We start from the raw sequence: 72,089 nt of genomic DNA, 5'->3' as shown, positions 1-72,089 counted from the left end.
TCTGCCATGGACAATACTTTGGTTTACAGAGTATGTAAGTAGATGTGGATCGGCAGTTGACACTTAATCAAATATAATGTATTTGCATTAATAGACGGAAAGGTCAGTTATTGTTTGATTACACAATCTGAATAATCATTGGAAAGAATGGTTCAGATGGCTCTGAGCACTATGGGACTTAATATCTGAGGTCATCAGTCCCCTGGAACTTACAACTAATTAAACCTAACTAACCTATGGACATCACACACATCCATGCCCGAGGCAGGATTCGAACCTGCGACCGTAGCGGTCGCGCGGTTCCGGACTGAAGCGCCTAGAACCGCTCGGCCACTCCGGCCGGTTCATTGGAAAGAGTCTCATTCAGTAAATATTTGGGAATATGCGTCAGAAATGATACAAAGTGGAGCAACTGCGTAGTCTAAGCCTAGTTGTAGGAACGGCAGGTGCCACACTGAGATTTATTGGAAGAATCCTAAGGAGATAGAGTCTACCCACAAAAGAGGTATTTTACATGCCTCGTCCAACCGATACTAGAGTGTTGCTCCTACTCAGGGCTTTTTCCAGGTTGGACTGGTAGAGGAAACAGAAACGATCTGAAAAAAAAAAAAAACGCAGCGCGTTTCATTGTGGGTTCACTTAATAAGAGCGAAAGCATCACGTGAGTGGCTCATCTAACTGCACTGACAGGCGCTACAAGAGAGACATTGTACATCATGCTGTAGTTTACCGCTAAAAGTCCGAAAGCGTACGTTCGTAGTAGAGACAATCAAAGACCATAAAGATAAAATCAGAGAGATTCGAGCTGACACACAGGCTTAACAACAGTCGATCTCTGCGCGCACCAGTCTTGAGTGGATCAGGGACGGGAAGATCTGACAGGGATAAATACAGATAGTACCCTCTGCTACGCACCACAGAGTGGCTTATGCGCATAGATGTACAAAGAGCACTGTCGTTGGAACTTAATGCACAGTGGACGAGCCTTCAGACAAGAAGATCACAACGCAAGAGGATATGTATATTACAAATTCTGGGAGATCTCCGCAAACTAACAAGGGCACCACACAGCAGTCGGATTTTTGTGCTTTTTTATATTTATGTTACATGAAGGTGAGAACTCAAGTATTAAACCGGCAAAACAGGCCGATGTAACTCTCAAAAATTCTCGGAAAATCGAGTTCGAAGTTGGCCGTTTTTAATATGCTAAAATGTGTTCGATTTTTCTCGATAGGCTGTGTAATACAATATTCGCTTGCCATATAGGATTTTTAGGTTCGATTCCTGGCTGATGCAAGTTTTTAAACAGGGATCCCCGCCCTACTAGCGATTCCGCGAAGTTTAAAATACATAAAGATGAAAAAAATCATTAGCGGTCGAGACTGGTTAGAGTCTCGCTTCTCTCATTATTTTTTTTCATTTTTTCCCTTTCAGTTCGACTACCTACGTCATTTAACTACAAATTTCATCAAATATGTACTAAAAAAACAGCCCTCTAACTGCTATGTTTATGAAAAATGCACGCTTTCTTATTTCAAATTACATATCACACACTAAAATCTAGTTTACATTGCAAATATACGAAAATGTTTTGTCAGATGATTGCGTTCCTTTTAAAATTTATTTAATTATCTATTTTACGTGTCAGGACATGAATACGGCAGGGCATTTATAACATATATACAGAGCTTTATTAATACAAAGAATCAGTTACAAAGAAAATCCAATGAAATGCAGGCGAAGAGTGATAACAATAAAAATACACGGATTAATATGCAAAACAAGAATTTATAAAATACAGACTGGAAGATAAAAACAAATAAACAGCAAGATAATTCTCTACGATTTATTGTGGCACTGACCGCTGTTTTGTTGGGTGCAGCTAGATCACTGGTAGTACATGTGTCTGGAAACTTCTCGCAGGCTAGCAAATGTTGTTGGTCCTACAGGACATCACACCGGCAAATTTCATCAGCACTGCTGAAATTCCATTTCCTGAAGTTGACGTTGCTTCGTGACACCGCAGTTCTCAGTTTGCTCAGCCTCCTCCCTGTATAGTGAGGGAGGTGCAAACCCGTGGCAGGTTCCAGTTTGGCATCCGTTCGCCGTTCTGCAAGCAAACACTCTCACCAAAGTTCTACTCGGCGAGTTCCGGGGTATGAAAGGATTTCTGTAGTTGTCTACATGAAGCTCTTTCTTGATCTGAGTTTTGGTCGTTGAGGCTCGTGTCCAAACGAGGTGCGGCTGGGATCTGTTACCTGTTTCTTCTTCTCCACTTCTAAAGCTGCTTTCCTGCGAATACCTTGTGGTAATGTATCCACAGTCACATACAGTTTACTGATATGAGTTCGACGTAGGCAGCCTGTCTGAGTACGTCAGCTACACCAACCGGTTTGGCATGTACAGAATTTCGCCAAGCTGATGCTGCCGAGAAACGTAGAGCCAGGGCATTGAAAAAGAGGACGATGTGCAAAAGCAACAAAAGTTGCTGACAAATACTTCGATTGGTGATATGAGGAGCCTGTACCAGCCAGCCAAGTGCAAGGACACTTGCAGAATGAATTTTGTAGAACACTAGGGCAGAGTAGCGACTTCGTTATGCTCCTATTGTGGAACACTTTGCTGCTTCAGCTGATGTCGAGGCACTGTGGCTATTGCCGAGAGTGCGCTCAGAACTTTTGTCCTGAGTTTAAGCGACAATGATCAGCTGGAGGGACTGCTGGTAAACTCAGAGCCCACTCCTCCTGCTGTCTTCAACAAGCCATGCCTGCCACAGGGAAACGCTGTTGTTTCACAAGTTACTCGAAGACAGCACACTACGTACCATCTTGTAACGAAATGCACAAACGAATCAGAGTAAAAGTCCGGCTGACAATTAATAACTAACACTGGGGAGAGGTCCAGAATCCACAGGTGTCAGAGCGCGTCCGCTCTTTCCGTAGAATTTCGCGCGAGGAGAAACGCAAGCCATATAATCATTATAAGAACATGAAACTTCCAGGCCGATTAAAACTGCGTGCCAGATCTGGACTCGAACCTGGAGCGTTTGCCTTTCGTGTGCAAAGGCTCCACCGACCCTTGTTTTTTTCTTCAAGATAATGAATTATTTTCTTATTCGTTGTCAGGTAGAAAAACAGCTATAAGCATAAATACACTGGTGCGCAAAACTTAAGAAAGTGATGTCTCGCTGTCAAGTAACATAGCCCGATCAGACTTGGACCACACATAGAAAGAATTACTGCAGTATAGTGCAGAAGAAAGAAATGCGCAGTGAGATGAACAGAAATGACACTTTTATACAAAGACCACTGAAGTCATCGTGATTTATGATTGTCTCTTCGACATTACATATGCCTGGACACGGTTATTAACACGGTGTGGAACCACTAGGGATGGCAATACATCTTCTGCAGCGTCCTTCTATGATAGCCACAAGGAGTTCTTATGGTAGGGGGATCAATTCCTTCAACAGTGTGGTTGCCAACTGCTGTGCGGACGTACTGCATTACGACTCCACAACACATCCAACACGTGTTTGATAGGATCTAAGCCGGGGGAACTGGCAAGACAGACCGTCCGCCGAATATCCGCTCCTTCAGAGATCTTCTCCACTTGCGCTGTTTGAAGCGGCCGCGCATTGTCACCCCTAAAAATTAAGTCAGACCCGAATGTACCCTGAAAATACGTACTGGGGAGGAATATAGTGTCACAATATCGCTGGCCAGTGAGTGAACCGCGAACAAAGATTTGGAGGACAGTACGCCCGTGCAACATACAGCCTCCCCACGCTATGATACCTCGACCATCAAAACGATCATTTTCGACAATCTTCCTGGGTGCATTAATGTTCTCATCTCTCGCTATATGAAGGAACGCACAGGTTTGTCGAACATGACCGTTATGGTGGTCCAAGTGTCATGGTGTGGGCAGGTACAATGTTGCAAGGGCGTACTGCCCTCCAAATCTTTGAACACGGTACACGCACTGTTCAGTGTTGTTGTGTGACTGTAACCATGTATGTGTCAACAACCGTCCAGTAGTTGTCAACCCGCTGGTGGAAGAATGGAACGCACTACTACAAGAACTCCTAAACAACTTTATGACCAGCGACCAGCTTAGGAGCACGCTGCAGACCATAATTTGCCGGCCGGTGTGAGAAAAAAATAATGATAATAATTTTAAAAAATGCGTAACGTTGCAAAATGATATGAAATGGAACGACCATGTAAGAACTGTACTGAGGAAGGCGAATTGTCCACTTCGGTTTATTGGGAAGTTTTAGGAAGTGTGGGTTATATGTAAAGGAGACTGCATATAGAACACAAGTTCGACCCAGTCTTGAGTACTGCTCGAGTTTTCGGGATCCCCACGAGGTCGGATTAAAGAAAGACGTCAAAACAATTCAGAGGCGGGCTGTTAGATTTGTTATCAGTAGGTTAGATCAGCACGCAGGTATTATTGAGATGTTTCGTGAACTCAAATCTGAACCCCTGGGGGGTAAGGCGACATTCTTTTCGAGGAACGCTGTTAAGGAAATTTAGAGACGCGGCATTTGAAGCTGACTGCAGAATGATCTTACTGGCACCAATGTACATTTCGTATAAGAGCCATAAGATAAGAGAAATTAGGTCTCGTAGGGAGGTATGTAGATAGTCATTTTTCCTTCGCTGTATTTGTGAGAGTAACAGCAAGGGAAATGACTAGTAGTGGTACAACGTACCCTGCGCCACGCACCGAATGGTGGCTTGAGGAATATGTATGTGCATGCAAACATAGAAAATTCAGTTAATGTTATAAACAAAAAGTATATAAATAAATTGCTAGTCCTTTTGAAGCTCTTAAATTACGCTGTTGAATTGATGTGTATTATAGTGAGGTGTCACGTCCTAACAACGTGTCGGACATCCGTAGAACAGCAATTCGACGTGGCACGGACTCAACAAGTCGTTGTAAGTCCCCTGCAGAAATACTGGGCCATACTGCCTCTGTAGCCGTCCATAACTGTGAAAGTGTTGCCGGTGCTGGATGTTATGCACGAACTGACCTATCAAAAATGTTTCAAATGGCTCTGAGCACTATGAGACTTAACATCTGAGGTCATTACTCCCCTAGAACTTAGAACTACTTAAACCTAACTAACCTAGGTACATCACACACATCCATGCCCGAGGCAGGATTCTGACCTGCGACCGTAGCGGTCGCGCGGTTCCAGACTGAAGTGCCTAGAACCACTCCGTCACACCGGCCGGCAAACTGACCTATCGACTGTGTTCCGTAAACGTTCGTGGGAATGATGTCGGGCGATCCGAGTGGCCAAATCATTCGCTCGAATTGTCGAGAATGTTGTTCAAACCAATCTCGAACAATTGTGGCCTGCTGACATGACATCGTTCTTTGGGAACATGAAGTCCATGAGTGGCTGCAAATGGTCTCCAAGTAGCCGAACATGATCATTTCCAGTCAACGATCGGTTCAATTCGACCAGAGGATCCAGTACACGCCATGTAAACATAGCTCACACCATTATGGAGCCACCATCAGCTTGCACAGTGCCTAGCTGACATCTTTGGTCCGTGGCTTCTTCGGGTCTGCGCCACACTCTAACCCTGTCAAGAGCTCTTACCAACCGAAATCGGAACTCATCCGACCAGGCCACGGTTTTCCAGTCGACTAGGGTCCAACCGACATGGTCAGGAGCCTGCCGCAGGCGTTGTCGTGACGTTAGCAAAGACCCTCGCATCGGTCGTATGCGCCCATAGCCCATTAACGCCAAATTTAGCCGCACTGTCCTAACGGATTCGTTACTGTAATTATTTTAAACAGTGTTGCTTGTCTGTTAGCACTAATAACTCTACGCAGACGCCGCTGCTTTCGGCCGTTACGTATAGGCCGTCGGCAACTGCGTTGTCAGTGGTGAGAGGTTATGCCTGAAATTTGGTGTTCGCGACACACTCTTGACACTCGATCTCGGAATACTGAATTCCCTAACGACATCCGAAGTGGACTGTCCCATGCGTTTAGCTCCAACTACAATTCCGCGTTCAAAGCCTGTTAACTCCCGTCGTGCGGTCATAATCACCTGAATCACCTGAGTACAAATGACAGCTTTCCTAATGCACTGCCCATTTATACCTTGTGTACACGCGAGTACCGCCATCTGTGTATGTGCATATCGCCATCCCATGATTTTTGTCACCTCAGTGTAAACAAGCGTCAAATCACCTGCATAAAGTAGTTTGAGTAGAACTGGAAGTAAATGTGAAATAAGGAGCGCATATAGTACATGGATTTTGGTAACGTTCTTTACATACATGACATACACCGAAGCAGTTAGTACTTAGTGTTCATCTTTCTCCTACACTTTTAGTAGTAGAATTTAAGTCAAGCTTCAGTTTCATTTCAGTACTCATTTATTGTTCACAGATGAAATATTGTTTTTAACCTACTGCCAAAATGTGTCTGACGCTCTTCATAGAAGTAAACTCCAGTATAATATACTACTGGCCATTAAAATTGCTACACCACGAGGATGACATGCTACAGACGCGAAATTTAACCGACAGGAAGAAGATGCTGTGATATGCAAATGATTAGCTTTTCAGAGCATTCACACAAGGTTGGCGCCGGTGGCGACAACTACAATGTGCTGACATGAGGAAAGTTTCCAACCGATTTCTCATACACAAACAGCAGTTGACCGGCGTTGCCTGGTGAAACGTTGTTGTGATGCCTCGTGTAAGGAGGAGAAATGCGTACCATCACGTTTCCGACTTTGATAAAGGTCGGATTGTACCCTATTGCGATTGCGTTTTATGGTATCGCGACATTGCTGCTCGCGTTGGTCGAGATCCAATGACTGTTAGCAGAATATGGAACTGGTGGGTACAGGAGGGTAATACGGAACGCCGTCCTGGATCCCAACGGCCTCGTATCACTAGCAGTCGAGGTGACAGGCATGGCTGTAAGGGATCGTGCATCCACGTCTCGATCCCTGAGTCAACAGATGGGGACGTTTGCAAGACAACAACCATCTGCACGAACAGTTCGACGACGTTTGCAGCAGCATGGACTATCAGCTCGGAGACCATGCCTGCGATTACCCTTGACGCTTCATCACAGACGGCAGCGCCTGCGATGGTGTACTCAACGACGAACCTGGGTGCACGAATGGCAAAACGTCATTTTTTCGGATGATCCAGGTTCTGTTTACACCGTCATGATGGTCACATCCGTGTTTGGCGACATCGCGGTGAACGCACATTGGAAGCGTGTATTCGTCTTCGCCATACTGGCGTAACATCCGGCGTGATGGTATGGGGTGCCGTTGGTTACACGTCTCGGTCACCTCTTGTTCGCATTGACGGCACTTTGAACAGTGGACGTTACATTTCAGATGTGCTACGACCCGTGGCTCTACCCTCCATTTGATCCCTGCGTAACCCTACATTTCAGCAGGATAATGCACGACCGCATGTTGCAGGTCCTGTACGGGCCTTTCTGGATACAGAAAATGTTCGACTGCTCCCTGGCCAGCACATTCTCCAGATCTCTCAGCATTTGAAGAAAGTCTGGTCAATGGTGGTCGAGCAACTGGCTCGTCACAATACGTCAGTCACTACTCTTGATGAACTGTGGCATCGTGTTGAAGCTGCATGGGCAGCTGTACCTGTACACGCCATCCAAGCTCTGTTTGACTCAATGCCCAGGCGTATCAAGGCCGTTATTACGGTCAGAGGTGGTTGTTCTGGGTACTGATTTCTCAGGATCTATCCACCCAAATTGCGTGAAAATGTAATCACATGTGAGTTCTAGTATAATATATTTGTCCAATGAATACCCGTTTATCATCTGCATTTCTTCTTGGTGTAGCAATTTTAATGGCCAGTAGTGTATTTGTATTCCTCAATTGAGTCTGATCCTATATTATTGATTACGTATTTGACAAAGTTACCGACAACAATATTTAAAATTTTACTAAAGCTTTGTATCTAAAGAACTGGGATCATTTACTTCTGTAGCACAGCAACACCACTGATTTCTATTGTTTAGCGCAGTGTCTTAGAATTGATTCCATGAAGGCTGTCGTCGTCATTTCTACTATCTTTCAACATTTGAAGTTATCAGTTGGTTGTCCATGCCAGATTGTCCTCGTCACCTTCTATTTCAGTCTCCCGATCCGGTGTACCTAACATCTTCATTCTTTCTTCAGATTTTCTTCTTCTCGGAGTGAGATCGTTGGTTGCTGGGCCTTCTGCGACGTTTGTTCTTTTTATTGGGCTGACAGAGTGGTTGCTTCCGTTGTCTTTCTTGCTCTGACTGGTGTTGGAAGAATCGGCGATGTCTTTTTTCCCTTCTGATATGACGTGAGTTTGTTCTTTGTCCTTTAACTTGACGTGAACTGTCTCTAGTTTCGGGGACCTAAGGTTCAGCTGCTGGACGAGCCATCTTACGAGTCGTTGCAACATGATATTCAGATGCATTGCTCCCCATGTACAAGTCATTTACCTCATCTGGTACGGATTTCGGCAGGAGAACTGCACAGTTTTCGGTGTTCTCTGGAGATCGCATTTTCCGTTGACTATAGTCGGTATATCCTAACTCAGCGCCCGTTTCTAAGGTTCCAGTCTGTGAGACATTCTCGATATTTTTTTTATTTGTTGGCTTTCAGGACGTGCCCTTACAGCCATCCAACTATTGTAATGTCAGTTACAACGATACGAACGTAAGGACAACACAACACCCAGTCGCCTAGCGGAAAAAATCTCCGACCCAGTTGCGAATGGAACTCGGGCCTCTTTGGGTAGCAATTCGCCGCGCTAACCGTGCAGCTCAATCTCGATTTTCGTTTCCGAGATATTGTTTGTCGTCACAGGCGAGGGTTGCGTTGCCATGGCGACCGCGCCCACTTGCGTCAGCGGCATGCGCCGGCCGTGCGCTCGACCGCTTCCTTGTGCTGCAGCTGAGCCACGCGCCGCCGCGAGCACTCGGCACCCGTAAGCTCAATGGAGCCGTACACTGCACACGTGCTAGGCTGTCTGTCGTAGATAACTAATGCGCTGTAGCTGGGAACATCTGTAAATGACGGAACGTGTTTCAATAAATCAGTCGCAGTTTGCCTAGCTCTATTGAGAACAGGCAAGCTAAATCCCGTTACTACCTCATCACCCTTCCTACACAGAAATTACTTGTCCAAAGCAGCTTAAAAATTAACTTATGTGATCACATGGGGTTTCAAAGGAGGGGCCTCACTTATACTTCCGCCAGCGTGTGTAAATTTCACAGTGCCTACTGTTTCTCCAATTACACGACTGCAGATTTGCAAATTTTTAAGCTTCGCATGAGCGACAGTAGCAAACTGCGAAAGGTGTACACCAGTATCTTCTAAAGAAATTCTAACCTTCTCAACTGCGGAACTATGAAACTTACACGCACTAAGCTTCACCCAACTATGATCAGTAGTAAACTGAATTATATCTGTTCTTGAATTCAACGGCGTCTTCAACAATTAACAAAAACAAATGCGTATTAGTCAAATACCCAACGATCAATGCAGCAAACCTCTCTGGATGGTAGGAGAGGAGGTAATGTCTCGTAAGACATGAAATCTCCGACATCGCTGCGGCCGGAAAAAGATTTTGCAAGAACGGGACCAACGACGACTGAAGAGAATCGTTCAACGTGACAGAAGTGCAACCCTTCCGCAAATTGCTGCATATTTCAATGCTGGGCCATCAACAAGTGTCAGAGTGCGAAGCATTCAACGAAACATCATCGGTATTTGCTTTCGTAGCCAAAGGCCCACTCGTATACCCTTGATGACTGCACAACACAAAGCTTTATGCCTCACCTGAACTGTTGCCTGGTCGAGCGAGTGTCGTTTCAAGCTATATGGAGCGGATGGAGGTAAACGGCGTGGAGATAACCTCATGAATCCATGGATCCTGCAAGTCGGCAGGGGCTGTTCAAGCTGGTGGAGGCTCTGTGGGGCGTGTGCAGTTGGAGTGATATGGGACCCCTGATACGTCTAGATACGACTCTGACAGATGACATGTACGTAAGCATCCTGTCTGATCAGCTGCATCCATTCATGTCCATTGTGCTTTCCGACGGACTTGAGCAATTTCAGCAGGACAATGCGACACCCCACACGTCCAGAATTTCTGCAGAGTGGCTGCAGGAGCATTCTTCTGAGTTTAAACATTTCCGCTGGCCACCAAACTCCCCAGACACGAACATTATTAAACAAATGTGGGATGCCTGCAACGTGCTGTTCAGAAGAGATCTCGACCCTCTCGTACTCTTACGGATTTATGGACAGCCCTGCAGGATTCAAGGTGTCAGTTCCCTGCAGCACTACTTCAGACATTAGTCGAGTCCATGTCACGTCGTGTTGCGGCACTTCTGCGTGCTTGGTGTACCAGTTTCTTTGGCTCTTCAATGTAGTTTAACCGATTACTTACTGTTAAAAGCACAAGAAAGTTGTAGATGACCATTCATTATGGTTACATACCTTTTTCTATTACCAGAGGAGGTGGCGCAGTCCTTAAGGTTCTGTGCTCGCAATCTAGAGGAGCAGGCTTCAAATCCCCGTCGGACCCTCATGATTCACGCTTTCGTGTGGTTTCCCTATATGTATTCGGGGGAATGCCAGGATGGTTCACACGAAAAAGTCACAGCTGATTTCTGGCCCGGCCTTGCCCAGTTCCAGGCAGCCCTCAGCTCGTACTGAACACTACTTCAACGAGACGCTAAACTCTAATGTTTCGTTCCGTTTACTGGCTGTTTTATAAATAAATTTGTCCCCGGTATCGTATTACAAACATTGGCAGCCTTGTTGAACCAATTTGGTACTTAAGCCTTCGCAATATATGTTGAAGATGGAGAAAAACAATCGTTCACGAGGTTTGTTTGAACTTTAAAGTGCTGCAATAAGCATGGTCGTGTTGTAGATTGTACGTCATTGTCTTTGCAGACTCACGAACGAGCCCTCCCGTTCACTGTGGGCGGTACTCTATATCTGCATCCACGTCTGTACTCCGCAAGTCACGTTGCGGTGTGTGACGGCGGGTACTTTGTGTACGAGTGGCACTTCCCCCGTCTCCTGTTCCAGTCGCGAAACGTTCGCGGGAAGAACGATTGCCACTAGGCTTCCGTGTTATCGCGAATATCTCTGATGTTGTCTTCAGCGCCTTTTCTCGAAATCTGGGCAGGAAGAAGAAATATTTGTTGGCTCTTCTAGGAACGTTCGCTCTCAGAACTTTAAGAGTAAATCACACCGTCGTGCAGAGCGGCTCTCTTGCAGCTCCTGGCGTAGGAGTTAATGAGCATCATCGTGACGCTTTCACGCTTACTAAATGAAGCTTATTGAAATGCGCTTCTCTTCTTTGGATCTTCTCTATTAGGCCGACCTGGTTCAAATGGCTCTGAGCACTATGGGACTTAACATCTGAGGTCATCAGTCCCCTAGAACTTAGAACTACTTAAACCTAACTAACCTAAGGACAGCACACCCATCCATGCCCGAGGCAGGATTCGAATCTGCGACCGTAGCAGTCGTGCGGTTCCGGACTGAAGCGCCTAGAACCGCTCGGCCACCGCAGCCGACAGTTCGAACTGGTACGGATCCCATAATGACGAGCAATATTCATGTTTCGTGAATTTGTTCCCATGGCCATCTTCCGCAGCAAGTATCTTCCGCAGGAAGCACAGAAATATTTGTTTTGTAAATAAAGAACGCCATCTTTTACTGCACTGTATTTTATTTCTCCCAGGCACGTTTCGCCTTTCTTCACTTTATGGCATCATCAGCGGGATCTAGAATGACACACTTTTGCGTGTTCATATACGTGTTATTGTAGATTAAAAAACAGTTCGCGTCTCTTTTTTATATAAATAAGTGCTGACTTACAGTTCTTCGCGTTTTTAGTTGGCATCTGCGTTTCCTCTGATCTGGTCACAAGCTTCAGGTCGCATTACAGCTCTGTTTACGAAACATAAGCATGTTTTTCTGTTCCGACTCACAACTAAAAACACGAAGAACTGTAGGTAATTATTTATTTTTATAAGAAACGAGACGTGAACTGTTCCATAATCTACAAGTAACACATGTCAAAACAGAACAGTATCATTCTAGATCCCGCTGATGATGCCCTAAAGTGAAAAAAGGTGCAACGCGTCTGGGAGAAATTGTTCCGGTGTAAAACCAAGCACCGGTACGACGGTCAGGAACGGTAGGCGGAGAGGGCTGTGAAGGAGACGTCAGCCAACCGTACTCTGAGCGACCCATCCCTAGGACGACACCGAGACAGCAGCGGCCTCTAGGCGAACTGAACACAAGCGCCACCCCGCCTGGCCGCGGCCCAGTTGAACACTAGCCGTTCTACGACCTCTATAACAGCGACTTAGGAACTGTATCGTTTCGCTTGTATTAGGACTTGTGGATACTGGAGAGTTTTTCTTATTCTTCCTGTCGCCCATTGCTTGAGACACCCCATTGTAAATTCTCAAAGTTAAGTATTGTCATTTATCTTACCGTAATGAAACTTCATTAATACGATTTGCTTGAATTGTTGGCTAGCTATCAGAGAAAGCAGGTCTCCTAGGCACCCTATATTCGACGGGTAGGCAGGACACAACAGAAATAAAATACAGTGCAGCAAGACAGGGAATTTTTTATTTACTAAACAAATATTCATGTTTTGGTCGAAGGAGTGTTTTGCAAGTTACGTCCTTTGCTGATGGACTGCATTCAGTCTGGCATCTGACTTACCCACAATTAAGTGTACGTTCTACTTTCAGATTAACTGGCAATTCAACACGAAAATTTCACTCTGGGTTGAGTTGAAAATGAGTCCGAAACACGATCGGTATTCACATTTACACGAAGTCTTGTCAACATTGAAAGTCGTGTTAAATGACGAAAAAATAGCTAAGTGCCAATAAGAGGAAGGAAAATTAGGATATAACGTCCCATCGAAAACGAGATCATTAGAGACGGAGCACAAGCTCGTATTATTTCGCGAAGGATGGGGAAGGAAACCAGCCGTGCCATTTCCATGGAACCTTCCCGCCATTTGCCTGGCGCGATCTAGATAAATCATGGAAAACCTGCATCTGGATAACCGAAGGTAGTTTTGAACCATCGTACCCCACGAATATGAATCCAGTGTGCTAGCCACTGCGTCATCTCGCTTGGTAGCAGCGACGAATATCGGATGCAAACGTATGTCTTCGGACTAGCGATCTAACAAACTGAAGGGCCAGACCTAACTTTTGGGCAAAGAATTGTATTTATCATTGAATGAAGATCGAAAAACGTTAAACTCTAATGACGATGATAAAAAAAATCGTCTGTATCTACCTACTTTGGTTTGCTTTTATTTTCACAGGGTGCGTTTCGCCTCTTTGCATTAAAGAAGTGTCACTGGTCCAGTTAGATCCTTTTTTTTTTTTTAAAAAAAAAAGGATCATTTCTACATATGTGCGTCACTAGAATGAAAGTAGTTCTGGAACATGTACATCGTTATTTTTATGTTTATGCACGGGATTCACGTTTTGGTAGACGTCCTTATACACTTCACTTCCGTGCCGCTCCCTGTCCTCGCTTAGGCAGTGACGGGCCCGTAGTTGGACTTCTTCTTATCCGCATTCCTGTGGGGTACGCTTCTTATCCGCATTCCTGTTGGGTATGACGTTTATATAACTAATCTATACCTGTACACTCGGTTGGCACACCACCTAATCACCACTCACGACCCATCGGTCATCTTTGGTTTTTGACGAATTCTTGTTTGTGTTCAGTGTGCTTGTACGGATCGTTTGTTGTATCGTTTCCGCTGGCGCGGAAGGATGGTCACGTGCTGTGTATTCGTTGAAATTTTATGTAGCCTATTCTGTCGGTGTGCTGATCTACGATTGTTTTAGTCGCATTAAAGAGATAAATGTCTGATATGTAGATTATACAATATCGCTCGATTAAACTGAAGGAGATTCGATACCCGTTAAGGAAGCTACAGTTTCCTTTGCCAAAGTTTAAAGGTGCAATGCACTGTTACAATCTAGTTCTTGCTGATCACACTGTACAAGAGAGTCTCAAGTGAAATTATAAATCTTTCCTTGCTATCTCGTGGAGCAAGACCTTCCCTTGAGTGTGGGATTAAATTCATTGGCACATTAGTCACCTCAGGAAGTGGTGTTCGATGTGCCTTTAAAATGCTTCTTTGTTCCTATTACATTCATTTCCGTCCTTTCCCACAGCAATAAAATCACTACATTTGGACGGTGATGACCGGTCAGTCGAACACCACAAATTCAAGCAACGAAAACATGAATTGCTGTAACGTACAAGGGCGCCCATACCCGGGGGCAACGGGACCCCCCCCCCCCCCCCAGCTCTCAAGAAATGGAAAAAATGTAGTGTAGTCAGGTGTTTTTCTTTTGATAAAATAGTGTAAAAGTCGATATGTCGCGGTTTTGTAACAGGGTTGATATTAGAAATCTTTTATGTCTAATTGCATGTGGCCATTCGTCTTCCAGAATATTAAAAATACCCCATATGCTAAGGTCTAGGCCTCCTTCCCCTACAAACTGTCGTATGTGCGCCCTTGGTAACGTAAGCCATTTGATGTTCTGTCGTGACTAAGTGGTTTTACAAGATACACACGTTGAGTCAACTCATTAGATTCTTAGTCGATTCAAGAGGGTTGTAATGATACAATGTGTCGTAGAGCAGAATAGCTAGTAGAATATGATGAACAGCGAGAACAACCGAGCATATGTATGAAACAAAATGGGCGTAAATCGCTAGCGATGGTTGGTTGAAATACGTTACAGTAACACTAAATGCTGTAATATCAGTGTCGTAACAGATTCCAAGCGCACTGTTACAATTTGTTAAACGTCTAATATCAAAGACAGACCTGAGGAACTGCATACCGCCCGCATCTCGTGGTCGTGCGGTAGCGTTCTCGCTTCCCACGCCCGGGTTCCCGGGTTCGATTCCCGGCGGGGTCAGGGATTTTCTCTGCCTCGTGATGGCTGGGTGTTGTGTGATGTCCTTAGGTTAGTTAGGTTTAAGTAGTTCTAAGTTCTAGGGGACTGATGACCATAGATGTTAAGTCCCATAGTGCTCAGAGCCATTTGAACCGGCCAACTGCATACCAATTTCTATAGAACATTGTCCAGAACGACAATTAAGAATATCCACCTTTTGAAACTCTAGTTTAACATTTTATTTCAGGTATAAATGGCGAGAGATATTAGAATTTTAGACATTCATAAATTGAAATCGAATAATATTTTTATTATTTTTAACCGATTTAATCACATTGTGCTTCCACCTTCGCCAGATCTATTACCAATAACGGCACCAACGACTTTTTTACCGGGGAACGTAAATATTTTACCTGGCGAGATTCCATCCCTTGTTGCAAGTTGAGCAGTAAAAATTGTCGCAGTCTTTAGAAATAGATGGCAGAACATGAGGTGCATAGCCGCTTGCTGTAGCTTATCGCAGCTTTAAGTAACTGACATTCGGAGCAACTTTTAGTTCTGACTGTCCACTTATCACACGAAAAAGGTTGTGTGAAATTTGTTATGGTTCAGACTGCAATTTCATGGTATGAAATTTAGCCTTGTACATGGTGGGGCAAATAAAAGTGACCCGGCGAATAGAGTTCCAGAGTACAAAGAAACACAGGAAAGGAAAGGAAATACAGTACTAACATGACTATGGCAGATGTAGAAAGTGACCACCAGTCATGTCTTGGCACTTTTGGGTCCTGGTCAGCAAGCTACTGAAGGGATATCGAAGCTGGACCGCTGGAACCGCTGCAGTCTTATCCGCAATGTTCTGCTGCAGTTCTTGAAGACAGTGGGGGTTGTTGCGGTATGCCTTACACTTGAGAGCTCCCCACACAAAGTAACTGCACACTGGCAGATCAGAAGACCTGGGTGGCCAGCTGGGTCAGCGACCAGACTGATCTCTGCTAACAACTCTGTCAGGCGTGAAGATTGTGTAAATGTGCTCCAAGGTTCGGATGGCTGTATGGGCAGTTGCTCCATCCTGTTGGAAGTAACTGTACGTCTTTTCCTCCTCCGTTAATGCTACCACAAATGGTTTGACAATGTACCTACTCGTCCTGGCCACTTTTATTTTCCCCACCCTGTATTAGTTTCTAAGAATGAATTGCGGCCAGCCGGCCGCTGTGGCCGAGCGGTTCTAGGCGCTTCAGTCCGGAACCGCGCTGCTGCTACGGTCGCATGTTGGAATCCTTCCTCGGGCATGGAAGTGTGTGATGTCCTTAGGTTTGAGTAGTTCTAAGTTCCAGGGGACTGATGACCTCAGATGTTAAGTCCCATAGTGCTTAGAACCATTTGGACCAATTGCGGCCAAAGATTATGTGAACATTGACCACGTGTAGATTATGATTCACAAAATGATCTTGCCCATAATGAGCCAAAATACTAGCGATATGCGCATTTGTGTAAATCTGTAGTGTGAATACCATTCATTGCCAGTTACAACTGGAGGTGGCAGTGACAGTTAAAACAGCAAGGATGGTGCTCCAGTTCGTGCTGTTATCTATGTTAAGAAGAATTTCAGAACGTCTTGTGGCCCACCCCAATCAACCAACCTAAACATTATACAGTATCTGTTACCATCAGCCAGATAGATTCCTCCTCCAATACTCGTTGAACAAAGTGAGGACCGCTCTGAAAACGCTCCTTGGTTGGCTGCATCCTTTCTGCGACAAATCAGCATATCCGTTCTTGAATTTTGCATTATTGCTAACTATTTCTTTGTGAGGCAGTACTATTCCAAGATAAAACATTTCTGTATTGATGTGTTATAAAAAAATTGCATCTACTTTTGTCCAATCCCATGAAATCTGTTCAATGGAATTGTTCGTTTTGTAACGTGAACGGAAACAAGAAGTGGAATGTTTGTATGGCAACAAAATGAATGAGGTGAAAGTAAACACAACATCGTTCTGCTTAGTGAGTTTACCTCAGCGTTGACAGCCATAGCAACTGGTCATCAGGAATGAGTGAGCACGATCAACTGGTCTGGTGATGTCGGACTCTTGGTCGGGACTTTTCATGGACCGATCAAAGAGAAAGGTGTTCATCTCCACTTCCTGGTTGATTCTGTCAGGTATACAAAGAAGCGGGAGGAGAGGGGGGTGGCACTGCTATACAAAAAGAAACAAAAGAAAAAGTGGATAGGGGAGACTATGTAGCGGTTCTAAGATGGACAAGCCAAGGCTCAATTACGCCACGGCAGAAGTAGTAGTGCAATGAAAGATGGCACTGAGAAGACTAAGGCAAGAATATAGATGAGTAAGAGAGCTACCACAATCGCATTCCGGTGTTTTTAGCCAAAACAGTGAAAACAGTTGAGTTACCGAGAAATTTTCATTGTGATTTCAGCAGTCGAACTCTCGTAGCCTTCACGGAACTTACCGCTATACTGCGACATTAAGTGACATTAAAAGACACTTTTAATCAACCAGCGGCTTCTGAATCCTGAATCCCATCTCTTTCCGTGCCCGTACCGTGGTGTCCTGCACGCATTTCTCCTCATCTGCAGCTCGTGCGAACACGAGACAGCAGAAGATAGTAAACCTTCATGCTGACGATGCAAGACGATCCACGCATGCGCACACACACACACACACACACACACACACACAAAGAAAGAGAGAGTGGGGAGAGAGCGAGAGGGAGAGGGGGGAGTAAGCAAAAACAACTACGAGATAGCGAAGACATGCAATTCAGAAAAAAAAAGAAAAAAAGAGCATGTGGCTGGTAGATTTCTGGACTAAAATAAGTGAGACAATCATTCTGCTAAACATTGAAACGTCCAACATAAATGTTAAATCCACACAACCCACAATATTATATCGAGTTCCACACGCGTCTCATTATCAGCTAAGCAGACAGCCTGCCAGTTTAAATCCACATTTGCACTCTTGTCAGAATGCGACAATTGTATCGGTTAGTTACAGCTATAGTTTTTAGAGTGAAGTATTTATAATCCAGAACGTACCGTATGTTGTGCAACTGATGATGATGAAGTCCCATACTCAGTGACAGAGCGTAGGGGACGATGCGGGAGACCGGCACCACTGTGCTAGGAAAGGTCCTGGTGAAGGTGGTTTGCCATTGCCTTCCTCCGACCGTAATGGGGATGAATGATGATGATGAAGACGACACAACAACATCCAGTCATCACGAGGCAGGGAAAATCCCTGACCCCGCCGGGAATCGAACCCGGGACCCCGTGTGCTGGAAGCGAGAACGCTACCGCAAGACCACGAGCTGCGGACGTAGTGCAATTAAAACATTTATTTTATCATGTTAACAGAATCTTCCGTCGGTTCTTGGTAGAACAACATTGTAATAAATGAAAAGCACCAGTTTGATGGTGCTTTTCATTTATCATTATGTTATTTCTATTATTTCTATTTTATTTCTATTATTTCTATTGTGAAAATGCTTTGTAAATGTATGTCCAGCACCCTAACGTATAAATTAGGAGTGGCGTACAGTCAACGTTGCTAGGTGCGGATGTGAAGGATAGAGTACTAGAACAGCCATTTTAGCAAATGGCGAGTATTCAACATTTGCCTATTACTGATTCAACTCACTGTTAAGGTAGACGAGAGAGGACGGTTTTAATTGTTCCATATCTTGATGCTGATTCTGATTTTATTTACAGATGGCTTGCGGAGCTAATGGGTACATATTTGAATTGTGGGAGCAGTAATTTGTCTGGTACTGTCTTCACCAGCCCTACAGTACCTCACATAGTAAGGCGCAACGTAGTCTTACCTAATCGGTAACTGAGTTAGACACACATAGCAAATAAAGCGTAACACTCCATTCCGCCACAATGGGACATTCTGATGCACCCCCCCACCACCACCACCACCACCACCGCCCCCACCCCCTCACCCCCCATCGCCAGCTTCAGCCCATTACTCACGGAGAATGATAGGAACTGTGTCGAGCGCGCACATCTCACTCGATGGCGTCTCAGAAATGCTCAGTAAAAGTAAGGTGAAGTAGAGGGAGAGGATGGGCGCGGGGCGGTGGCGTCTAAACACGCGGAACGTCCGTGGGGCGTTCCTCAACCATTTCGACACAATTCAGGAGTGATGAGATGGTACATCGTCTTGGTGAAAGTGCTTGTCTCGAGAGAGCTGTTGTACGCAAGAAGATGGAAGGAAAGAAGGAAGTAGGAAGATTAGGGTTTAACGCCCAGTCGACGACGAGGTCATTAGTGACGGAGCACAATCTTGGAATACATCAAGGATGGGGAAAGACCTCGGTCATACCGTTTGACAGGAGCCATCTTGGTAATTACTTCAAGCGATTTTAGGAAAGCAGAGAAACTGTGTCTAGATGGTGGGACAGTGATTTGAGAAGTTCTCGCTTGGCACCAACAAACGGATGCACATGTTTAGACAGTAGTTTGCTGTATTTTTCGCTGGAGAGAGACGATGGTAGACCGTCAGAGGCCTTCCATGTAAATATACCCAGCATGAAAACAACTCCACCATATGCTTTCTTGCCAAAAGTTTTGCATCATCTCACGTCGTTAATGACGTTCTCGTACCGTCACCAGCGTGTGCCAACGTGTACTACGAGTCATCAGTCCAGCTGGCCTTTTCCACTATTGTGACATGACAGTGTTTCCGCGCACATGCTAATCTCTTTGACGTGCAGATTGTATAGGAACACTTGTTGGGCGCGCCGGCCGAAGTGGCCGTGCGGTTAAAGGCGCTGCAGTCTGGAACTGCAAGACCGCTACGGTCGCAGGTTCGAATCCTGCCTCGGGCATGGATGTTTGTGATGTCCTTAGGTTAGTTAGGTTTAACTAGTTCTAAGTTCTAGGGGACTAATGACCTCAGCAGTTGAGTCCCATAGTGCTCAGAGCCATTTGAACCACTTGTTGGGCGGTGTCTTCAGTGGGTCGAATGTGGAGGCCAGGGAAGACGTATCAATTCACTCTCATTTTCTTCAAATAATTTTTGGAAATTTTCAACTCTCTCTCTCTCTCTCTCTCTCTCTCTCTCTCTCTCTCACTCCCTCTCCGCTTCCCCCTGTGTATGTGTGTGTGTGTTTGTGTGTGTGTGTGTGTGTGTGTGTGTGTGTGTTGTGATGGATCTCATTTTGGTTTACCCATTAAGCGAATGTGGCCGAGCGGTTCTAGGCGCTACAGTGTGAAAGCGCGCGACCGCTACGGTCGCAGGTTCGAATCCTGCCTCGGGTATGCATGTGTGTCATGTCCTTAGGTTAGTTAGGTTTAAGTAGTTCTAAGTTCTAGGGGACTGATGACGTCCGATGTTAAGTAACATAGTGCTCAGAGCCATTTGAACTATTAAGCGAATCTCATTTAGTAAGTACTGGAACACTGTGCGGGGCAGAGATGCAGTATAAACATGCCCGCGCCAGAAAGAGATATGTACGAAATTAAAAATGAAGATTTACCTATCTTCTAATGTTTCTTTAGCCGATATCAATTTTTTGACTCTTCAACTATCTGTCTTTTCCTATCCGTGATTCTGGACGGACGTGTGGCGTGAGTGACCTATATGTATTTGTGTAAAAGCGTTTTACAATATATCTTTCGGAAAGGGAAAAAGTTTTCTTTCATTTCTAAATTATTCCTACTAGAAACTATACCTACACCTGGAAGCACGAGAACCTGCGGTTTTCTAGAACAACGGCGACCTCACTTGTGATTGCATTTACTGCGTACTTTATCATGGCGGTGGAAGACGTTCCCTTTTCTTCAAGAAAGAAAATATAAATATCATTCGTTTAAAACGAGAATTAATATAATAGTCATTGTACTGATTCGGTGGTAATCGTAGCGAGAGACTGTGAAGGTACGAACTTCGACGCGCGAATTTTTCCTGGTGAAAGCATCCGCCAGCCATATACCTCGAAACAATACCGATTATTCACACCTCCCTTACGTCGCCAATCTCACAGTAACTGCTGTAGTATGTGTGTGTGTGTGTGTGTGTGTGTGTGTGTGTGTGTGTGCGTGCGTGCGTGTGTGTGTTTGCGTGTGTGTGTAAACGGTGGGGAAGGGGTATTAGCATCTTCAAGAATGTACACCCCTCCTGGGAGCAATGTCTGCGTGAGCGAATGAACGGGAGCACCGAAAATGGTTTCATAGATTACACCAGTCACCTATCCTTTTTTTATGACCGTAGGGATAATTGAAAGCTGCTGTATGACCAACCCAGACAATTACAGGATTTTGTCTTTCGAAATCAGGGGAAAACAGTTTGGATTGCACACCTACCCAGTGGTCACCACAAGTAAACTCGTCCTGTGGCAGGGATCATTCTTAAGGTTGACACGCTGCACCACTCTACCTACCTCCCTTGGTCTAGCTTTTGTGCTCCTTGCAACGCTGAAGCCTATTCTCCACATTCACCTCGCTGGCGACAGATTTGGCATCAGCAGTTATTACGAGGTGCATTCAAGTTCTAAGGCCTCCGATTTTTTTTCTAATTAACTACTCACCCGAAATCGATGAAACTGGCGTTACTTCTCGACGTAATCGCCCTGCAGACGTACACATTCTTCACAACGCTGACGCCATGATTCCATGGCAGCGACGAAGGCTTCCTTAGGAGTCTGTTTTGACCACTGGAAAATCGCTGAGGCAATAGCAGCACGGCTGGTGAATGTGCGGCCACGGAGAGTGTATTTCATTGTCGGAAAAAGCCAAAAGTCACTAGGCGCCAGGTCAGGTGAGTAGGGAGCATGAGGAATCACTTCAAAGTTGTTATCACGAAGAAACTGTTAGCTCGAAGTGCGGGTGCGTTGTCTTGGTGAAACAGCACATGCGCAGCCCTTCCCGGACGTTTTTGTTGCAGTGCAGGAAGGAATTTGTTCTTCAAAACATTTTCGTAGGATGCACCTGTTACCGTAGTGTCCTTTGGAACGCAATGGGTAAGGATTACGCCCTCGCTGTCCCAGAACATGGACACCATAATTTTTTCAGCACTGGCGGTTACCCGAAATTTTTTTTGTGGCGGTGAATCTGTGTGCTTCCATTAAGCTGACTGGCGCTTTGATTCTGGATTGAAAAATGGCATCCACGTCACATCCATTGTCACAACCGACGAAAAGAAAGTCCCTTTCATGCTGTCGTTGTGCGTCAACATTGCTTGGCAACATGCCACACGGGCAGCCATGTGGTCGTCCGTCAGCATTCGTGGAACCCACCTGGATGACACTTTTCGCATTTTCAGGTCGTCATGCAGGATTGTGTGCACAGAACCCACAGAAATGCCAACTCTGGAGGCGATCTGTTCAACAGTCATTCGGTGATCCCCCAAAACAATTCTCTCCACTTTCTCGATCATGTCGTCAGACCGGCTTGTGCGACCCTGAGGTTGTTTCGGTTTGTTGTCACACGATGTTCTGCCTTCATTAAACTGTTGCACCCACGAACGCACTTTCGACACATCCATAACTCCATCACCACACGTCTCTTTCAACTGTCGATGAATTTCAATTGGTTTCACACCACGCAAATTCAGAAAACGAATGATTGCACGCTGTTCAAGTAAGGAAAACGTCGCCATTTTAAGTATTTAAAACAGTTCTCATTCTCGCCGTTGGCGGTAAAATTCCATCTGCCGTACGGTGCTGCCATCTCTGGGATGTATTGACAATGAACGCGGCCTCATTTTAAAACAATGCGCATGTTTCTATCTCTTTCCAGTCCGGAGAAAAAAAATCGGAGGCCTTAGAACTTGAATGCACCTCGTATCACGTGAATGTCGTACTTCTGCTCTTTCTCTCTTGTTTTCTATAACCTATTTTGACGCATGTTAAGCTCAGCAGCGACTTTCGTAGCAGTGGTCTTGTTTTTAAATGTTTCAAAAATGGTTCAAATGGCTCTGAGCACTATGGGACTCAACTGCTGAGGTCATTAGTCCCCTAGAACGTAGAACTAGTTAAACCTAACTAACCTAAGCACATCACAAACATCCATGCCCGAGGCAGGATTCGAACCTGCGACCGTAGCGGTCTTGCGGTTCCAGACTGCAGCGCCTTTAACCGCACGGCCACTTTGGCCGGCTTAAATGTTTCATTCCTCATTAATGACGTCCAGTAAGTACAAGTAATTTTCAGTTTTGCTTTCTGTGCTTTGTTCAGAAGACGAAAATTTTCACACGAACTCCCGAGTGGTATCATGAGATTTCCGTAGATTTAGTTGTTCTATCAGTCTGATAAAATGTCATTTGGGACCAAGTGACTGATATCAGAATGTAATCGTATATCAAACGTAAGTCATACCGCACTGTGTTTTTATTAACAGGTACCGGTTTCAGTGCATTCACCATCACCAGACCTTTTCTTAAAAATTATTCACCACAGCACAGTCACTGAGCGTGATATTAATGTGTTATAGGTACATGTGATATAATTGTGTGTTGCAAGTAAATAAAGAAGAAGTAATACTTGGAAATTTATTTTATTTGCTCGTCGTATGAACGTCAAAATGACCGTGAGATAGACAGGCAACTGAAATCGTTCAACAGAGGAAAAGGCCACTGGATCTGATTGGAAACCAATGCGATTCTACATAGAGTATCAAAATGCTGGACATACCATCATATGGCAGGAGGTGGGAACATGTATGCACCCAGGAACATCGCTGAACATAATCGTCTTGGTGAACGAGGTGCTACGGTGTGGGGAGGCAAAACGTTGCATCGTTGTAGTGACCACCAAATCTGTGAACACGGTACAGCCTCAGGTCGACGTTATTGTGCGTTCTTTTAGGGTTGCATTCGGCTCTGACTTCATTTTTACGGATGACGACACTCGACCTAGGAGCTCTTGGAATGTGAGGATATTTGGCGAATGGACTGGCCTGTCGGTTACCTCGACTTAAATGCCATCGAGCATGTGTGTGATAAGTTAAGGAGGCGTACTGGAGCACGTCCTCATGCACTAACGACCATCCATCAGTTGTCAACGACACTGATGGAGGAATGGAACGCCCTACCACAAGCACTCCTGAGCAACATGGTGGCCACCATGGTAGATCGTTGCAGAGCATGCACTGCCGTTCGTGGTAATCACACACCCTGGTAAGAGCCATGTTCCGCCTTTTGTAATGTCCAGGGGACCATCATAAACCGCGGTGACTTTAGCGTCATCATTGTCTTTGAATAAAAGTGTCATTTCTCTTCGTCTCATTGCCTATTTCTCTCAGTTACCTTCTGAACTGTACTGGAGCAGTTCTTTCTATGTATGATCCATGCGAAAGTTAGTTTCTTCCTTAAGTTTCTCACTCCAGCGTATATAAATGAGCGAGTGGATAAAGTCAGAGGTTCCATGAGACATTTCGCGGATTGATGCCTTTGCATACAGGGAAGCCGCAACCCTAGTAAATTTTACCGAAATACAGGGAGATGCGATCTGAGGCACCCTGTCACGATTCGCGCGGCTTCACCTGTCGGAGGATCGAGTCCTCCCTCGGGCATTGGTGTGTGTTGTCCGTAGAGTAAGTTAGTTTAAGTTAGATTAAGTAGTGTTTACGCCTAGGGACGGATGACCTCAGCAGTTTGGTGCCATAGAATTTTACCACAATCTTTTTACAGATCTCCAGAGGATTGAAATTTTGTGCAGGGAGTGGCAGTTGCGACTTAACATAAGCAAACAAACAGGCAAAGAGGCCCATTATTGTATGATTACACGATTGTAGAAAATCACTGGAAGCAGTCATATCCACAAAATATTTCAGAGTATGCGTACTGAGCGAATTAAAGTGAAGCGACCACAGAAAATCACTCGCAGTTAAGGAAGATGCCAGAGTGAGTTTCATTGAAGGAATTTTCGGAAAATGTAGTCCACTGACAAAAGATTTGGCTGACAAAAACCTCGGTTCGATCAATACTTGAATATTGCTCCTCGGTCTGGGATCTCTACAATATAAAAACTGATTGAGGAAATAGAGAAGATTCGAAGAAGAGCAGGACATTTGGTCACAGATTCATTCAGTAAATGTGAAAGCGCGACGGTGATGCTCAACCAACTCCCGTGGCAGACGATGTAGGAGAGATGTTAAGGTTCCGAGGGCGTACTTTCCTGGAAGTGTCAACCAATATTGTTTACACCTACGTTAACTTCGTGAAAAGGCGATGAAGGTAAAATCAGAGAGATTCGAGCTTACACGGTGGCTTACCAGCAGTCCTTCTTACTGCGAACCATTCACGACTGGAACAGGAAAACGGCAGAGTAACAGTGGTACACAAAGAAACCTCCGATACACACTTTAACGTGACTTGCTGCGTATAGATGTAGATGCAGATGTTCCTAGTCAGCACAAACCTACAGCTGTTGATGACGCACGAGCTGACTGGGTGTCGACATTGTAGCATACCATTTTGTAGTCGTGCTTGTGAGTTCGTGTTATGGTTATTGTGTACGCCAGAGCTGGTTTCCGGTATCTGGCGTTAGGAAGCTTTGGACCTGAGTGAAGAGAAATCCGTCTAAAAGGGTTGTGGCCTGGGCCGACCCTGCTGACTTCCCCAGTATGGTGGGTATTCTACAGCACCTGTTGGAAATAAACAATGAGAAGCTCGTGGTCTAGTGGCTAGCGTAGCTGCCTCTGGATCATGGGGTCCCGGGTTCGATTCCCGGACGGGTTAGGGAGTTTCCCTGCCTTGGAACTGGGTGTTTGTGTTGACCTCATCATTCCATCATCATCATCATTCTTGACAATGGCTCAATTAGATTGTGTGAAAATTGGACTTCGTAAAAATTGGGACTTTGTACTGGCGCAGATGACCGCGCTATTGAGCGCATCATCATCCAACGAAAATGAATACATTTTCCCCGCTAGTCTGATTGGCCATAAGACCTGAATGTTAACACAGTTTCGTGCAGTACTTTCAGAGCTTGCAATATCGGCAGGTCGGCCGCCCAGTGTGTGGCTACGAACTTTTCTAGATGTTTTGTAGCCACGTTTTTGGAAATAAATCATTTAGTTGATTGAAGGCAAACTCTCGTACCGATTTTGAATATAAATGAACGACCTTCATTAGCAGAGGATCTGTTAGTTTTTTATCCGGAAAAATCATCCAGAACTTAAAAGTTTAATTATTTTGTAAGAGGATTTATTAAGGAGCAAGTCTTGTTTCGTGTGGTCTATTATTTGTATACCCTCGTGGGTTCCGTGCCGTCCCAAGTGCGTTAAAGCTGTACGCGGCGTCATGACGTGCATAGTAATCGGATGTGGCAAAGAATTCTCTGTGTGAACCATGGTGCAAGGAATACCAACAACCAGAAGATTATAGCAATGATGTAATTACTGATTGATTTATACTCTTATATTTTTTGGGAAGTTTTTTTTTTTTTCAAAACGAGTCGCAAATAGGTGATTAACTACCGATCACAGTGAAAGCGTTCCTGTAATTCAGTATTGATGTGTCCTGGCTTTGGCAGAAGTGGAGCTCTTCTACAGACATAAGAAGAGTTATCAACGAGTCGGGGGTTTGTAGGTTTGTAGACTTCTCGGAGCTGGAGACCAGTAACGAAGTAATTTATAAATTAACTGAAATTCTGCAGGAAGCGGGTTGTGTGTCCGATGAGGCGTAGATGCTGTTTTAAAAGTGTTACGTGAATAAAAAGTCGGGAGTGAGTCATCCTCATGGAACAATAAAGTTAGGCTGCTGGTGCGGAAGCCCACGGGAATTTTACAGTGCGTTCCCATGAGCAGGGGTGGAGTCCAGCTTTGTCATTTCTCGGTTTTCTGGGCGATTAACTGAGGGAGCAAGTGCTCCGTGGAGAGAGGTCTCGTATCTGATCGCAGAGCCAGCAGCTAGCTGGATTTATTATTGCTACAGCAGTAGTGAGGATTTTAGCCTTGTCTCCCGGAACAAGGATAGTCTGGCGGCCCTAATTTAGAATGATTTAATAGTGTAGCGGTACGGAGGATTAATCCAGCTCCGCCAGTAAACGTGTCCGCGTAAATCTGTGGAGCAGTACGTCACGTGGTATGTCCCGCGCGCCACACGCGGCAAAGACTGCGTGGATTGTACGTAGCTGACGCCGCGAGTAGTGCCTCTTTTGCAGTTGCGCTGAAATTCAACGAGCTGGAACATGGTACAAATGTTGGTACGCTGCCCAGTCACGTTAATGTGATTATCTGTCGAAAGCCCGAATAACCACCTTTCGCAGCGCGGATCGCTGCGAGGTGTGCAGGGAGAGTGTCAAGTTCCACACATTCTCCACTGAGTTTAAATCCGGGAAGTTTGTTGGCCAGGGGAATACGGTAAACTAATCCTGGTGCTCTTCGATCCACGCAAGTGCACTGCGAGCTGTGTGGCACGTTACTTGGTCCTTTTCGTAGATGCGATCGTGCCAAGGAAAAACAAACTGCACGGAGGGGTAGACAAGGTCCCCGAGAACAAATGCATACTTGTGTTGGTGCATTGTACCTTACAGATGACAAGCTCAATCGGGGAATGACGCGAAAATATTCCCCAGAGTATAAAGCTCCCACCTTCGGCCTGGATCCTTCTAATGATCGTTGCAGAGTGCTTTCAAACGTTTCATGCCGTACACGTCAACGAGCATTTGCGTGACGGAGCATAAAATTAACGTGATTCATCTGAAAAGGCCACCTGTCGCCATTCAGTCGACGTCCAGTTGCAGTAGAGACGTGCAGAATTTCAGCCTTCGTCGCCGACGAACAGCAGTAAGTACAGGTCCAAGAAGAGGCCCCTGCTGCGGAGACCCAAACGCAGCAACTTTCGCTGAACGGTCGTTGCGGAGCCACAGTGGTAGCTCCTTGGATCATATGGGTGGTCAGTTGGTCAACAGTTGTCCGTCTATTACCCCTTACACATCTCCGCTGCCGTCGTTCAGCCCTGTCATCTATGGTCGGAGTTGCAACAAAGTTGCAAATGTTCAAATGTGTGTGAAATCTTATGGGACTTAACTGCTAAGGTCATCAGTCCCTAAGCTTACACACTACTTAACCTAAATTATCCTAAGGACAAACACACACACCCATGCCCGAGGGAGGACTCGAACCTCCGCCGGGACCAGCCGCACAGTCCCCTCGGCGCCGTTTTGGATAGCGCCGTTTAGCCATGCACGATATACTTTACCATGGCGGCACGCGAACGGTTTGCAGACTTCGCCATTTCGTAAATGCCTCCACTCTCGGCCCGAAAGTCAATGATCAAGCCCTTTTGGACGTCGGATAAACCGCTCCGTTTCCGCATTACAATAACGGCTGCACTGTGTTCCGAGTCCCTACGACACGCTTTATATAACTTGCTCTGCTAGTGTTGCCACCTGCCGTCTGCGAGTGATTATTGCGCGTTGACGCTGAACATCGGCGGTGGTCACATTAATTTGACTGGACCGTGTTTAACTGATATCAATACATACTTCAAATGATTTAGCTCAAGCAAAGAATAGAAGAAGTGACATCAGTCTAGTTCATTTTGTATCCACAAGAACGTACACTGCGTGAGAAAACAGTGAAGCAATGAGGAGACATGGTCGGAAGTCAATGTAACTTGCTACACGTACGTGCCATCGATGATATTTAAATGATTAAGATTTGCAGTTCTCTGCGACAGGTAGAATGGCCACCGGAGTGCATCAGTGTTGTTTATGTTGTCACCAGGCCTGGGAGGGTGTACTGGCAACGCAAACAGTTTCCGATGTTGAGTGAACATTGTGAAGACACACAGATGCCGCGTACTCGTGTGAGACAGCGCTGTCAGCAGCGCCTGGCCAGTTGAAAGTGACCTCACTGGCAATCCACCTGGCGTGCTGGTCGAGTCGTACAATATCCAGATTTGTGGGACAGTCAGACGTGGAAGTGCCACGATGTTGGATTGCATGGAAACGTGAGCGCAAGCATACCGTAACCGTCGTCAGCGTTCCGCTCGACCACGTCTGACCCCCACAAGAGAGAATGTGCAACCAGCACATCGTAACCTATTAATATCTGGACCTGCCATCCGAGAACAAGAAATGGACACCAACACCATTCTATGTCATCCCACACTACTCGTTGGAGAGTAACAGCAGCCGGACTAGGGAATTAGCATACCAGCGTAGGCTGCCGTTAAGACCGTAACACAAACCGCTGCATTTGGAGTAGTGTAGTGACAGTGGACTGCCAATGAATGACTTCGCAATGTATTCAGCGTTGAATCACAGCTCTACACTAACCTGGATGACTAACGTCGTCTGTCTGCGTGATGTTGAGATACTCCCGTGGCCAACAAGATCCCCAGATACGTGTGCGATAAAACATGCTTGGCACCAGCCCGGACGTCGAGTCCGTCCCAGTGCAAGTATCCAAGATATTAAGGACCTGTTACAAGAGTTATGAGCCAGCTTGCTTCAGGAGAGAATACATCGGCTTTATGACACACTTGCAAGCCGAATCAGTCCTTGAATTCAGACCAAGGAGACACACCTCACACTGATAAGTGGGCCCATACTGCAAAGCTCTTTGTAAAAAATTCAAATGGCTTAACATCTGAGGTCATCAGTTCTCTAGACTTAGAACTAATTAAACCTAACTAACCTAAGTACATCACACTCATCCATGCCCGAGGCAGGATTTGACCTGCGACCGTAGCAGCAGCGCGGTTCCGGACTCAAGTGCCTTGAACCGATGATCGGCTACAGCGGCCGGCAAAGTTCTTTGTAAATTGGACTCGAATTGTAATATAACATACTCTCTCAACTCTGAAGGTTTTATTTCGTTTCCTCCTCCCTACTAGGTGCTTCGCATTTTTGTCAGGGATCGTAATTTTTTAACAACGTAAATAGATTTTATCTTCTTCAATAGAATATTTTCTCTGTGCTATATTAATAAATTGTTTGAACTGATTTTACACGTAAATTATAGAAATTAAACGGCAGACCTGCAAAAACTGTCACATACCTACACTATGCTTTAAGCTAAAGTAAAATTTTGCTTGTACTACAAAAAGTTAGAATGTCATATTTATGATGACATGAGTGATTTGTTCCAATTGGTTGTAAATGAATGTGGTCGGTTTATATTTTCGTTTACCACGCTAAACTTTCGATATAACAAACTTAATCTATGAAGTACAACACTCATCGCCTTCATAATTAAAGAAAAAAAACAATATAAATCGGCGGCCCTAAATATGAGAGTTGACACGTTCGGAAGATCTTTTGTGTGATGCTCCCTGCATCTTCCCTGGGTATCTTGACTGTTTGGGAAATAATATCTTGCCACGGAGGTCTGGATTTGCCGACCCCCATGGATACACAGCTTGGCTGTCCGCCCCCGGTAGCTGAGTGGTCAGCGCGACAGACTGTCAATCCAAGGGGCCCGGGTTCGGAGATTTTCTCTGCTCAGGGACTGGGTGTTGTGTTGTCCTAATCATCATCATTTCATCCCCATCGACGCACAAGTCGCCGAAGTGGCGTCAAATCGAAAGACTTGGACCAGGCGAGCGGTCTACCTGACAGGAGGCACTCGTCACACGACATTTCATTTACAGCTTGGCTTTGTTGAGCAAAAGCAATTTGGACAAATTGAACCTCCAAAGATACGACGCCGTCACCGGAAGTCTTCTACGCTCTATTTATACTTCGAATGTTTTGGTTTCTTAATGTCGTTTAGGTTGATTGTACCCACTCCAATTGCGTTCTAACATGTACCTGGTATTTATCGTATCATCATGTTGAAACGTCCCCTTAGAAAAATTATTGAATTACTGTGCTGGTAAACCTCTTACATTATTTGATTTTCAAACAGCTGAGCAAAACTGAACGTATTCAGACATTTCGCTCTTTACCTATTCTGATCAACACTAAACTGGCACACAATATTTTTAGCGCAACGCAATCTGACTTTTAAAAATCCCTACAAAAGAATGGCCCTGACTATCAATAATCACTTACCTCACAAAAATCTTCACTACTCGAACTACTGCAATACAGCGAGCGCCACTACTGCCAGCTAAATAAAATATTCTAACTACTGAAGGCACTAACTACTGATAGGCATAGTTAACAAATGAAAGATTTTGATAGAGAACAGCCGGCCGCGGTGGTCGTGCGGTTCTAGCCGCTCCAGTCCGGAGCCGCGCTGCTGCTACGGTCGCAGGTTCGAATCCTGCCTCGGGCATGGATGTGTGTGATGTCCTTAGGTTAGTTAGGTTTAATTAGTTCTAAGTTCTAGGGGACTGATGACAACAGCAGTTGAGTCCCATAGTGCTCAGAGCCATTTTTTTGATAGAGAACAAACTATGTATTTACCTTAATAGTGTTCAAAAGTCATAATATATATAGCAGTTCATGACATCCTTTCTTACAAATGTACTGTTTCTGACGGACACACGTCCAGATCATCCGTTCTCAAAAATCCGCCATCTCACCCCCCACATCCACCACTGCTGGCGGCTCTCCACCAACTGCGCAACGCTACGCGCAGTGTTGCCAACTCGAAAAAACCCGAGTCGCTAGATTCAACATCAAAAGTCGCTAGAAAGTCGCTAAAACTGATTTTACTAGTAGTATACAGAAAATTTCGTGCTGTGAATGGTGCAATAAGCCAGTGGGGGGTTACTAAAATATTAATAAAAATTGTCTCATACGTAATTGCTATATTCTCTTAATGAAATGACGCATCGCTTGCAACAACATACATATAAAATACGCTAACGTTTAATTAAACATGTTATCATAATTGACGCAACACATAAATTGTTGTTTCAATCACAGTAGTCAAATATACTAGAAATATACAACTATATTTGCAACAAAAGAAAGCAAGAACTCAAATTAGGTTACAAAATATATACATACCGGTATGTGAGCTATTAATCGTCGTCACCCAGAAGATCGAATAACTCTTCTGTTTCATGCTCTGACAGAACTGTAGTTGATGTAGAGGGCTGAACGTCGCTCAAAAGATGATGTTGCAGTTCGACTGGTTTTTGTTCGTTCCAAAAAGCTCCAATACGTCTGACGGTGTGTCAAAAGATGCACAATCTTTATTTTGTTTCTTCAGCTGGTCTCTCAATATGATCAAAGCATTAATTGTCTTTAACGATAATCTGTTACGTTGTTTAGTTTTTATAATGTTCATAGAACTGAATATTCTTTCCACTTCTGCATTTGAATGCGGTGGGCATAGAACAGTCATTGCTAGCTGTGAAATCAAAGAAAAAGGATTTTCCCCTGCGGCATTTTTTTACTGCAAAACCTCACTCCAAAATCGAACAGTGCTAGTAGCGTTATTCCACCTAATGAAGTTGATATTATGCCATTCTTGCAGCATACCGTCTATGAAATCGCCACTAAAACCCAGTTCTTTGGCTACATCCGCTACAGCATTATTTTTATTCACTTTTAGTGTTTCTTCAACATTCAGGATTGACATTTTTTTCAGGTAAGGTCGTTTGTGTTTTCTTTTAAATCAATTTTTTGTTCATGCTTAATAGTTTTCGAATGCTTTCTAATATCACACAATTTAGCATAAAACTGTGTTGCACATACTTGACATCTTGCCTCGGATAAGTCTCCAACGATTGGTTTCAGTCACCCATTGAATTCAGGTTCTGCTTCCCACGACTCCCGATATTTTTGAGCGTACTGCTTCTTCTTCTGCGGTAAATCCATTATGTAAGCCACCACAACATAAGTTTCACCAATTTATAATCACTGAAAATACATTAAAACTCAGGCGAACTAGAGGTCATGAAACAATCTACTCACTCGGTAGCTCGATATCAGTCCCATTGTTCATTATTTAAAGCGTAATAATGTCTGAGATACCCCCACCGAATTGTTCTTGCGTTACCACTGTGCAAGTGGTAATAATTTGACTGCGAGTTAACATTTCGAAAAATTAGATGTTGCTAGACAGAAATGTATTTTATTATACTTAATATTACGTATGTTTTTTGTCAATTCGAAAAATAAAGGGAGTTCAAAAGTTGAAGAATTATAGATGGATACGCTATCGACGACAACAGGCTAGTGGGTAATGAATAATGAATTGTTCTATAGCCAAGGTTTTCTTACTCTGTAAGCAATTCCCACATTCAGGTTACTAAATGCTGAACAATGCTACATGATCTGCTAAGAACTTAATTTAACTTAGTAATCTAGAACAAAGCCAGTGTAGTATCCATTCTATAGTTTAAATCTTAGTGTTGTTAATGAAAATACTGGCCCAAAATAGTTTTGATTTGTACTTCAAAAGTCGTCAGTACTCCAAAAGTCGCCAGATAAGTCGCTAAATAATTTTTGTCGCTAAAAAGTTTTTTTTGTCGCTAAGACGAAGGCAAAAGTCGCCATTTCTAGCGACAAAGTCGCTAATTTGGCAACACTGGCTACGCGCTGTTAACATTCAGCTGCCCAACACTACAATAGCCAACAACAATGCAAACCAGCCACAGACAGCACGCAGCACAGCCGGTGATGTTCATACAGAGCGCTACGTGGCCGTGGCGTTACCAATATAAGAACCTAAACAGCCTACTTACAATGTGCAAATGAAGTTATTTGTCCACAGTATGCAACCACTAGTGTCGCTCATAGAGGGAATTAGGTCCTACGTGGAAGCAAACTGTTTCACCCACGGTAATTCTTGTTTCACTGCATCACTGATATTCATTGTGCACGTCACCTGTGCTAGCATCATCTTATTCATCATTTAAAATTGGACTGAGATGATATGCGTACTCGTTTACTGCGATATCCACCTCATAGATACGGGGTACGGTCAGCGCGAACTTCAATCTTTCCATAAAAGATTCCGTTGATATCGCACAGAGGAAAGTCGACTATGACCAAATGTGACGGGCGTGTGGGAGGGATGGTCGGCGGCGGGCGCGGGATGGGGAGGGGGGTGGGGGCTACGGAAGGTCAGAGGCAAGGAAGAAAGAGAAGAAAAGAACGTTTTATAAACAAAGAAAAAAAATGTAAATAGGCGGTCCTAAACGTGAGAGTTGACACATTAGGAAGATCTTTAGTGTGAGCTCTGTAACACCTGATATGACAATAAATCAGCAAAACGCAACAGTCACAAACGTACAGTTTCAAGAGGTGTTGTAACGGAAGTTCACTACTGGAAGGAACATTAGTGTTTAGTGTCCCGTCGACAACTAGGTCATTGGAGACGGAGCACAAGTTCAGGGTAGGAAATGATGAGGAAGAAAATCGGCCATGCTCTTTCAAAGGAATCTTCCCAACATTTGCCTTAAGCGAACAAGGAAATTCACGGAAAACCGAAATCTGCATGGTCACAAAGGGATAAAAGTTCGCGAGAGACAAATCATAATGCGAGTTACAAGCACGAGATGTTTATAATAGGATGTTTACGTAATCATGTCCGACCAGTGTGTAAGGGCTCAAATGGTAGTTGTGTTTACTGTACAACTATTCGGAAAGTAAACTCGGTTTTAATGTAACATGGAGAGCAGGGGGAAGGAGTAACGGAACAGTCGCCGCTACAGGGACTTCGCAGTAGGTCAGTGTGCTCAGAGCTGCGATGGAAAGAGAGTCACTTTCTTTTTCGTTCGCCCATAGTAGCCTTTCAAAATGAGCAATGCAACTGATAATGCCGCCATATTTGAAATACGTTCTGTAACACGGTTCTCAGTGGCAGAAAGGCAGGAAAAATGATTAGAGTTTAACGTCCCGTCGACAGTGTGCTTGTTAGAGACGAAATACACTCTCGGATTTGGGAAGACGGGAGAGAGTCCGTGTTGTCATTGCCAAAGAACCATCCTGGTATACGTCTTAAGCGATAAATTGCCGCACCTTTTGATTCTACTGACTCAAAAGCTTCAATATTTTTTCCACCAAGGGACTGTAGATCTTAGTAGGTGATATAAATTTCAACATGATACGTCTACTCATTATTGAGAGAAGGGTTTTCAGGCGTTGGACAGACAGACAGACAGATATGTGGACGACAAAGTGAACATATAAGGGTACTGTTTATGCATATTGAGGCACGAAATCATAAAAATGTACAAAATAATTAGTGAAAGTCGACGTTTCATAAACATCTCTAATGTCGGGCTACATTCCACAGATTATCGGAGTGTTCTACGTGCGCACGTGACTAAACAGACAGGGTGCTACAACCTCTGTGCTCGTTTCGACCCAAAATTCCTTTCTGACAACCAAATAACTTTATGTGCGACTTCTTCTCTGAACTTTTCTTTGTTACATGAAGTCCGCAGCTCGTGGTCTTGCGGTAGCGTTCTCGCTTCCCGCGCACGGGGTCCCGGGTTCGATTCCCGGCGGGGTCAGGGATTTTCTCTGCCTCGTGACGACTGGGTGTTGTGTATTCTTCATCATAATTTCAACTAAAAAGGACTTGCAATACGGCGGCCGAACTTCCCCGCAGGGGGCCTCCCGGCCAACAATGCCATGCGATCATTTCATTATTTTTTGTTACATACAGACGTGGAAGGCCTACTGAAGAATATCAGAACGAATGTCCAGACATGCAGCCCCGGGTTAATGTGAAGACAAAAGAGCTGTCAGGGCTGCAGGGCAGTGGTAGTCAAACTGCGGCCGGCGGCTCCCATGCGGCTACAATTAAGTTAGTTAAAATGGATCTAAGCACTATGGGAGTTACCTGCCGGCCGGAGTGGCTGAGCGTTTCTAGGCGCTGCAGTCTGGAACTGCGCGACCGCTACGGCCGCAGGTTCGAATCCTGCCTCGGGCTTGGATGTGTGTGATGTCCTTAGGTTAGCTGGTTTAGGTAGTTCTAAGTTCTAGGGGACTGATGACCTCAGCAGTTAAGTCCCATAGTGCTCAGAGCCATTTGAACCATTTTTGAACTTAAGATCTGAGATCATCAGTCCCCTAGACAGAACTACTTAAACCTAACTAACCTAAGGACATCACACACAGCCATGCCCGAGGCAGGAGTCGAACAGCAGCCGTGTGGTTCCAGACTCAAGTGTCTAGAACCGCTCGACCACTGCGGCCGGCCACAATTAAATACTGGTGCGGTCCGTGGTTCTAAGCAGTATTTTATAATGACATGCATGTAGCAACTAACAGCTGAATCCGGAAACGACTGTTAACGTTAAGAGCTTATTAAGAGTCCAGTATAGTTTTTCTTCTCAGTAACAAACCCTTGCCGTCCTCTCCATCTAACCATGAAATATGGAGTACAGACTTTTTTTGCATTACGGAATTCTCATTTACCTCTAGAAATTATTGTCTATGATACCGCTAAACAGCAGGATCAGGCAACTGTAGCGTAACGTGGGCTACCGCTATGAGAAATATTAGACGAGGGCGCGTTGAAATGTAATGTTTCCGAATCTTTTTAGTTAAAGCCTTTTAAATACAACAAACATTATTAACATTCTACATCCTTATTCTTCATGTTAACATATTTATTTCTCAACATAGTCACCGTGGCGACGAACACATTTCTCCCAACAGGAGACCAGTATGTTGATACTCTCAATGTAGAATGCTTGACATTGTTGACGGAGCCAAAACCGCACCTCTGGTTGCACGGCTTCATCACTGTCAAAGTGAGGTCCTCGAACGGGTTCTTTAAATTTTGGAAAAAGGTGAAGATCTCGGATGGGGCCAACTCAGAGCTGTGTGGAGGATTGTCGATGACAGCGAACCCAAGGCGTCGGATTGCTGCAGTGTCACAGCGCTCGTGTGTGGTCCGGCATTGTTATGCTGAAGGACAGGGTGCCTCATGTGTGGGCGAACTCTTTGAATTCGAAACTCGATAAACAGCACGTTATTTCTCACGCACCGACGAAGTTACGTTACACATCACAATGTTACACATTACAATGCTGACCCTGCTAGTGGCAAAGGGCTGCAAATATGAAGATGTGAAGAATAAAGATGTCGAATGTGTAGTGTTTCGAGAATTTCTCCGTAAATTCTAGAACCACTCAGCCTTCTACCGTCTCGAACACACGATATTTTAGAAGTCAGTGCGGGATGATTGAATCCTACCTACTGCGCGTCACATGTTTGTGTGTGCAGGTTTGAAATTCAGTCGCGAGAAGAATGTAGACGCGGCGGTCGAACGCCAACAACAAGTACCTGTCCGGCGATCCATGGAAGTTTTAATGAAAGTGTGCGGAAGAACCATGGAGCGTCTATGTTATTCTGTGTTAATTGTGTCATTGACCATTGTTATAATAACGAGATCAGTTGAGAAGGTACTCCTGAGAAAAACTCGTCTTAGCCTTGTTGAAGGGAAGACGTGTATTATGGTTCATGTCGGGACTGGTTATGGTGTTCAAGCCAACTTTCTCTTATATTAAATTAGTTTGTTTCTAACGTTTGGATACACGAGAGGCTTACGAACCGGTATTATTTATATGAAGAGTGAGATTTGTAATATGTTTGAAGTTCAAATATACGTCGTTAGTTAAAGCAAATGAAATTGGTATGTCTACTTATTCTTTATAAGTAGAGAGAGTCTTAAGAAATTCCTGTACCTGGTAGCATACTTCGGAGAAGAAAGTGAAAGAGAGTTTGTAGCAGCAGGCTAACCAGCAAGGAAAGTCGGCCGAGCATGTCAAGTAAGTCATCTCGTAAAAGAAGTGGAAGATAGTATATTTACTTCCCACTTACATTGTCGTCCAAAGCTGTTAGAAATGTTAATAACGTTTGTTTTATCAAAAAGCTTTAAGAGTTTTCACATAAGAAGTTCGGAAGCTTTATAAATCGTTGCAAGTATTACGTTTGTTTGGTTATCACACCGATCACGGGAAATTGTGCTATTTTCGCGCTGACGTAAACTCAAGTGAGGTAGTAATCATAACAGAACAATGCTGGAACGGAGCCCACAATCTGTTTCTGTCGATTTTACGTACCCGCTATTGTTGGCTTCAATTCTGTATAACATTCATTTGACTCTCTGACTTCTTTTTAAATTTTGGATTCTTTTGATAGTTTTTCCTACCTTATTTGTCCAGTATAAATTATGTAGCTGTGTACCATGTAGCCTCTTCCTTGGGACAAGGAACATTATAACAATAAAACATTCTGTTCGTCCGCTGTGGGTATGGTTCTCGGAACATAAAATTCTTTTGCATTAATAACACACAGAAGAAATAAATAACATTTGAAATTGCTGTAGTGTCTACGTTCTTCTTGATTCATAACATGACTCCAAGTACGCACTTTTCTTATGACAAAGTTAATTATGCCGCATTATAGTAATGTTAATATTACACCACATTGTTATGGCGGATTTCTGATAACAGCGGATCAGTTAACAAAATGCGTCTTATTGCTTTCATTGAACTAGAGTTAACCTCTCTGGCATCGTCTCCATCTTCGGAAAGAGAGAGACAAAAGAACGCGTAATGCGAATCTTTGCCCTGCGATATCGTAGGTGCTAGAATCTATTTGATATTTAGGTATCAGAATAATTTGTTGTTACGTTAGAGACATAAAGAAAGCAAAGGTACTACACCCGGCGCGTGGAGAATAAGCAGTTCTATACGGCAGATTGTTTGGCTGGGTCTCGAAGATTTTGGTCATTTTATAGCTTACAGTAAGTGGGTATGTTTCATTGGCAGCAATGTCTTTGTGCAAAATCGCCAGTCTTTTGAAAGGTAAGACACGTTTTCTGAAAACTTGAACTACACATTTTTGTCCAGCTCGTAGTCCATAGTATGAGTAACATACTTTCGTACAAAATAGACAGCATTTCTATGTTTTTTAAAGATTACAACTTTTTGGATGTTTATAGGTTTTTCGGGAGAATAAAAATTCTTTTAAGATTTGATGTAGCCATTTAAACAGGCTAGTGAGGGTCCGGAATGGTCCTGGGTAGATATCATCTTGTCATCTGACTTCGTTAATCTTTTTTGAAGGACTGTAACTGGAAACAATAATTTAGGCAGAAGAAGGTGTTTCATTACATAGGATGTCATTTGAGTACAACAGTAATGTTCGTACATACTGCGAAGTCTCGCGGCGAGAAGACTGCGTCGGTTAATATCAGAAGCCGATAATTGGTATTGACTCGTATGCGATCGCTACCGGGATTAGAGAGTCCACTACACTGTGTCTAATGGGGCTAACGTGTCAAGAAACGAAGAGATTTCAAAATCAATCACACGTAACTTTTCAGTGACTGTTAACTCAGCACAACGCTTCTGCTCTCACAGCTTTATTAAACAATGTCGTCTGATAGTTCAAGTTAACAGTATAAAGAAATCAGTTAAACCGGTCGACGTCATTTGATTTCAATGGACTCAGATAATACCGTCGTCCACCAAGCCGAGAGTACTTTTAGATAGGTGCACAGCAAACAATTCATACTTTAGAAAAGCATGTAGGACACAGGGTCTACTCTATGTTCCATAGTATGATATAGCAATGTACGGTTCGGGGAAACTGAGTACCCCAACACTTGGGTTCGTATATGTCGAAGAAAGCAATATTGGAAGTTGGCATGGCACAAAAGAGAGGCTTTTAACCCTCTTTCTTTTGTTGTGCTGTACAGCAGCGATTTAGAAGGCATGGAAGCGAGAATAACTCACAAAGGAATGAAACCTATGCCCCATAATCCAGCGCCTTATTGTACTCTTTCTCAGTACTTTTTAACAGAGAAGATGGTCTTCATGCGCCATAAACTGAAACTTCTGTTAATTAAATTCGTCCTTGTTAATTCAGACGTAAAAAAAGGTCTAATAAATGCGTGATTTTCGGGTCCCTTGGAAAAGTCACAACCGAGTCTTTGCGGAAGCCATAAATTCTCTGGGATTTAATAAGTTTTCCGTGCAGCATATAAAATGTAGTTCTTGTAGCACAGCACAGTTCCATAAATATTTAAATAAAAAAATTATATAAAAAACTGATTAAAAGTGTAAAATAATTTCTCGTAGCCTCATACAGATCCTAACCACATACAGATGGTCCTGAAAATCTCTGGTTGTGAATTTTTAATAGCTATGACATTACTTATAAAATTCAAAACAAAAAATGTGGGGTGCATGCAGTAGATAACTGACGTATGAGTCGTTCACCTAAGTTACAATTTTATTGCACTGCAAATGTTACGATCTGTAGTGTGGTTTTATTTCCACGACAGCTACTCTCTACATTCTTTACGATTATGTAATGCATGCGCCCCACATATTTCGCTCTGAATTTTATAAGATAGTCGTAGCTATTAAAAATTTACAACTACAAATTTTCAGGACTTTCTGAATGGGGTTAGGAATCTGAATACTGCTAGGAGAAATGATTTTATATTTTCTAGTCCATTTTAAAAACAGGTTATATTAGTAATATTTTCATTTAATAATTGTTCTCTGCGTTTTAATCTCGTGTGTGTAAAACTTTTCTATCGATTTCAATCACTTTGAATAGAAGTTTTTTATTTATATTTTTTATTTTTTCAGCAGAAACGGGCAAATTTAAGGTTTATTTCAGTTTCTCCTCGCCTGATTCAACCAATATATTGCCTCCTCCTACGCATATCCCGCGAAAAGATCGCGAAAGTAAAAATTAGAGAGAGTCGAACTCAACACGGAAGGTGTTATAGCAATCATTCTTACTGCGAAACACTCGAACCGGAACAGGAAAAGTGGGAAATAGCAATAGCACAAAGTACCCTCCGGCGCACACCAAACAAAAAAGAGCGTGTTAACGTTACATTTTCATCCAGTTCTGATCTGTGTTGAAAGTTTCAAGTCTCTAGTTCATCGGGAAATTTGTTTGGGATCAGTTGTAAAATTTGCAGTGAACAGGCAAACAGACAATAAGGCGACCTCATAAAAAAGCGTTACAAATAGCACTTTTACTTTTTACAATCTTGTCCCTCTTCCGCCCCCCCCCCCCTCCTCATACCTCCCCTCCCCCCTCCCATTGGGTCAATTTTAACGGACGTCCATGATCATATAGAAAGTAATGCCAAGGCAAAATTTTATTTTTTTTCAAATAAATTTGTTTTAAGTAATCCAGTATTTATTTATTTATACCCCAACGGAGATTTCTTTTCCGGATACCCTTATCACCCAAGCGCAATCCCAAAATGTGAACTAGGCGCAGGGACAAGTCAGTTTCGTCGTCAGTGCCGAAATAGTTTTGAAATTTCATGACAAATGTATCCAGGTGCGCGCGATACTAGTCTGTGCGCATTACATGTTTTGCCTTTCTTCCAGCTGACACTGGAATGATACGGGATCATTTCTTCCTTTTTTTTTTTTTTTTTTTTTTTGCTAAGGGAGCAGCGGGTGCAGCTGGCGACTCCTCCCCCTCCCTCTCCCCCTTCCCTCCTCGCCACTAGGTAAGCCAGTTTTCGTAGCATAATTTTAATTTTTGCAACGCCCTCATAAAAGGCTCGGAGTGATAGGTGGGATTTGTTCCGCGATTAAAGCGCGACTAATGGCTGCCATATGTGAGCGGCTGTCCGGCGAGCACAGTGGTATCGTGACGTGTCAAGGGGCAGCGGCGAGCGGCCGCGGCGTGCCAGAGCGCCGTATCGATCGGGCCGTGGCCCGGGTTCAGGGCCCGGCGACGGGGGAGGACGCTACCCCGGGACTCCCTACGTTGGCACGCACTATCCATACGAGGTGAGACACGAGTGAGTTTCTAATTTTCCTGTTACGTATACTGTCGGGGGACGCAGGGTCGAGAAAAATAGACCGGTGGGACCCCTGTCCAGGACAAGAAATCCTGCCCGAGTGACGATTCCGCCAGCTGTAAGGTAAACGCATGACCCCGTCCACGGAGACTCGTTGAAATCACCTCCCCATAACGTACTCCCAAATAGTCAGAGAACCATCGTGTGTTATCACGGGGAACGATGTGTTTACGTTGCTCAGGAATTTACCATGTCCCTATAGTGCCTTTGAACTTCGTCATATAGACCGAATTTTGAAAATCTCTCTAATAGAGTAAAAGAGTTTCTAGAGTGTGTATTTGGTATAATGACCAATACATGGAAAATTCTCTCCGACCTATCAGGGTCACTACAGATTCTGCGGTTGGCATTATCATCTTCATCAGCCATTTATCAGCCTCTGTTGTATATAGGCCTCTTACAGAGTGCTAATAGACTGCAGTCTTCAACGTTTCGCATTCTGTTTTGTCCTGCTTATATGTTTCTCATAAACCCGTCGTTCATTAGGGCGTCCTCTGAGTCTTTTCCGGTCATGAGGAAACCAACATTTAATCTGCCACTACGGTTTTCAGTCTCTCTCTCTCTCTCTCTCTCTCTCTCTCTCTATTTCTCTCTCTCACACACACACGTACATCCAAGCGCACGCATGTACGCACCACCCGTACCTTTGCAGTAACGAATGTAATTGAAATCGGTCTGCATATTTAATATCATCAGTGTGCAACTGTTGAAAATGAATGCGCTGACCAAGAAAAATTCCTGCTCTAACACAAACTCTTTGAACATTAACTTTAATCAGACTACTCGGTTTGTTTATATCTTGCAAATAACTTGGAATTGTTGCTTACGGCAATGTTTATATAGTGCTGTTCATTTAACGTAACTGGAAAACACAAATTACATTTTACGGGGTAATGTGTGCACCACGATTAAACTCATGGATGCTAATAACTGTAAGTAATGGCTTCAAATCGATTTTAAAATGTAAATACACTGACCGAAAAAATGGCAAAACCAACAAATAATTAATGTAGAGTAATGAAATATCGAGAATACATTTGTCTAGGTAACATATTCAGGTGATAACTGTGGTGTCACCGCCAGACACCACACTTGCTAGGTGGTAGCCTTTAAATCGGCCGCGGTCCGTTAGTATACGTCGGACCCGCGTGTCGCCACTGTCAGTGATTGCAAACCGAGCGCCCCCACACGGCAGGTCTAGAGAGACGTCCTAGCACTCGCTCCAGTTGTACAGCCGACTTTGCTAGCGATGGTTCTCTGACAAATTACGCTCTCATTTGCCGAGACGATAGTTAGCATAGCCTTCAGCTACGTCATTTGCTACGACCTAGCAAGGCGCCATTATCAATTGCTATTTATCTTGTGATGCATGTACCGACAGACCGATGTTCACCAATTATGGATTAAAGTTAAGTATCCCAGCAGCTACGTACTTTTCTTGCTAGTATAATTACTTTACCTGTTCCAGACCTCACGCCATCCTGCGTGAGCTTAACGCGTGCCTTTCGGCTACCTCCTAGTGGCTTGGCTGTCTTGCCAAGTCACAACAATAACATTGCAAGATCATAGGTTAATGTAAGCGCGAGATAAGGCATTTCAAATGTGAAAATCTGGTACATTAATAACCGTTGTAAGCGCCAGAATGTTGAATGCAAGCATGCAAACGTGCATGCATTGTGTTGTAGAGGTGCCGGATGTCAGTTTATAGGATGGAGTTCCATTCCTGTTGCAATTGATCGGTTATTACAGGGACGGTTAATGGCGCTGGAGTAGTCGTCCGATTATGTCCCATATGTGCTCGATTGGAGACAGATCTGGTGCTCGAGCAGCCCAAGACAACATGTCGATACTCTGTAGAGCATGTTGGGTTACAATAGCGGTATGTGACCGAGCGTTAGCCTGTTGGAAAACACACCTTGAAATACTGTTCGTGAATGGGAGCACAACTGGTCGAATCACCGGATTGACGTACAAATTTGCAGTCAGGATGCGTGGGATAACCACGAGAGTGTTCCTTCTGTCGTACGAAATCGCATCCCAGACAATAACTCCAGGTGCAGGTCCAATGTGTCTAGCAAGCAGACAGGATGGTTGCAGGTCCTCTACTGGCCTCCTAGTAACCGACACACGGCTGTCACAGGCACCGAGTCAAAACCAGTTTTCAGTCAGAAAACACGCCAGTCTTCCAGCCTGCCCCCCAATGATCTCTCGCTTGACACCACTTATGTCGCAAATGGCAGTGGTTTGAGGTCAGTGGAATGCAGGCTACAGTGCGTATGGCTAGGAGCTGTCCTTGAAGTAACTGATTTGTAACAGTTCGTTGTGTCACTGTGGCGACAACTGCTGCTCAGGTTGCTGCTGCAGGTGCAGTACAGTGCGCCAGAGCCACCTCGTCGAACACGATGGCCTTCCCTCTCGGTAGTGCCACGTGGCCGTTCGGAGCCCGATCTTCCTGTGACCGTTCATTTTCGTGACCATCTCTACTCGCATTCATGTATAGCGGCTACATTCCTGCCATATCTTCCTTCAATATCGCGGAAGAAACTGCAGCTTCTCGTAGCCCTATTACGCAATCCCGCTCAAACTCATTGAGGTGTTGATAATGGCGTCTTCGTCGCCTTAAAAGCGTTCTTGACTAACATCAACCCATCACGTCCAGTTTCAAAGATAGCTAACGCTCATGACCGTCACAGCGTGTGTTTGAAGCAAACCTAATTTGCGTCCTCATAGTGGCGCAACTAGCGCAACTCTTATGCAACTGGCGCGAAATTTGAATAGACATTTTGTCTCAGATGTAAAAACACGCCCACCATCTTTCGTTTATGTCGCACAGCTCCTTCTTGGTGTTATGATTTTTTTCCGTTAGTGTAATTTCTGATGCTCGCTACATTCAGTAATCATTTATTTCGATTTTTTCTATCTTGCCAGAGCTACCCAACCCTCACAATGCTACCAACAATCACTAAACGGTGTGTACCATCTGATGATGAGTCGCCAGGCGACCTGAAACCGGTCATGGTGTAATAAAAATTGAACCGCAGACAAGGCGACTGGTTGCAGTTATTTCTGAAAACCTTTCTTCGTCTCAGTCATAGTATTCCACATCCATTATGAATAAAAGCTGTAATCTCTCATCATTTCGTCTCAGTATAAGCCCAGTCTATCGCCATTTGTTTTGTAACAGTCACTATCATGTCTTCAACTCCTGTCTTAGCTCTCATCCATTTATTCGTTTATGTATCCTTCCTTGTTATGCTCAAAACGAGTCTTCCCGCTGCTCGTTGGGCAACCCTCAGATTTTGAACTGCACGCGCATTTAAAGTTCATGTTTCACTACTGTAAGACGATACTGGCGACTTTCCGTTTAAGAACATTGCGAATTTATTTCTGCACTCAGCATCCAGTTTGCTAAATGAACTCCAAACCATTTTACTCTCCTGCTTATTTTTCATGTGTCCATCCACTTCTTGATTTCAGATGCCCTGAGCGAACAAATCGTTGAATTGTTCTTATAACTTTTTCTGTAAGTCCATCATTAATCTTTCGTCATTTACAAAAAAAGGAATACAAACGTCTCAAAAATGAGATAGACAGGAAGTGCAAAATGGCTAAGCAGGGATGGCTAGAGGACAAATGTAAGGATGTAGAGGCCTATCTCACTAGGGGTAAGATAGATACCGCCTACAGGAAAATTAAAGAGACCTTTGAAGATAAGAGAACGACTTGTATGAATATCAAGAGCTCAGATGGAAACCCAGTTCTAAGCAAAGAAGGGAAAGCAGAAAGGTGGAAGGAGTATATAGAGGGTCTATACAAGGGCGATGTACTTGAGGACAATATTATGGAAATGGAAGAGGATGTAGATGAAGATGAAATGGGAGATATGATACTGCGTGAAGAGTTTGACAGAGCACTGAAAGACCTGAGTCGAAACAAGGGCCCCGGAGTAGACAATATTCCATTGGAACTACTGACGGCCGTGGGAGAGCCAGTCCTGACAAAACTCTGCCATCTGGTGAACAAGATGTATGAAACAGGCGAAATACCCTCAGACTTCAAGAAGAATATAATAATTCCAGTCCCAAAGAAAGCAGGTGTTGACAGATGTGAAAATTACTGAACTATCAGCTTAATAAGTCACAGCTGCAAAATACTAACACGAATTCTTTACAGACGAATGGAAAAACTAGTAGAAGCCAACCTCGGGGAAGATCAGTTTGGATTCCGTAGAAACACTGGAACACGTGAGGCAATACTGACCTTACGACTTATCTTAGAAGAAAGATTAAGGAAAGGCAAACCTACGTTTCTAGCATTTGTAGACTTAGAGAAAGCTTTTGACAATGTTGACTGGAATACTCTCTTTCAAATTCTAAAGGTGGCAGGGGTAAAATACAGGGCGCGAAAGGCTATTTACAATTTGTACAGAAACCAGATGGCAGTTATAAGAGTCGAGGGACATGAAAGGGAAGCAGTGGTTGGGAAGGGAGTAAGACAGGGTTGTAGCCTCTCCCCGATGTTGTTCAATCTGTATATTGAGCAAGCAGTAAAGGAAACAAAAGAAAAATTCGGAGTAGGTATTAAAATTCATGGAGAAGAAATAAAAACTTTGAGGTTCGCCGATGACATTGTAATTCTGTCAGAGACAGCAAAGGACTTGGAAGAGCAGTTGAATGGAATGGACAGTGTCTTGAAAGGAGGATATAAGATGAACATCAACAAAAGCAAAACAAGGATAATGGAATGTAGTCTAATTAAGTCGGGTGATGCTGAGGGAATTAGATTAGGAAATGAGGCACTTAAAGTAGTAAAGGAGTTTTGCTATTTGGGGAGCAAAATAACTGATGATGGTCGAAGTAGGGAGGATATAAAATGTAGGCTGGCAATGGCAAGGAAAGCGTTTCTGAAGAAGAGAAATTTGTTAACATCCAGTATTGATTTAAGTGTCAGGAAGTCATTTCTGAAAGTATTCGTATGGAGTGTAGCCATGTATGGAAGTGAAACATGGACGATAAATAGTTTGGACAAGAAGAGAATAGAAGCTTTCGAAATGTGGTGCTACAGAAGAATGCTGAAGATTAGATGGGTAGATCACATAACTAATGAGGAAGTATTGAATAGGATTGGGGAGAAGAGAAGTTTGTGGCACAACTTGACCTGAAGAAGGGATCGGTTGGTAGGACATGTTCTGAGGCATCAAGGGATCACCAATTTAGTATTGGAGGGCAGCGTGGAGGGTAAAAATCGTAGAGGGAGACCAAGAGATGAATACACTAAGCAGATTCAGAAGGATGTGGGTTGCAGTAGGTACTGGGAGATGAAAAGGCTTGCACAGGATAGAGTAGCATGGAGGGCTGCATCAAACCAGTCTCAGGATTGAAGACCACAACAACAACAACATTTACAAAAAGCGCGAGGTGGTATGTCAGTGAATTCTACAAGTTAAAATTTGTCCATTTACTTTGCTATCAAAGCTGGAAAAATTACATTCCTCGTTAGTTTGTCATTATATATTAATGTTTCATATACAGTTAATATGCGACACAAGATGGCGCAACATTTCACACAGGGGGCTAACACTCTCAGGATAAGAATATCCGTCCAGCCATCGTAACACACTTTTCTATTTCTCCGTAAATTTATTAAGGTAAATTCAAATACTGTTGCTTTCAAAAGAATACGACTGATTTCCTTTTCCGTCTTTGTTCTGTCCGATCTTGTGTTCCGTATCTAATGATCTCGTCATCGACCTAACGTTGAGCCCTGACCTTCTTCCACATCCATCCACCCACATCCACTCACGTACTCCGCAAGCCGCCGTGCGTTGCACAGCGTAGGGTACTCCGCACCACTGCCAGTCACATCCCTTCCCGTTCGACACGCAAACAGAGTGAGGGGAAAACGATTATCTATATGTCTCTGTATAAGCCCTTATCTTCGTGGCCCTTGCACAGTAGAATCGTTGCGCAGAATTTTCAAGTATCGGTTCTCTAATTTTTCTCAGTAGTGTACCTCGAACAGAACGTCACCTTCCCTCCAGGGATTCCCATTTCAGTTCCCGAAGCATCTCTGTAACACATTTTGTTCGAACACGCCAGTAACAATTGCAGCAGCCCGCCTCTGAATTGCTTCACTGTCCTCCCTTTAACTCCACCTGGTATGGATCACAAACGCTCGAGCAGTACTGAAGGCTAGGTCGCACTATCGTTCAATATGCTGTCTCCTTTACCCGACCTGAAATTCTTCCAATAAACCGAAGCCGACTATTCACCTTCCCTATCGCAGTCCTCACGTGCTCGTTCTATTTCATACCAAAAATGGTTCAAATGGCTCTGAGCACTATGGGACTTAACATCTGTGGTCATCAGTCCCCTAGAACTTAGAACTACTTAAACCTAACTAACCTAAGAACATCACACACATCCATGCCCGAGGCAGGATTCGAACCTGCGACCGTAGCGGTCACGCGGTTCCAAACTGAAGCACCTAGAACCGCACGGCCACACCGGCCGGCCTATTTCATACCTGTTTGAAACGTTACGCCCAGATATTTAAACGACATGACGGTATAAAAACAAGACAGTAGTAATGCTGTAGTAATGCTGTGCCGGTCGCTGTGGCCGAGCGGCTCTAGGCGCTTCAGTCTGGAAACACGCTGCTTCTATGGTCGCAGGTTCGAATCCTACCTCGTGCATGGATGTGTGTAATGTCCTTAGGTTATTTAGGTTTAAGTAGTTCTAAGTCTAGGGGACTGATGACCTCCTATGTTAAGTCCCGTAGTGCATAGAACCATTTGAAGTAGTGCTATACCCCAACATTATGGGTTTGTTTTTCCTCTTCATCCTCGTTAACTTATATTTTTCTACATGGAGAGCTAGCTGCCATTCATCACACCAACTAAAAATGTTGTCCAAGTCATCTTGTATCCCCCTATAGTCACTCAGCTTCGATACCTCCCAGTCCACCACAGCATTATCAGCAAACAACTGTAGATTGCTGCCCACCCCACACGCCAGACCATTTGCGTATGTAGTAAATAATTGCGATCCTATCACACTACCCCGGGGCATTACTGACGATACCTTTGTTGGTGATGAACACTCGCCGTCGAGGACAACATACTGGGATCTCTTACTTAAGAAATCTTCGAGTCACTCGCATATGAGGGAACCTGTTCCATATGCTCATACCTTCGTTAACAGTCTGCATTGGAACAACGTGCCAAATGCTTTTCGGAAATCTACAAATGTGGAATCTGCGTGTTGCCCTTCGTCCATAGTCGCTTTATCTTATGTGAGAAAAGAGCAAGCAGAGGTCTGCACGAGCGACGATTTCTAAAACCGCGTTCATTCGTGAACGGAAGCTTCTGCTTCTAGGAAATTTATTATCTTCGAATGAGATTATGTTCAAGAATTCTGCAGAAAACCGAATTTATCGATATTGGTCTGCAATTTTGCGGGTCCGCTCTTTTACCCTTCTTATAGATAGGAGTCACCTTGATTTCCCCCAGTCCCAACAGACTGCGCTATATGTGAGGTTCGCGATGAATGCAAGCCAAGTAAGGGGCCAATGCCGTAGAGTACTTCTTGTAAAACAGAATTGAAATTCCATTCGGACTTGGCAACTTATTTGTTTTGAAGTCTTCCAGTTGTTTATGTGTGCTAGCGATGCTTATTACTGTGTCGTCCGCACGCGAGTCTGTGCGGTGGTCAAACGACGGTACGTTTGTACGATTCTCCTGCGTGAACGATTTCTTAAACATGAGATCTGAAACTTCGGCTTTCGTTTAGCAATCTTCTACTGCCACACTAGACTGGTCAGCGAATGGCTGGATGAAAGCTTTAGCTTGCTTAGCGATTTTACATGAGTGCAGGATTTTCGTGGGTTCTCGGCCAGAACTTTTGCTAAGGTATGACGGTGGTAGTAAATGTTGAATGCTTTGCGCATAGATCGTTTCACAGATGCACGAATATGTACTAACTTTCCTTCTGCCGTTGAGATGATGTGGATGGAACTGACATTTGCGGATCCTCAGTTATCCGACCACGTATGACCGATCGCTTCCTCCACCACCGCGATTGGTTCCCAGAATCAATACTGGATTTTGCACCAATTTTAACACTGAACGAGCAATTGCAGCGCAGGGTAGCCGCGTGGTCTTAGGCGCCTTGTCACGGTTCGCGTGGCTCCACCCGTCGGAGGTTCGAGTCGTCCCTCGGGCATGGGTGTGTGTGGTGTCCTTAGCGCACGTTAGTTTAAACAGGTTCTTATCACAAATTTCCAAACGAGCAACTCGTACATTCCACTAATCATTAGGCACGGTGAAGTCGCTAACTCGTCGATACACATGTACGCTAATATGTGTTTCATGGAACTTGGTGGGACTGGCTGCCGTCTCTAGACATAAATTTACATCTACAGCCATTCTGTACAAATCACAGTAAAGTGCGTGGTAGAGGGTACTTCCCATTGTACTACGTATCTGGGTTTCTTCTCGTTCCATTCACGTATGGAGTGCGCCAAGACTAATTACTTAAATGCTTCTGTGCGCATTGTAATTAGTCTAATCTTGTTCTCAGAATTCATACCAGAGCTATATATAGGGGGTGTAGCATACTCCTGGATTCCTCATCCAGTGCTGATTTCTGGAGCTTTGTGGGTAGGCTTTCTCAGGATAGTTGTCTATTTTCAAGCGTCTGCCAGTTCAAGATTTTTCGGCATCCCATGTTTCTCTTCTGTGGGTCAGACAGAATTGTGACCATTCTTGCTGCCGTTCTTAGTAGACGTTCATCATCTTTTGTTAGTCCTATTTGTCATGAGTCTCACACACTTAATCAGTTTTCTAGAATTGATCGCACGAGTACCTTGCAAGCAAAATCCTTTACAGATGGACTGAACCTTCCTAGTACCCTGAAAGCTTTCCCCTGCTTCACCTACGGCTGAGCCTCTTCACTGGTGATCCGATGATGCATGCGACAGTCGGAGTGCTATTCACAGACTGGCGTCTAAGGTAATAACAAACTTCCATATGTAAAAGTGTATCACTGCCAATCTGGCAAACACAGGGTGGTCAGAAACAGTCGCAAAAATTTGTAAGGGTGTTGCAGGATAGGTGGTTTTGGGGGAGGAGACCAGACAGCGAGGTCATCGAATTAGGGACGGATGGAGAAGGAAGTCGGCCGTGCCCTTTGAAAGGAACCATCCCGGCATTTGCCTGGAGCGATTTAAGGAAATCACGGAAAACCTAAATCAGGATGGCCGGACGCGGGATTGAACCGTCGTCCTCTCAAATGCGAGTCCAGTGTGCTAGGCACTGCGCCACCTCGCTCGGTGCAGGATAGGTTGCACTGAGATGGATAAGAAAATAAATTCGATACATTGCGCCTTTTCCGAGTTAGTTAGCACTGAAGTTAACCAATCAGGCTGTTGCGCTTGCAAATCCAAACAGCCCTCCAGAGACGACGTCGCCAAACGTGTTCATCATCTGGTTTCCTAAAACCGAGCAAGAGAGTCGTACAAAAATTGCTCATGGGACGATAGTAAGGATCGAACCCGAGCCCAAGGCTCAGCAGTCTGGTGAGCTTTTATCTACGCTACAAGAACAACTGGATCACGGGGTCCCGGGTTCGATTCCCGGGCGGGTTGGAGAATTTCTCTGCCCGGGGACTGGATGTTTGCGTTGTCCTCATCATTTCATAGCTATTCGTGAAAGTGGCTAGATTGGACTGTGTAAAGATTGGGACTTTGTAAGGGCGCTGATGACGGCGTAGTTGAGCAAGCATCATCATCATCATCATCATCATTACGAGAACAAGTGACACTAATTGTATCTGGCGGGCTGTCGAATTTGTGCGTGCAACAGCCTGATTGGCTAACTTCTTTGCTAATTAACTCGGAAACGGCACAACGTAACAGATTTATTCTTAATAATTATTTTTCAGCACATCCTACCTTGCAACGTCCTTACAAGCTTTCAAAGCAGTTTCTGACAAACCTGTTTACCGAAACGATGGATGGATCACCGTTTACGGTGGTTCGTATTTGTTGTGAGTGACTGCCGAACCGTCACCTAGGCACCAGTTCGCTTCTACATACGCAAAGTGTTAAGAAGGAATGGTAAACATTTGAAGAGGCGCTCGTATTTACAGTTTAGAGTCAAAAATTCATGTAAGCAAGTGTCCAGTTTTCAGTGAGTGCTCAGCTGTTGCTTCTCGATGTTAGGCGAAGAAGGAACTTACAAAATCATCACACAAATAAGATTACGGAGCATTTTATTTATGACAATATATGGGAATAATCTCCTACAGTTCAAACTAATTTTTTAAAAAGTCTCTCCACATAATTTTTGAACGGTTTATCATGAATTCTCCTAATGTACCTCTTGTTGTTTTTACTGTATCTCCGCGCATTTCGCTTTTCCGCCGTACCCACATGCAAAACAAGTTTTTCCGTACGCTGTAGTGACAAACTAGGTGACTGTTGCGATCAGCAATTGATCAAGAACTGTTAACTTAGGGTAGGGCGGTCACTATGCGGTTTGTGCGGAGGCTCCGTCAGGTTGAAAGGACATGCTGACGCTTGTAGTCAAAAAAGCCTCTCGGCACTGCTGTGGGAACTAATTTGTAGGCAGTAAATCTGTGGCGCTGTTCCAAAAGACAACAACCTTTTTTGTAAAAATATGTTTCCACGACATAATGCGGCATATTGAAACACCAACGATGTGAGTTAGAGATTGTGTTGATGCTGTTACAAACGAAAGACGTTACATAATTGAATGTTAAAAATGAAACATTCTGTGATTAGTAATTACCCCTCGACGAAATTTCAACTGTTGACTTACCTGCGCTGAATGACCCCAGTGTTGTCTGCCACGGCGTTGTATGCTGAATACCGGTATTAATTGAAGTTCTTGAGGGAAGTGAAATCGTCGTAGAACCGCTTTATACCGACCAAAAACTGGCTTCTGCATTTCATTCGTTTTGTTCTGTTCTACTTTCCGATTATGTCTCGGTGGCGAAGAGAGCAAGTGTCAGATTGCAAATTCGGAGGTTTGAGGTGCAACTCTCAGTAGATTCTAGGATTATTTCTCTCAGTTATCGCTTGTTTTGCCTTTTGCTACAACTCATTAACACGGAAAACGCCCAGCTGCACGTCAGTGAGGAGAAAACGTTTAACTATAAGTCCTCTTAAAACTGAATAGACAAGTCAGTTCATAGGTCCGAGGAAGGCAAGGCCATAACACTTCCAACAGGACCATGGAGATAAAATACTGTACCATCAAACCAGCTTTCGATTTCACTGCAACTTTAGTTTGGGGTCCAGAAGATATTTGTAGCTGAAGGTGAAACATACTCATCAAAGAGCACGTGCGGAGTACATTTCGTACCACTGTAGTCTTCATGTTGCCGCGGCATATTATTTGATCCACAAAACTGCGGGAATTCAGTTGTAGCCAGAATTCGTCTGTTGTTAATATTTCAGCTTTAAAAATTGAATTTTCACAGGGAGCCTGAAAGAGTGGCGGTAAATTGCTCCTGCCCACCTTATATAACATGCAGGTGGGGCGAATCAAATGCGTATGACTACACGGCAAATTATTCTGCAAGAAATACCACACGGGCGGCAGAGATATAAGCTACCGTGACTGCTTTTTGAAAGAGGTTAACCTTGACAAATTGTGAAATCTGGCACTAGCAACAGTTAACTCTCATAGACAACGCTACTGCCTGCCTGTCGACCAGAATTTGTGTAACATTTTTCTACCATCCGTGCAGTGTTTCCTCCACTCTTATTTGTCGAGTAATCATACGAACTTGATCTCTCTACTGGTGGGTAAGGTGAACATGAGCCCTTTACTATGTGTTTCAGGCTCGCTTTGAAGATAGATGAACGTTTTACAGTTGAAATATTGGCAGTAGACTAACTTTGTTTACGGCTGAATATCCTAAATGTTATGGACCATTGTAAAAAAAATGGCTCTGAGCACTATGGGACTTAACTGCTGAGGTCATCACTCCCCTAGAACTTAGAACTACTTAAACCTAACTAACCTAAGGACTTCACACACGTCCATGCCCGAGGCAGGATTCGAGCCTGCGACCGTAGTGGTCGCGCGGTACCGGACTGTAGCGCCTAGAACCGGTCGGCCACCCCGGCCGGCGGACCATTGTAAAGTCACTCCCTCTGTTGCTTCATTCGCGAAATGAGCCCACAAAAGATGAGTCTACGCCTCCATACGGGCCCTGATTTGTGTGTGTCTTGTTGTTACAGCCCTTACAATCATTTTACAGTCTGTTTCAAACACTGGTTCCGTGTACTTGCACAGCAGCGTCGTGCCAGAAGGAACTTTTCTTTTCTCATAAAACTTCTTCTTTTACGGGCAGGATTTTTTCTCCTATAACGTCTTGTGTAAAATTTCTGAATACCTCATTAACGCTTTAATACCGGCTGAAAAGGGTGGGTGCAAATGTAACAGTGTGATTCTTAGAGTTCCATTTTAATTTTTGTCTGGCGAAAATCACAAGAAGTAGAGCATTTTCGAAGTATATCAGACATCAGAGTCCTAGGCTCCATCACAGCTGTAGTACATTTTCCCAGGATTCACCGGATATATAAGTTATCCATTTACTCCTCCAGCAACTCACTGCATAAATTCATTCAATTTTCAAAAGCTCAGCAATGTTCCGCCTCAACGTTTAATCAACGTTGAACAAGAGGTCCACAGCAGACGTCTCGTTTCCGCGCTGTACTCATGCTACAATTTTTTTCTCTTCTACGAGTATTTATGCACAGAAACAGAAATATATCCACAAAATTCGAGCAGTTGTAAAGGCTGCTTTGAGGAACGAACTGAGGACACGATCCCGTCCCCGGAAAATTCGTCAAACAACGTTGCAGAACGTAGAGTTACAGGGAAAACTGCCTTCTGGTAGGCCACCGTTCGGCGGTAAACGTGAATTTATGTACTGCCGTGCCTGCTGTCTCTGCGCTTATTGGTATCTGTAGTCTTGTTCTGTAGGCGTCAGACGCCATTTAGCGTCTTCAATACTGTCAGGTCCATTGTGAGGAGTTTGCCTGTCGATCGTCAGCGTAACAACTCAAGTTTGCTGCCCAGGGTGTGATCTGTAACTTCATTGGATGAATACAATATTGCCGTGACTGTCTTCTTAACAATTCAGGCACTGCAATATCGTACTTATCCGCCGGTACGGGGCAGCGACTTTCAATTGAAATGCCCCCCCCCCCTCCATAGGGAAATTACATAATTTGTACGACTGGATGTTAGGACAAATGAACGACTTACGGAAGCTTGGGTCTGGCTATAGTGATGTATGGATAGCCAAAGTGGTTAATTATATGAATGCGTGGTGTCTCTTCTTTCGGACAGACGAGGAATATGCTGCTGTGATACATATTATGTAAATTGAAGGTAGAGGGGAAAAGGGAAGGAACTATTTGTGGTGTCACCGCCAGACACCACACTTGCTAGGTGGTAGCCTTTAAATCGGCCGCGGTCCGTTAGTATACGTCGGACCCGCGTTTCGCCACTATCAGTGATTGCAGACCGAGCGCCGCCACACGGCAGGTCTAGAGAGACCACTAGCACTCGCCCCAGTTGTACAGCCGACTTTGCTAGCGATGGTTCACTGACTACATACGCTCTCATTTGCAGAGACGACCGTTTAGCATAGCCTTCAGCTACGTCATTTGCTACGACCTAGCAAGGTGCCATATTCAGTTTCTATGTCTTCTGAACAGATAATATTGTGACTCATGTACCGTCAAGAGCGACGTTCATCATTAATGGATTAAAGTTAAGTATTAAAGTAATTACGTCCGCTTTCTGAATTCTAATGCCTTGCCATGTTCCAGACCTCACGTCAGTATAGTTCTTCCCTCCTCACGCCAGCCTGCGTGAGCTAAAACGCGTGCATTTCGGCCTCCTCTAGTAACACCGTGTTGGCTCTTCTGCCAACTACAACACTATTGATGTCAGCTGCATCGTGACCTGACGCGGAATCAGCGGCGACGAGCGAAAATGTATGCCTGACCAGGATTCGACCACGTAATCTCCTCCTTACTAGGCAGTAGCATTAACCACTACGCCACCCGGGCACAGTGTTCATCGCAGCTGCGCGTACTATCTCGGCACGCCTCTCGGCTGAACCACACTCTCACCAAGCGCCACCTACCCACAGTCCCCGACCATGTCCTCCATGCTCGCTACTTTGAGATTCCCACACGAGGTCAAAAGTAGTTGTGCATCCGCACTGAAGGTGGTGGATATATTGCCCATCGATAGCCGGCCGCGGTGGCAGAGCGGTTCTAGGCGCTTCAGTGCGGAACCACGTGGCTGCTGCGGTCGCAGGTTCGAGTCCTGCCTCGGGCATGGATGTGTGTGATGTCCTTAGGTTAGTTAGGTTTAAGTAGTTCTAAGTTCTAGGGGACTGATGACCTCAGATGTTAAGTCCCATAGTGCTCAGAGCCACTTGAGCCGATCGATGCGAATTAGTTATAAAAATGCGCGATGTCTGTTCTTTCGGACATTACGCATGACCTCCTATGAGCATGGAGGTCGGACATTACGCACGACCTCCTATGAACATGGAGGACATGGACGGGGACTGTGGACAGGTAGTGCTACGTGGGAATGCAGTTCGGCTGAGAGGCGTGCCAAAATAGTCCACACGACTGCGATAAACACTGTGTCCGGGTGGCGTAGGGGTTAAAGAGATCCTCCAAGAACGGGACAAGCGACGACTGAAGACAATCGTTCAACGTGACAGAAGTGCAACCCTTACGCAGATTGCTGCATATTTCAATGCTGGGCCATCAACAAGTGTTTACGAAACACCACCGATATGGGCTTTCTGAACCGAAGGCCCAATCGTGTAGCCTTGATGACTGCACGAAACAGAGCTTTACGCCTTGCCTGAGCCCGTCGACACAGACAGTGGACTGTGAATGACTGGAAACATGTTGCCTGGTCGGACGAGTGGTTGGACGTGTACGGGTGTGGAGACAACCTCATGAATCCATGGAGCCTGCATGTCAGCAGGGGACTGTTCAAGCTGGTGGATGCTCTGTAATGGTATGGGGCGTGTGCAGTTGGACTGATACGGGATCTCTGGTACGTCTAGATACGACTCTGACGGGTGACACGTACGTAAGCATCCTGTCTGATCACCTGCATCCATTCATGTCTATTGTGCATTCAGACGGACTTGGGCAATTTCAGCAGGATAATGCGGCACCACACACGTCCAGAATTGCTAAAGAGTGGCTTCAGGAACACTCTTCTGAGTTTAAACATTTCCGCTGGCCACCAAACTCCCCAGACATGACCATTATTGAGCATATCTGGGATGCCTTGCAACGTGCTGATCAGAAGAGACCACCACCCCCTACTACTTTCACGGATTTATGGACAGCAGAGCAAAATTCATTGTGTCGAATCCCTCCAGCACTACTTTAGACATTAGTGGAGTCCTTGTGCGTGCTCGCAGGGGCCCTATACGATATTGGCCAGATGTACCAGTTTCTTTGGCGCTTCGGTGTATAATAGCTGTTAAATACTATAAACATCTGTAAATAAATTTCATACTTTTAGGAGCCTTCTGTTGGCATCTGAAACTGAATAACATGTACTCGGACTCTAAAAGTAGAAATGTCACCTTCGAAGGTGAAACAAAAAAAATCACATTTGGCTGATTATCAAAACACGTAAAAACTATTCCAAAATATATAATGAAAAACATTACTTAAAACTGGTTCATAGTTGCCTATTTAGCCTAAGTTGTCCAACACTTTTTGACTTTCGTCACACCGACTTTGTTTACAGTTTTCACAATAGAACACTTACTGATACCAGCATATTTGTCAGGAACCCACTCTTTACATGACAAACACTGAATCATATGGTCTTTAATGTCAGTGCCAGAGATTCCGCAAAAAGTCTGATTCCATCCAAGGCCTAGGCCTAGACTTCTCTGGGACTTGTAAAGGAAATAAGAGCACAGCCCTAGTTGACTTCTGGGATGCATGATTCAGTTGATATCTTTGAGATCTAATCGTTGTTTCCTTTTTTACCCTTTTTTTTCTTTTTTCGCTTCTTCTAATCTCCGTATGAACTGCTCGCGATAACTACGGTTTTCTGAGCTTTATTCGAGCTGCTTCTCGGAAAAAGTCTGTGCGTTATGGGGGAGATTTCATCCCAAGGAAACTTTCGATGCCGTGTTGCTACGCCTGCTGGAATAGATTCTGGCCTATCTTGACTTTCAGATGCTGAGACGACAGTGTTGGATCTAGGCCTATGTGGTCCCAAAATTAGCTCATTGACAGGTGCTTCTGTTTCAGGGAGATCATTCGTTTCAAACTGCATTGCAGCTACAAAATAGCTAGCTTGGAAAACATTACTCTTTGCTGGACAAACTCCCGTTTTTACAAAGTTATTCATGGTGATCCCTATTGCTGCAGCCTATCCACATGCTTTACCGAAGAGACACGCAATGTGAAAAATGATTTATTAAATTAAATATTACTTCTTGTTATTCTGTCAATCGTTATTAGCTTCATTGTTACTCGACTAATTGCTGTTAATTAATTGTTAAGTTAATTATTACTGGATCTATTGTTGTTATTTAATTTTCTCATTACTCATTGGTCATTTATTTGTTATCAATTATTCAGATACTTATTACTCATAAATTATTAGTCAATTAATTATTACCTGTGTCATTAAGTGAACTGTTGCTTTTGTTTGCTAAGAGTTGCAACAGCACGTTTGGTTACAGTTCTGCAGTTCACATCATTGGGCCACCAGCTCATAACTCGGAGTGGCTCATTTAAGGCAAGTCGCACTGCATTGCTTACCGCGAGTCCCCTTCGACAGCACGTAACATTACATCATGAATATGACAAAAAGGTCTGAATTGCTCGTACGTTCCAATAAAGTCTGCAGAAATTTAATCACTATTATCCCGACGTTCAGACATTAATACTAGCCTGTTACAGGAACATAGTGGAAATCTTACCTTTTTTCATTGTTCCCTTGTGTCTTGGTGGAAAAACTCATCGCTTAGATAGGGAATCTTTGGCCACACGTGGTCCTCTTAATGACTGCTAGAATGTGCCTTTGTCAGTATCCACAGAGAAATGGAGGCGGCCCATTGATAGCATCCGTACCCCATATTCCTGTAACGTAGCGTCCAATCGCGGCATCATTATGATCCATATGAGAAAATAGTTTGCTTTAAACAGTTTGGAAACAGTTTAAGGTTTTACAAGACAACTAACAAACTACCAACTTCCGTAATGATGCTCGGGCAGCTAGCCACGTTTGAGGCTGAAACAGAAAATTCTTTTGGGTTAACTAGACAGCTTGAGACACACACTACTGCTACCGTTCAATTTCTGAAGTGGATGATCGTCGTCACCGCTGTCCATTCGGGTTGAATACAAGTCAGTCTCATGGTTAGATTGAGTATGATGTGGTCCACAATGTAGTCTCTCCGAAAACAGCTGGTGGCAGGCGAGTACGTCTGACATTTTCTCGATGACGCTAACTAAATAATTACAGATATCGCAAAAACGGTGTGGGTTACCAGTGTTACTTTATAATTTTTTACTAGCTTGTCTGAAACTGCTATTTCGTCACAGCTTTGACGCACAGTTTTTAACGCATCATCTCTTGTCAGAAACGGAGTCTTTATCATTGAAGGGCGGCCGCAGACATGTTCCTGTACTGTGCAACATCCGAAATTCAACACATTTTCCTATGCTCTTTACGCGCTTGCTGTATCTGCAATTAATAGGCGGCAATATGAGAGATCTACTCTACTGGCGAAATATAAGCTACACTGAAACTGGCGTTCAGCATTTAAATACAGTTATGTGCTGGACCTGCAGCGTGTATTAGAGAAGGAAACTAGGTCTGCAATAATTCAAACGCGCACCTATGTCTTCAGACACTCTGTTAGGAAACTTCCCAGTTGATGCACGCATTACAAAACAAACTGAATTGTAGGGTACTTCTCAGATTCGAGCACTTTTATAGCATCTCTGAATGGCTTTAAAAATGTCACGAGTTCTTTTGCAGTGTTGTTATTGTAACCAACAAATTTTTCTGAGAGACGCCCTTCTCCGCAAGGATTTCCGTTATTTTATTATACATTCAAACTGCAAACTGTAGTATTCCAAACAAGCGTGTTTCACCTAATCTTTGTTTCTTGCTTCAGTTTTGTCTGTATCGAATTCACGAAACCATTGTACCCATATGAGTGAGTAACGAAAATCTCTCCCAAACTGTGCTACGGTCACCGTCTTCTGCACTGAGAATATATTCTTGCGAATCAAGTTTCGCTTTCAGTATTTCGTCCGTCTCACATTCACGCGTCACGATCCTGCAACGGGTGACTGAGCGCCTGTGTGGTAACTGGAGCAGGCAGTTGGGCCATTCGAACATGGAATGCTGGAACGAGCATGAAGGAATTCTGCTCCGAAGCAACTGTATGACATCTGTCGGACTTTCACGGAACTACATGCACCGACCAAGTCGAGCGAGCATAAACAATATCCGCTGATCTCTAGTGTACAAGACTGTTATGCCTGTTATATTTTAAACATTATTTTCCCCTAAACGTAAGAATATGGTAACAAAGATAGCATGCAAACCATACTTCTTGAAAGTGCTGTTATACTTCATTGACAACACCGGCAAACTAGAGGCGAACTACATAGAAAACATGCTGTTTATTATGGTATGACGTGCTATGACGTCGTCCATGAAGATTATGAAAGCGGAACAGAGCGTTCCTGCTCCGCAAGTAAATAGAACGAATGGAAATGCACGACTGGCGAGACCTGTTGCTCCTTCTGATTTATTCGACGCAAGTACAGAAAGTGGAAGTGGTAGGTGTACTGCATACCTGCATGGAATGAACTCGTTTGAAGGCCTGCGTCAGCCAGCTGATCTTCGTTTTTCACAGCTTACCATTCAACTCATTGCAATACGACAATAGCTGACCGATTCAGGTACTAGCGTGGCCTACACTCTTAAGTCAGGAGGTCCTTCCATATCCTGAATAAGTAAAAAGTTATAACAGATATTCACATTTCTTGTGGAGCACTGCTTTCTATCTACAACCTTGAGTGTGAACTATGTGAAACTCTCCTTGTACATGCACTATGCGACGACACTACGACGTGGCACAGCAGTTTAGGCACTGCATCCGCCTTCGACATTTGCGTTCAAAGCACCGTCTGGCCATAGGTTTATATTTTCCTTTGTTCCACATAGTTTGTTCAACAGACGCCAGCCGTGTAACCAAGCACCCTTAATAAGTCATTTTCTTACTATTTTGCGCCAGTGCCACCTGCATTAAAGATACCCCTAATCATTTTTTTTGGAAGGTATTGCACCGTCTGTCCAAGATGCTCACCTGCAATTGCCTCATGGGTGCTTCGCCTGACATCCCTCGCTCTGTAACCTTGAACAATAAAATGTGATCCTTCACTGGAAATTAAATGTTTCCAGTTATTGGATATTCAAGATTTATATATTTTGGCCCATAGCAACTTTTTTCTTTTTACCAAGTGTTAACAACTGCTTCTTTATTGGCTTTCGTGCCTGCCATCCACAATCAAGAAGCCTAGGCCGTATCTTTGAAGAATCAGTTTCAAACCCAGTAGTCAATAATTGCCTCTGAAGGTCCCTTCTTCTCTCGTGAGGATGAATTCTACAAATTCTAAACAGAATTTTGTCAGTTGCAAGGGTGTTTTTTTGTTTTCGTCCACATCTGACTTTTCTCTTTGCAGTCAATGAGGCAATATCACTGTATAAGGCTTGACACACTACATTTTCCCACACCAACAATAGAGACGATGTCTCTTACACCCAGGGAAGAGTATTCATGAAGAGCAAGTATGTCTGATCACTTCTTAGGTGAAATGTCCGTTTTAACATAAACACAATGTAATCCTGTCGGGAACACAGAAGGAACACACACTGTTGCTACACGTACAGCACTCAATTGGAGGGGACCAACAATTGTTGCTTATAGTCAAGACAACAGTAACCTACCAAGAGTCCAACAACTGGGCGGATAAAATTGATTATAGCTAAACAACTTCACTTCCTTGTAAAATTAAAATGCATACTATTGTAGTCACCAAGTTTTAATGATCACCTCTGAAACTAAAGTTTTGTTTTAAAGTTTTTGTTAGTTTGCTGGTACACTTGTGCCGCCTAGGACACAGTGAAATCCCCGCGCCATAGTACCGCTGCACAAAATGGCACAGTTTCATGTGTATGATAGTACCGTGCGACAATTCGTTGGCGCATTTGAAGGGTAAAAACGTTGGAAAACTCCATCCCGAGATGGCAGAAGTGTACGACAGCAATATATTTACATTTGTCAAAGTAGGCAGGAGGCGCAGAAAGTTCTGGCGTATAACAATTGCGGCGATAGTGCAAAATTGAAAATCAGTCACGAATCAGTTTTCAGCATTCTGCTCGACATTTTGAACTTAATAAAGCTCGCCGCCCGCTGAGTTGCGCGATTTCTCATCCCCATTCAATAAGCGCGTCGTAACGAAAGAGCAGCTGAAAAGTTGCAACTGTGTTAGGCCAGTCAAAAAGATTTGTTTAGCTGCCTAGTCACCATTGACGAGTGCTGAGTGTATCACTGTGACTACGAGGCAAAGGAGCAGAGCATGCAGTGGAAACATGTGGATTCATAGCTTCTGAAAGAGTCGAAAATCCAACCATTATCGGGTAAAGCGATGCTAAATGTTTTTTGGGATTAATCTGTTATACTCGTAAGGGGCAAATCGTCACTGGAGTGTACTGCCGAAACGTCCTGAAGAGGAAGGAGACGCACACAGCAGTCAGTCGCAGTCCCAATAGTTTTTAATTATGCTTACGAATCTAGATTTCGGTCGTAAATAGCCATCTTCAGTGCATTTTCGTTGCAGATCAAGAGACTCGCGGCAGTTCTTCTCGCCGTATGTTCTTGCAGGTGTATAGGCAGAAGGGCCGTCTGCCTATGCACGTTTAAGAACATATGGTGCAACCTTCTGCCTACACACCTGTAAGAACGTATGGTGATATGAACAGCCGCGAATTTGTTGAAATGTAACGAAAATGCTCTGGAGATGGCTATTTATGACCGAAATCTAGATTTACAAGCGTAATAAAAACTAATGGGACTGCGACCGACTGCTGTGTGCCTCTCCTTCCTTACAAACATCGGTCACTGTGCACAACGGGACCTGATGGAATCAAAGTTCGTCCTGCAGAGGTTATATGATACTGTCAGGAAGAACCCACGCGGAAAGCTGTCAGAGCTCCACAAAAACTTTCCAGCTCATTCTGCACAAGACACAATCACATGTGATGCTTCTTTGGGCTACCAGACTTTGCCTCAAATCAGTGATGCTTCTCTTCTTCCTCAGAGGAGAGCAACCATTGTGTTTCAGGCATTTCCAGAATTACGAGAATATTTTCGATGTGGAACGTTTCATGAACAACTTAAATGCGCACTTCTACAACCCAGGTCTCCACCAAATTAAACATTGTCGGAAAGAATGTGTTGCATTAGAGAGTGATTATGCAGAGAAGCACGAGCACCATAATAAATTTAAATCTTCGCAGCTTGATTCTTTCGAGATGATAAATAAACTGTCTGATATGACAAAATAAATTATTCAGGTGTTTGGAAGCGATGAAAATTCAGTTGTAGTGGGAGACAGTAATTCGGTAATAGGAGAAGGAAGAGAAGAGTAAGTAGTAGAAGACCATGGACATTCTGAGACCTGAGTTTCTCCTGGCGTATACAACTTTCAGATAACTTGCGGGAATTCAGCCAGGCAACACTTTCAGCGACCGCCGATATTTCGGCGGGAGAACACCCTGCCATTTTCAAGGCAAACTGCAACGGACAGGCGACGTACATGCAAATTTAAAACCTCGGTTCTCGGACTGAAGCAGGGAAGATAACACACACACTGAATACTAGTGCCACCAAAGATGACCAAAGTCAGAGCTATCGATAGTGAGACTACGAATTCGCAGGTGAGGTAGCATTGACTCTGTACATCTGTTGTTTGGCAAGGGAGTGAGCCGGATCCAAGCAGAGTTTAAACAAAAACCTCTATCCCTGTTAACGAGGTTGCCTGCTAATTTAATCTCAACTGCCTCCTTAATAACACTGTCCCAATAGCTGGACCTGCATGCCAATATCTCGGTGTTATTATATAACATGGTGTGACCAGTATCCAAGCAATGTTCCGCAATAGCAGATCTACTTGGCTGCTGTAATCGTGTGTGCCGTTTATGCTCAGTACATCGGTCCTCCACGGTCCTGATAGTTTGACCAGTGTATACCATGCCGCAGCTACAAGGAATGCGATATACACCCGCCTTACGCAGACCAAGATCATTCTTAACAGAACTCAAAAGCATTCTAATTTTAGATGGAGGTCTAAAAACACATTTCACATCGTATTTCCGTAAAATACGACCGATCTTGTTGGGAGTGTTTCCTACGTAAGGCAAAAAGGCTTTAGACTTAGGTGTCGACTCAGAATTGTCATCAATCACCCGATGTACAGTTGGTCGATTGTGCAACGCACGTTCAATCTGTCTATCACTATAACCATTTTGACGAAACGTAACTTCAAAATGGGACAGCTCAGCTGGCAAAGTCTCAGCGTCGGAAACGACATGTGCCCTGTGTACCAAGGTGCGAAGTACCCCTTCACACTGAGTCGGATGGTGACAACTATTAGCCTGTAGGTACAAGTCGGTATGAGTACCTTTCCATTAGACTGCATGTCCCAATGATCCATCATCCTTTCCCCCAACCAACACGTCAAGAAAGGGAAGGCAACCATCCTCTTCCACCTCTATCGTAAAACGAATTTTCGGGTGGATGGAGTTCAGATGTTCTAGAAAGGCATTCAAATTCTCCCTACCATGAGGCCAAACAACAAAGGTATCGTCAACATATCTAAAGAAAGAGGTGGGTTTCAAAGGCGCCGACTCCAACGCACGTTCCTCGAAGTCTCCCATAAACAAATTTGCGATCACAGGAGACAACGGACTACCCATCTCAACTCCATCTGTCCGCTCGTAATAATGGTCATTGAATAAAAAGTAAGTCCGCATCTCGTGGTCGTGCGGTAGCGTTCTCGCTTCCCACGCCCGGGTTCCCGGGTTCGATTCCCGGCGGGGTCGGGGATTTTCTCTGCCTCGTGATGACTGGGTGTTGTGTCCTGTCCTTAGGTTAGTTAGGTTTAAGTAGTTCTAAGTTCTAGGGGACTGATGACCATAGATGTTAAGTCCCATAGTGCTCAGAGCCAATAAAAAGTAAGTGGATGTCAACACATGCCGAAAGAGATTAGTTAATTCAGCACCAAACCTAGCCGCAATTAACCGCAACAAATCAGACAGAAGAACACGAGTGAAGAGAGAGACCACATCGATACTCACTAAAATATCAGTTATTCAACTGCAGTCCCTCCAAACGACGTAAAAAAATCAGCTGAGTTTTTGATATGATGTTCACACCGACCTACTTGTGGATTCAACAGAGAAGCAAGACGCTTGGCTACACGATATGTCGGAGCGCCAATATTTTTGTTTAAACTCTGTTTAGAATTCGGCTCTCTCCCTTGTCAAACAACAGAGGGACAGAGTCAATGCTACCTCACCTGCGAATTCGTAGTCTCACTATCGATAGCTCTGACTTTGATCATCTTTGGTGGCACTAGTATTCAGTGTGTGTGTTATCTTTCCTGCTTCAGTCCGAGAACCGAGGTTTTAAAATTTCATGTACGTCGCCTGTCTGTTGCAGTTTGCCTTGAAAATGGCGGGGTGTTCTCCCGCCGAAATATCGGCGGTCGCTGAAAGTATTACCTGGCTGAATTGCCGGAAGTTATTTGAAACATGGACATTCTGTTGGCAAGGGTGAATGTTCCAACAATTTTTATTTCAATCTTTTTCCTTGCATTGGGTCTCACCTAGGCTAAGTATTAGTTGAAGATTAAAGCCAGGATCCTGATGACTCTGTAAACATTTTATCCAAATTAAAAACATATTTCTGACCTAATAGGTACAATTCTAAGCCTTCAATTCCATCTTATTTCACATCTCTCAGGTTTCTCACTGCCAAAGCTCCTTACTGGGCACTTGCTGTGTCCTGATAAATTAGAATTTTCTGTTTTGTTTTTCATACCTCCTTTGAGGAATGTTTTCATCCAACTAGTCCAAAAGACTGGCGTAGTATTCAGTAGTTATTATTTGACCCATCGCTTGGTAATGAACAAGCATAGTCCCTTTTGCATAACAGATATCACTATCTCGAGTCTTTCCAAGAGATGAAATCAAAATTACCTTTCTTGGCACAGAGCTGCCGATTTACATAATTGCTTTGACTAGTGTTTCAGTTTTGGCATGGTGAACCCACATCTTACTCAGTCATGTATCGACGCACAAAGTAAGTAAGATTCTGTTTCAAACCGTCCAAATATATCATCAGTATTTGTTTTCACTTTTGTTTTTGGTCAGCATTCAACAAATGGGGAATCCATATTCCCGATGCTTTAAGGTGATTTAATTTTTCTGTAAAATGTACAGTACTCTTTCCTCTAACGTCTCAATAGCGACAGTTGTTTAAACATCTATTAACACCAGTGCTGTGTTGTGATTTTTCTCGAGATTTTGTTTCAAGTTTTAAATTTGGTACTTCCTTCATACAGATCATATTCAAGAGAAATTCGTCCACGTTTGAATTCAGTAGTATATTTCTTAATTGTTGAAAACTGAACAGACTTCTCATAAACCTTCGCCAACTTGGACTAGTTTGCATTTGTGGTATACAGTCCAAAGCAAAGAAATTCATTTCATGGTATTCTTCTGGGTGTGATGAAATAAACGACGTTTCAGCTGCCGTTACAGACAGCCTTCATCAGTGTGACTACATGAGGGTTGTGGTTGCGTCTTACATTTAACTGAAAATGGCTCGGCTTTCTGGCAAACTATGTTTTGATTGAGTGACATGATCAAGGGGGATGGATGTCAGATGCTTATTGCTGGGAATACTTGATGTTAGTTTTTACTGGTTATCTACATCTACATCCACATGGATACTCTGCAAATCACATTTAAGTGCCTGGCAGAGGATTCATCGAACCACCTTCACAATTCTCTATTATTCCAATCTCGCATAACGCGCGGAAAGAATGAACACCTATATCTTTCCGTACGAGCTCTGATTTCCCTTATTTTATCATGGTGATCGTTCCTCCCTTTGTAGGTCGGTGCAGCAAAGTATTTTCGCTTTCAGAGGAGAAAGCTGGTGATTGGAATTTCGTGAGAAGGTACCGTCGCAACGAAAAACGCCTTTCTTTTAATGATTTACAGCCCAAATCCTGTATCATTTCTGTGACACTCTCTTCCATATTTCGCGATAATACAAAACGTGCTGCCTTTCTTTGAACTTTTTCGATGTACTCTGTAAGTCCTATCTGGTAAGGATCCCACACCGCACAGCAGTATTCTAAGAGAGGACGGACGAGCGTAGTGTAGGCAGTCTCCTTAGTAGGTCTGTTACACTTTCTAAGTGTCCTGCCAATAAAACGCAGTCTTTGGTTAGCCTTCCCCACAACATTTTCTGTGTGTTCCTTCCAATTTAAGTTGTTCGTAATTGTAATACCTCGGTATCTAGTTGAATTTACGGCTTTCAGATTACACTGATTTATCGTGTAAGGAAGTTTGACGAATTCCTTTTAGCACTCATGTGGATGACCTCACACTTTTCGTTATTAGCGTCAACTGCCACTTTTCGCACCCTTCAGATATCTTTCCTAAATCGTTTTGCAGTATGACTTTATTAGTCGATAAACGACAGCGTCATCTGCAAACAACCGAAGACGGCTGCTCAGATTGTCTCCCAAATCGCTTATATAGATAAGGAACAGCAAAGGGCCTATAACAATACCTTGGGGAATGCCAGTAATTACTTCTGTTTTATTCGATGACTTTCCGTCAGTTAGTGCGAACTGTGACCTCTCTGACAAGAAATCACAAATCCAGTCACATAACTGAGACGATATTCCATAAGCACGCAATTTCACTACGAGCCGCTTGTGTGGTACAGTGTCAAAAGCCTTCCGGAAATCAAGAAATACGGAATCGATCTCAATTCCCTTGTCAGTAGCACTCAACACTTCGTGTGAATAAAGAGCTAGTTGTGTTTCACATGAACGATGTTTTCTAAACCCATGTTGACTGTGTATTAATAGACCGTTTTCTTCGAGGTAATTCATAATGTTCGAACACAATATATGTTCTAAAATCCTGCTGCATATCGACGTTAACGATTTGGGCCTGTAATTTAGTGGATTACTCCTACTGCCTTTCTTGAATATTGGTGTGACCTGTGCAACTTTCCAGTCTTTGGGTACGGATCTTTCGTCGAGCGAACGGTTGTAGCCTATATGATTGTTAAGTATGGAGCTAATGCATCAGCATACTCCGAAAGGAACCTAATTGGTATACAGTCTGTACCAGAAGACTTGCTTTTATTAAGTGATTTGTGTTGCTTCACTACTCCGAGGATATTTACTTCTATGTTACTCATGTTGGCAGCTGTACTCGATTCGAATTCTGGTATATTAACTTCGTCTTTTTTTGTGAAGGCATTTCGGAAGGCAGTGTTCAGTAACTCTGCTTTAGCAGCACTGTCTTCGATAGTATCTCCATTGCTATCGCTTAGAGAAGGCATTGATTTTTTCTTGCCGCTAACATTCTTCACATAGACCAGAAACTCTTTGGATTTTCTGCCAGGTTTCGAGATAAAGTTTCGTTGTGGAAACAGTTATAAGCATCTCGCATTGAAATCCGCCCTAAATTTCGAACTTCTGTAAAAGATCGCCAATCTTGGGGATTTTGCGTCTATTTAAATTTGGCATGTTTGTCTCGTTGTTTCTGCAACAGTGTTCTGATCCGTTTTGTGTATCAAGGAGGATCAGCTCCGTCGTTTGTTAATTTATTTGGTATAAATCTCTCAATTGCTGCCGTACTTATTTCTTTGAATTAAAGCCACATCTGGTCTACACTTATCTTATTAATTTGGAATGAGTGGAGATTGTCTCTCAGGAAGACGTCAAGTGAATTTTTATCTGCTGTTTTGAATAGGTATATTTTTCGCTTTTTTTTCGAGGATATGGGGATTACAATATTCAATCTCGCTACGACAACCCTGTGTTCACTAATCCCAGAATCGGTTTTGATGCTCGTTATTAACTCAGGATTACTTGGTGCTAAGAGGTCAAGTATGTTTTCACAACCGTTTACTATTTGCGTGCGCTCATGAACTAACTGCTGGAAATAATTTTCAGAGAATGCGTTCAGCACAATTTCGGATGATATTTTATGCGTACCTCCGGAATTAAACATGTATTTTCGCCAACATATCACTGGCGATTCCGGTGGCAACAGGCATCGTAACGTAGCAGCGCGTACGCAGTGATCGCTGGTGCCTGAGCCCTGTCAACGCCTGCCTGCAGTGTGGTTATGCCGCGCTGGGGCAGTTCTGCTAGCAAGACAGCGAGAGACCGTAGCTCACTTCGGAATTCACATCACACGGCCGCATTGCTGTCTCGTCAGTCGGCGATTTTTCGATTGCTGGTTAAGTGGCTGCCTAGCTAAAATATGGGCATGGGCTTGTTTAAATTGTATGGATCTGCCACATTTCTCCGCGCTTTCTGCCACCGCCAATTTGGAGTGCTCCTCGAGCTGTACACGCAGCTCATACTCCGCTCGTGTGACGAAGGGACATCTCATCTCACTAATAAAGACCAGTCCACAATCGCAGCCAAGCTCGTATACTCCTGGCGTGTGAAGCTGGTACACGGGGTCTTTAGTGGAACGCCGTGAGTCTCTTACTTTGTTGTTGCTCTAGTAGATGGGTTCGATTCTCCCCCGGCTAACACTAACGCCTCGTACGTATGGAAGACAGGCCATTTGGTGTGGCAATTCTTCGTGTGTGCTCTTGATATTATTTCTTGCTGTCGTAGTTTTCTTTGTGATATTTTCTCTGTAGCCATTTGTCCTGAAAGTTGTTCCTGGCTTGTGAAGTTTGCCCTCCAGGCTGTCGATATTGTTGAATAATCGATGTGCTTTCGTTGTTGATGTAGTACTCAAAGAGTTGTTCTGTTCTCGGAGGTTACAAGACATTGCTTTCAATTATCTGGTTCAAATGGCTCTGAGCACTATGGGACTTAACTTCTGAGGTCATCAGTCCCCTAGAACTTAGAACTATTTAAACCTAACTAACCTAAGGACATCACACACATCCATGACCGAGGCAGGATTCGAACCTGCGACCGTAGCAGTCGCGCGGTTCCAGACTGTAGCGCCTAGAACCGCTCGGCCACCCCGGCCGGCTTCAGTTATCTGTCCGTGCTTGTTGGTTTCCTGAGCATTCTGTGTCCTATAGAACACGACGTTCAGGAAAATTAGCAAATCGTTCTTTCTATTTACACCATCAGCTCTGCTCATCATGTTTTCTGAGACCGTTACCTAAAAATGCAGTCAGATATTAGGCCAGGACCGCCCGCCAAAACCAGCACCCAAGTAATCTCTAGAGTGAAAAAGAATTTTCTTTCCGCACTTTTATTCTTAAAATCATGAACGATAAATAATATTTAGTTTTCGTATGTGTTTTATTTAACTACGAAGTACGATGAGGTGACAAGTCACAGAATACCTCCTAATATCGTGTCGTACCTCCTTTTTTCCGGCGTACTGTAGCATCTCGACGTGGCATGGACTCAACAAGTCGTTGGAATCTCCTGCAGAAATACTGAGCCATGATGCCACTATAGCCGTCCATAATTGCAGAAACATTGCCGGTGTAGGAGTTTGTGCACGAACTGACCTCTGGATTATGTCCCATAGATGGTCGATGTGATTAATGGCGGGCTATCTGGGTGGCCAAATCATTCGTTTGAATTATCCAGAATGTTCTTCAAACCAACCATGAACAATTTTTGACCCGGTGACATGGTGCACTGTCATTCATAAAAATTCCATCGTTGTTTGGGAACATGACGTCCATAAATGGCTGAAAATGGTCTCTAAGTAGTCCAACATAACCAGGACCCTATCATTCCATTTAAACACAGCCCACACCTTTAATGAGCCTCCACCAGCTTGCAGAGTATCTTGATGACAACATGGGTCCATGGCTTCGTCCGGTCTGCAGCATACTCTAATCCTACTATCAGCTGAAATCGGGTCTCGTCTGACCAGGCCTCGGTTTTCCAGTCGTCTTGGGTCCAACCCACATGGTCACCAGCACAAGAGAGGCGCTGCAGGCGCTGTCTTGCTGTTAGCAAAGAAAGACATTCGCGTCAGTCGTCTGCTGCCACAGCCAATTAACGCCAAATTTCGCCGTACTGTTCTAACTGATAGGTTCATCGTACGTCCCGCAGAGATTTCTGCAGTTATTTCACACACAACTTTGCTTCTCTGTTAGCACTGGCAATTGTACGCAAACGCCACTGATGTCGGTCGTTAAGTGAAGGCCGTCGGCCACTGGGTTGTCCATGGTGAAAGAAAATACCAGAAATGTGGTATTCTGGGCACAGTCTTGACACTGTGGATCTCGGAATATTCAATTCCCCTCCGATTTCCGAAACTGAATGTCCTGTGCGTCTTGCTCCAACTAAAAGTATCATTCCGCATTCAAAGTCTGTTAATTGCCGTCGTGCATCCTAAATCACGTCGTAACTAAGTTTTCACATGAATCAACTGAGTATAAATGACAGATTTGCCAATGCAACGCCTTTTTATATCTTGTGTACGCAATATGTACATATTGTTATCCCTTGATGTTTGCCGGCCGGTGTGGCCGAGCGGTTCTAGGCGCTTCAGTCTGGAACCGCGCAACTGCTACGGTCGCAGGTTCGAATCCTGCCTCGGGCATGGATGTGTGTGATGTCCTTAGGTTAGTTAGCTTTAAGTAGTTCTAAGTTCTAGGGGACTGATGACCTCAGATGTTAAGTCCCATAGTGCTCAGAGCCATTTTTGAACCTTGATGTTTGTCACCTCAGTGTAACGAATCAATGAGACAACTGGTACTGTTTATTTATAATAACCTTTTCTTATAGAATTATGGTGCAATTTTTTATTGTCAGTGCATCGTGAATTTTACCTCCACAACTTCGTATAAACGAAAGCTAACTTTCCACACTGAGGACCAACGCTTCTTACAAAACATGCATCCTCTGCTCCACTCCTCTTCGATATTGCTTCACCCACATTCTCCACCCTCATTTAAAACCAACTAAGTTAAAATGTATGCACTATACTTGTTGCTTGTAAATCACCTGATTGCTGGAT

This window comes from Schistocerca piceifrons, chromosome 2, assembly GCF_021461385.2.
Source record: "Schistocerca piceifrons isolate TAMUIC-IGC-003096 chromosome 2, iqSchPice1.1, whole genome shotgun sequence".
In the NCBI taxonomy this organism is placed as follows: Eukaryota; Metazoa; Arthropoda; class Insecta; order Orthoptera; family Acrididae; genus Schistocerca; species Schistocerca piceifrons.
This window is presented reverse-complemented; position numbering follows the sequence as displayed.